General features: G+C 42.7%; 2 protein-coding genes across 2 annotated transcripts; one reads left to right on the forward strand and one right to left on the reverse strand.

Annotated features, from left to right (window-relative positions):
* Window positions 1-10,719: 10,719 nt before the first annotated feature.
* On the reverse strand, window positions 10,720-11,814 carry LOC111188187 (uncharacterized). Its single transcript, XM_022666733.2, has 2 exons — window positions 11,346-11,814; window positions 10,720-11,251 (listed from the first exon to the last, which is right to left on the reverse strand). The coding sequence occupies exons 1-2, from the start codon at window positions 11,812-11,814 to the stop codon at window positions 10,740-10,742; spliced, it is 981 nt and encodes a 326-aa protein (XP_022522454.2). The 3' UTR covers window positions 10,720-10,739.
* A 3,127-nt stretch (window positions 11,815-14,941) lies between these two features.
* LOC111188827 (uncharacterized) lies at window positions 14,942-44,964 on the forward strand. Its single transcript, XM_049473958.1, has 2 exons — window positions 14,942-15,007; window positions 42,742-44,964. Exon 2 carries the CDS (start codon window positions 42,749-42,751, stop codon window positions 44,816-44,818), a length of 2,070 nt encoding a protein of 689 aa, XP_049329915.1. The 5' UTR covers window positions 14,942-15,007; window positions 42,742-42,748; the 3' UTR covers window positions 44,819-44,964.
* Window positions 44,965-58,093: the final 13,129 nt, after the last annotated feature.

Below are 58,093 nucleotides of genomic sequence, written 5' to 3' on the forward strand. Positions count from 1 at the left end.
AATACAGAAGTACTGCTCCAGGAACGTTCTGAAAACGTGTGACAACATGCATCATAATGTTTCTAGAACATTTCTCACATAAATTTCCCAACACAAGTGACGTTGCAGCAACATTACAAGAATGTTTAATAAATGTTTAGTAAAATCGTTCAAAGAACATTTAGAATCTTGTTTAAATAGCTAAGGCACTTGTGAATATATCTACGCTGACGGGCGTGGTGGTCTCGTAATAAAGTGCGTTCAGGTACATTTCTGGTGTATTGCTATCTTGGTAACTGAAAACACAGGTGCACTACTGACCGAAAACAACCTAGGCAGACGTCAACAGTTAGACGTTCATTGCTATCTTGGCAGTAAATTGTAAATATGCGCATGCCCAATGTAAATATGCGCAGGCATGCAGTAGTGCACAAACCCATAGTGAGAACCAACAATAAGCAGGTCAGTTTCCTCCGCTGGTCCAGGTAGCTTAAATGTTCTAACCGTGCGTCCACACCGAACGAGACGCGAGAAGTCATTCATTCATTCACGAGAAGTCATTCATTTTCAATGAGAGCGAGCGACACTGGGCGACAAGCAGCGACGCAGCGCGATGCGAAGCGGGCGGTTTGAGCGACGCGAGAGAGTTGACCAGAACTTAACTTTATGCAAATAAGCAGCGACGCGCGGCGGCGACTACCAATCAGAAACAGATTCTCATATGTCCGGCCTGAAATCGCTGCTCTGATTTTCGGTTCCTACTGAAGATTTATTCCGCCAGCAAAACGGAGAGAACAGAACGGAACTGAGCTGATCTGAGGTAAAATACTCCACTACACCAGCAGCTACCCCAGTATAGTACTATCCTTACAGAATTACCTTATTTAATAGAAAACTATATATTAAACTGAGGAAACTATTTATTAAATTAACAGAACGATTTATGACAACTAAGGGAATATTTTTTTTAATTAACAGAACCTTTTATTGAAACAAAGGGAATTATTTATTAAAGTTAACATAATGATTTATTACAACTGAAGAAAGAGAATGATTTACTACATTAAGGAAAATAATGTATTGTATTTAAGTAAACCTATTTATTGTAATATGAAATAATTATGTTAAATAATTGTACTTTAAAATAGTTATAAAAGTTTTTAATGTTTAGGAATTGTGTAGAGAGGCTGAACCCTTGTTTCTGTATGTGCCGTATTTGGAAAACGCCCACCAGTGACAGCTCGTTCTGAGTGAGACACGCCCCCAAGCGACTCATCGCCTGATTCGATTTTATCGCATTCGGTGTGAACGTACAGTTAGAATGTTAAGGGTCAACCAGTTATTAAATTTAAAGTTTCACATACTTTTTCCACCCTGCACTGTAAATATTAACATGTTTTGTTCAATAAAACCAGAGGTGGACAGTAACAAATTACATTTACTCACGTTACTTTTTAAAATTTTAATTTGTAATTTTTTTGAATCTTGGTACAGGCCAAGACATGCCGAGGTTAGCTTGCTAGGTCTAGGCTATGGATTCAGTGTTGTGAGTTTGTTTGGAGAGCGTGTGTGAGCTTTTAATTTTATTAGTTTAGGTGTAGAGGTGGGTAATCTAGGTTCAAAAAGTAAAAATCCATGGATGGATTTTTAATTTCTGGACCTGGATTACCCCCACTTTTAGCTACGTGTGAGTTTTAAGCTGTCTAAGAGAGCATTGTGAGTAGACAACACTGGCATTGTCACGTCTGGTGCTGTTAGCTCCTCTGTTCCTTCCACACCGAGCTCTAACGGAGGCTCTCAGTCTAACAACTACACTACCCAGAATGCACCACACGCTGACATCACGCACACACCTACTCACGTGACACCTCACCTGTTTCCTCTAGGAAGTCCAGAATATTGATTACAGGATCTATTTAAGAGCACACCACACAAACACCCACGCCGTGTATTGTTGGTTCTACCTCTTTACAAAGCGTTACTGATTACTTGTCTCTGATATCTCGTTATGACCTTGCATTTTGTTTTTCTAGACGCCGATTTTTGGATTACCTCTGATTGTGGATTATTCTGTGTATGACCTGGACTGTTTCATGTTTTTTTGTTTATTGGATTCTCTCTGATGCTGGCTTCCTCGTGTTTGAACTCTGGACTGTTTCCCACTCATGGTATGGTTATTCCTACGTTGCTTCTGTTTGCCGGTGCTCTAAGTGTTTCTGTATGACTACTCGTTTCTCTGCCCTGTGTCTCAATAATAAACCCATTTCACTGTATCCGTGAGTGTCTGTATTCTGTGCACACCATGACAGGCATCAAATTAAATGCTTCTACTTTATCGTCTTAAGGCGCCCTGGCCGGCCCACGGGCCAGAAAAATATTATAATTAATATCTGGCTGTGTTTATGAATAAATATATACAATATATACACACACACAATATGCCATATATTGAAGCTTAAAATCTCGGTTTTTCAGTTATCTAGCAGATTTAGCTGTATTTCCTTTTAGAAAATAAACATTTACGGCGAAATATGCCTATTTATTAAAATATTACTAATAATTTGCATATTTGCTTTTTATGTACGTCCATATTTGATCCAATGTTATACATCACTACAACTGTCTTACTCTTAGGATTACGGAACAGCAAACCATTTCACTGTACAATTCCTGAAGAGTGTGTTATACTGTTTTATACAGTTTTTTAGCAGCTTGTGTAATTAATCCACCTGCGTTACTAGAGGTCAACACAGTCACACACACACACACACACACACACACACACACACACAAACACACACACACCAGCTCTTACCGCTCCCTGCTGCTTCAAAATCGCTCCAAATAAGTAAATCCATCAGTCCATTTGACAGTAATCCTCATTTATGTCAAAATAGTGCTTATAATATCGAATTTACATTGGGTTTACAGCTTACTAATGCACATGCGCAGAATCAACAGTCTTCTCTGAAGAAAGACGTGAATCTCTGTCGGCCAATCAGGTGCTGCGTTAGGACAGAGACAGAGCTGGGGCGGGGTCTGTAACCCGACACTGGTACTGAGCAGATATACAGAATACAGAAACACATTCTTTTCTGCAAAATAAGTTATGAAATTATTAGTTTTTGTTCTTATAAAGTTTCCAGTCCTTTGGAGAAAGAAAGAAATATCCCAGGAGCAGATCACTATAATATCTAACCAGTGAAAGACAGCAGTTTAACACCTTGTAGCTAAATAAAGAACTGTAAAAACACTTATGTAAACACACGTATAAATATATTTTATTTTAAAATTAAAAATCTGAAAATCTGAAAAGCACTGAAAATCTTGTTTTTACCATATTTTGAATATTACATGTTCAACTTAATTGATCAAATTAACAACAGAACTTATTTTCATTTGCTGTAAGCAAATGATTATACAGAATCAAACAGAAATTTGTGAATTAAAGTTGCAAGAAAAAGTATGTGAATCCTTTGGGATTACTTGGATTTCTCCATAAATCAGTCATTATATGTGTTCTGATCTTCAACTAAGTCACAACAATAGACAAACACCGTCTGCTAAAACTAATACCAACAAAACAATCTATAAAATCTATAAAAAAAAATCTTGATGTTCATGTGTGCACAGTAAGACAGACGGTCTACAAATGAAGAAATTTCTAAATATAGTGAGCACTCTTGCAGCTGCATTCTGAACTAGCTGGAGCCTATGAAGTGATTTACATGAACTTCCAGCCCACAACGGATTGCCGTAGTCCAGCCTTAAGGTTATAAATGCATGCACCAGCTTCTCAGCATCTTCCAGAGAGAGTATACTGTGGGATTTTGTTATCATTTCTGAGTGGAAGAATGCAGTTTTAAATATACTGCATGTGTGTAATAAATGAGTCCATGGCCATCAGCCCATGGACTACAATGAAGCTGCAGAGCATGCAATGCTGTTGTTCTCTGCCTCTCCAGTATTGTGATTGGTTAATTTCTTGATTACTCTCAGGTGTCCCTGGAGTATTTATAGTCCCCCAGTTCCCATAGTTTCCTGCTGAGTATTATCTGGTTCTCCAGCTCTGTTACAATGAATTTTTCTGTGCTTATCCTTTTTCTCTGTTTAAAACCTGTATCTTTTCTTCGACTACTCTCTAGCTTGTCCCTTATTGCTCTGCCTTTGTTATCGACCTTCTGCCTTCCTTGACCAATTTCCTTGCCTAGTCCTTCTGTCTTTTTGTTATACTCGGTTGCTGACTCACTGCCTGGCCTCACTATGATTCTGGTATGTCATTTACTTATGCTGCCTGGTTTATTTTGTATATCTTGTACTTTGTAAATAAACCCCTTGATTTGATTCAGCGTGTCTCCGCATTCCCTGGTTCCACTATTCCTTACAGTTTCTCACAGCTTTACCAGGTATAATTAAGTGACCATCTATGTCTACTACAGTATTAGAGCAAGCATTCAGACAGACATACAGACACACAGAGTATGAGTCGAAGACAGCTTTGCCCCCAATCGAGCCACCTGTAGGTTATATATGTACAAGGGCATTTCCCTCAGTGAATCATGCATTCCACAAAAAAGCTCTCAGAAAACCTACACTCAAGAATTGTTGATTTTCATTAAGCTTGAAAGGGTTACAAAAGTATCTCTAAAAGTCTTGATGTTCATGTGTGCACATGACAGACGGTCTACTAATGGAAAAAGGTAAGCACTGTTGCTACTCTCCCTAGACGTGGTTGTCTTGTAAAGATGACTGCAAGAGCACAGCGCAGAATGATCAATGAGGTGAGGAAGAATCCTAGAGTGTCAGCTAAAGACTTACAGAAATCTCTGGCACATGCTGACATTTTGGTTGACAAATCTACAATAAGGAAAACATTAAACAAGAATGGAGTTCATGGGAGGAAACAATTGGAGGAAGCCACAGCACACAATCATCAAATCTTCATGACAACTGTTAAATATGGTGGAGGGGGCATCATGGTTTGTGGCTGCTTTGCTGCTTCAGGACCAGGACGGATTGCCGTCATCAATGGAAAAATGAATTCCCATGTTTACCAAGACATTTTGCAGGAAAACTTCTGTCTGCCAACAGAAGCTCAACAGAGGATGGATGATGCAAAAGGACAACAACCCAAAACAGAAGTAAATCAATCAAATAGCTTAAACAGAAGAAAATACGCCTTCTGGAGAGTCCTGACCTCAACCCAATTGAGATGCTGTGGCATCACTTCAAGAAAGCGATTCACACCAGATATCCCAAGAATATTGCTGAACTAAAACAGTTTTGTGAAGAGGAATGGTCCAAAATTCCTCTTGACCGTTATGCAGTTCTAATCTGCAACTATACAGGAAACGTTTTTTGAGGTTATTGCTGCTAAAGGAGGGTCAACTAGTTATTAAAACAAAAGCTTCACATACTTTTTCTACCCTGCACTGTGAATGTTAACATGTTGTGTTCAATAAAACCAAGCAAACATATCATTTTTGTGTGCTATTTGTTTAAGTGTAGGCTGTGTTTTTCTATTGTTATGACTTAGATGAAGAAAACATTTATTGACCAATTAATGCATAGTATTCCCACAGGGTTAACATACTTTTTCTTGCAACTGTATGTTATAGGAACTAATACAAGCATTAAGTTCAGTTCAATTAAATTTTATTTAATTTGCTTTTTACAGCAAAAGTTGTCACAAAGCAGCTTTACAGAGAAATGGGTCCAAGCCTCTTATTAGCGATCACCACAGTGATGCCAACAGTGGCAATGGTGTGGCGGCAACAGTGGGGAAAAAACTCCCTCATACTAAGAGGAAGAATACTCAGTCAGGAACCCTATCCCCCTCGGGTCGACCCTGAGAGTACAAACAAATAACATCTCAAACACAAATGTACAAAGAGATAATGTGGAGCTTTAACTAATGTAAAAACAGATTATATCCATCCATCCATCCATTGTCCACAGCTTATCCGAAGTTGGGTCATGGGGGTAGCAGTTCTAGCAAGGAGCCCCAAACTTCCTCATCCCGGGCAACATCTTCCAACTCTGACCGGGGGATCCCTAGGCGCTCTCATGCCAGAGTGGAGATATAATATCTTTACCTGGTTCTAGGTCTGCCCTATGGTCTCCGCCTAGCTGGACGTGTCACACTTCCTTAGGGAGGCACCCTGATGGCATCCTCATCAGATGCCCAAAACACCTCAACAGGCTCCTTTCAATGCAAAGAAGCAGCGGTTCTACTCCGAGTCCCTCGTGAATGACAGCTTCAGGATCTCTGCCAGAGCAAAGAGCTGGTCCGTTGTTCCACGACCAAGACGGAATCCGCATTGTTCCTCTTTAATCAGACGTTCGACAATCGCCCTCCTTTCCAGCACCTTGGAGTAGACTTCCCCGGGGAGGCTGAGCAGTGTGATGCCCCTGTAATTGGTTAAAGAGAAGGACCACCACCCCGGTCTAACACTCTTTTGGCACTGTCCCCGACTTCCACGCAATGTTAAAGAGGTGTGTCAACCACGACAGCCCCTCAAGCATTTCTGGAGGTGTCTCATCGATCCCCGGGGCTTTGACACCATGGATTTGTTTGACTACCTTGGTGACCTCGTCCAGGGAAATCAAAAAAGATTCTCCACCATCCTCTGGCCCTGTCTCCATCACAGAAGGTGGGTTAGTGGGGTTCAGGAGTTCCTCAAAGTGCTCTTTCCAACGTCCGATTACCTCCTCAGTTGAGGTCAGCAGTGTCCCACCCTTGCTATATACTGCCTGGATGGTTCCCCACTTCACCCTTCTGAGGTGCCAGATAGTTTTCCAGAAGTGCCTTGTGCCACCTGAAAGTCCTCTTCCATAGCCTTGCCATACTCCTTCCACACCCGCTGTTTTGCCTCTGCCACCGCTGCAGATGCCGCCTGCCAGTACCCCACAACTGCCTCCGGACTCCCAAAAGGACTCCCAAAAGGACACCTTCTTCAGCCGGACGGCTTCCCTGACCACCAGTGTCTACCACGGTGTTCGAGGATTACCGGCCCTTTAGGCACCCAAGACCCTAAGACCACAGCTCACAGCAGCAGCTTCAGCAATGGAAGCTTTGAACATCGACCATTCTGATTCGATGTCCCCAGTCTCCACAGGGATGTTTAAGAAGCTCCTTCAGAGGTGGGAGTTAAAAGTCTCTCGGACAGAGGTCTCCAGACATTTTACCCAGTTTACCTGCACTACTTGTTTGGGCTTGCCAGGTCTATCCGTGGGTTTTCCCTGCCACCTGACCCAACTCACCATCAGATGGTGATCAGTTGACAGCTCTGCTCCTCTCTTGTGTCCAAAACATATGGCCTCAGATCAGATGATACGATCACAAAATGACCTTCAACCTAGGCTGCTCTGGTACCATGTACACTTATGAGCCTCCTTATGTTCAGACATGGTGTTCATTATGAGAAAACCATGACTAGCACAGAAGTCCAACAACAGAACACTACTTGGGTTCAGATCGGGGAGGCCGTTCTTCCCAATCACACCACTCCAGGTATCTCTATTATTGCCCACGTGTAGAACCCAAGTAGAACTATAGGTTCCCCTCCTGGAACTCCATGTAGAACTCCATCTAGGGACTCCAAGAAGGCAGAATGCTTCATATGCACAAACAACAGTCAGATTTTTCCTTCTGAGCTTTAAGCGCAGGGAGGTGACCCTCTTGTCCACTGGGGTAAACTCTTAACACAGCAGCACTCAGTTCAGCCCCTATCCAGGACTACAGATCAAGAGCCCATACTGTGCGTAGTGGTAAGCCCTACAAGGTCCATCCTATAGTGCTCCACCTCTCGCACAAGTACTGGCTCCATCCCCTACAGTGAGGTGACGTTCCATGTTCCCAGATTTAGCCTCTGCCACCCAGATCCGGGTTGCCAAGGCCCCAAGCCCTTACCGCCACCCTTGTAGCAATGCTGCGAATAAAGGGAATGAGGTTGAAAGTAGTTAGTGTGTTAGAGGTGTTAGTGTAATAGTGTGATAGAGGAGGAAAAGAGGAACAGAAGAAAATGAGGTTAGAAGTAGTAAGTGTGTTACAGGTGTTAGTGTAATAGTGGGATGGAGGAGGAAAAGAGGGGGAGCAGGGATTGAGGTTAGAAGTAGTTAGTGTGTTAGAGGTGTTAGTGTAATAGTGGAGGAAAAGACCAAAAAAAGGCCATGTCATGTCAGCCACCCATGTGCAGAATTAAACAAACCTGTTTTTGTGGAAGTGGATGCCAGCAATAGGGGACTTGAAGCTGTACTCTCTCAGGAGCAGGAAGGGGAAGTGCGCCCTATTGCCTTTGCAAGGTTAAGACCCACTAAAAATGTACAACCCCTTGAGCCATTTGCAGACTGCCAAGTTTCACCCAGTAAAGCTTAATCTGAATGCTGATGCCCTTTCTAGGCAATACTTGGAGCATTTTGCTGTGGGGACACGGGTCCCACCCCTTGTGATGGAGTGAGGGAGAAGCAACTAAATGCCCCAGGGAACCAATGTAGGCAAGTGATGGAATTTCCAGGGCATTCTTCCAGTGATCTTGAGGTGCTACAGAGAGCCGACCCAGCAACCTTGGTAAGGTGCTGATCCAACAGTAAGACAGCTTGTTGAGCATGAGGGCATGCTGTTCTGCCTTGCCTATCCCCGAGGGAGGGGATCGGATTACATTACTTCCAGTGTTTGCAGAAAGAGGTTCTTCATAGTGTCCATGGCGACCCCGGCCCCCAGGGCACAGAGTGAACTGCGGGATCAGTGTTTTTTGCCAAATGGCCCAGGACATAGTCATAATCTTAGAGCCTGCCAGTGATCGGTAAGAGAATGTGCTAATTTTAAAAGGCATTTTGAGTATACTCATGCTATTACCACTAAAGATCAGAAGGCATGTACAGTAATAGTTACACCGTTTTGGCCCCCCAGTCTTTAAAAGCCTACTGATTAAACAACTGTGCAAAGTATACATGACTCAGACTACCTCATATTGGCCAAGGCAATGGACAGTGAAAACAGCTTAACCATACTTTGCATGAGGATGCTGGGTTTGAGGAAGGCCAGTTAGTCTATGTGAGAAACCATGTCCCTTGGAGAAATAAAATACAGCACTATTGGAAACCCAGTATCCATCGTGTAGTTTAGAGGCTCCTGTGTTTTCTGTGACTCCAGCTTATGAAGAAGGACCAGACCATCAGGTACACCCAGTGTTGGGCATGTTACTTTGAAAAAGTAATTATAGTTACTAGTTACTTCTTCAAACTATTGTGTTACTTTTGTGTTACTCGCCCCCGTAACCCCCACCCTAACCCTGTAACACCCGCCACTATGCATGTGCTCTAAACACCCTCCCTCCTATTTTCTCTGATTGGCTGAAAACGTGATCTTACTATACCTAAGCCAATCATTGCTTAGGCGTTTATCTCATCCACCTCTCCCTTGTGACTCACACACACAAAGCACACACTCTCACACACACACACACTTGTGCCTTTTTCTTTATGTGCAAAGTAAAAAAAAAAGTTAATTGAGCGGCTAAAGTAACGTGCAGTAATGGGGTGTCAGAAATGGTAACAGCATTATAGTGACAGAGTAATTAGTTAGATTATGCGTTACTGAAAAAAGTAACACCGTTATTCCCATCACTGGGTACACCAAAACAACAACAGCTGGAACTGGAAGAAGTAGCCCAAATGGCACCTACACCAGATTCACCAGGGTTACAAATGACTCTACACATGACACATCTGGAGATTCTATAATCCTCTGGAAGTGCATTAGCCCTTAGAGCCTCACACCCCTGATGAAGCAGAGGCCCTTCCTTTACAGGTTCAGCTAGTTCACCATTCTAAGCTTCACAGACTCTGCAAACACCGAGTTGCTTTTCTCTATTGTTAATTTTTTTTTATTATTGTTAAACTAATGCTGCTGCTTGAGTGATTTCTAACTGTATGTTCTTGACTCAAGTACTTAATGTAAATTTGGGCCCTTATTAATATTCGAACAGGGTGAGTTGCTAGCTAGAAGCACGACAGTATGTAATTTTTATATTTTTATTCATATTTAATATTCAGGCTTGCTGATTTTGAGAAGTTTGGGGACCAATTGGAGTGGAATATATTTTGTGGGTGCTTACTAGTGTGTCATTTGTGCAGTGTAATATAGGGAAGGGTATGCTGTGGTGACACTTTCCTTTAATGAGAATATAATCATGTGTGTATCTGAATATCCCTAGTTGGTTTCCCAACCATCATCTTAATCCTTAACTGACAGTGTTCCCATGTTTTTATTGTAATCATTAAAAACATCAACAAAGTTTACGGTATTTTTCTAAAATGGTGTTTTGATGAATTTCTGTCTCAGAAACCAACGGGGGGTGTAGTCTGCCATTAGTAGTAACAAGGGGACCGAACAAATTGAAACCACCTCCTTTTTTTACCTCAGTACTGGCCCTACATTACCTCACCCCCATCTTTTTACAAAATGCAGGAACAAATGTATATCAATAAATTAAATAAAGTTGAGCAGACATCCACTACCATTTCCTGAGCTCTAGACTGCAGGGGGAGCCCTAACCACTACTAATAAATATATAATACATATTTAAATATTACAAAGCATGGAAATGAAAAGGCAGAATGTAAAATGAGAATGAGGAGCCCAAATTATTTCTTTCACCTTTTATTGTGTTATTTTTTTATTTGTGGAAAAAGAAAGAGAAATGTCAAAGATATGTTAATTTTCATTTTATTTTTGGTTGGATTTGCCTCCCATAGTCTCAGCAGTAATGCTCATCTTCAGGATTGTTGGATGAATTGCAGATCGCTGCCAGTTTTCTGTTGTTCTCCCTCATTGTATTGAGGAGTCTTGGTACATCTTCATCTGAGAGAAGCTGATTCCCCCCAATATCTCCTGCTGCCTTCATCACATCCTCCATCACCTTCATCACCGGCTCCAGATGGATGAATCTGCGAGTCTGACACTCGACCGCACTAACCCTCCCACTCAGAATGCTCAGAATGCGGACGGCTTTTCTCACAGTGCTCTGAAACTCAGCTACAGCAGCTCTCTGCTCCTTTAACTTCTGGATCTTTTTACGGATCTGCTCTATCGCGTCATGTTTCTGACTGATTTTGCTCTTAGTCTGGGAAATCTTGGAGTTGTATTCAGACACTCTACTTCTGTACTGGTTCACTTCAGACTCAGACCGTCTCTCCTCTTCTTCAGCAACTCTTACAGCCTTAGAAGCTTCAGCCAGTTCTACTGCTCCACCAATAACCATGGCAGAACCTGTAAAGAGAAAAAATAGATTGTGTAAAATTTTATTAAAGATTAATAAACCAGTACAAGTTTAGTACATCTTTATGAGTCGTGTGGTTCTTACCAGCGATCCATCCAACAACTGGTATAACGAGCAGTCCTGCTCCCACACCCGTCACAATCTCAGCATTACGTTTTCTCTCTTCCTGTTTCTGAAGTGTGTCTCTTGCTGATCTGAGAAGTGATCTGGCCACCTCCACAGAATGTTCAGACTGTTTCAGTAGTTTATTATTAGACTCCTGCTCTGTTTTCAGGTTGTCTAAGTCCTGTTGTGTAGATCTCTTCTCTCGTTCAAGTTTTCCCTCGTCTTGTGTGAGGATCTCAATGTTTTCATCCAGACTCTTCAGCCCTGAATTTGCTGCCTGTTCTGATTTCTGCAGACTCTGTTCAGTCTCAACAATCTGTTCCCTGATGAAGCTGTAATTTCTAAACTCTCCACTAAAAGAATCTACATCTCCATCAATGAGAGCCTCATAGACTCTGTTGAGGGACCAGAGTCCATCTTTTAAAGGATCCACAACTTTCTTCACCATACTAAAAGTTGAAAAGAAAAAAACAGTGTAAAAGGAGTCAACTGTACAATCAGAAAACAACTAAAAATGGGTCTAATCCAATCAGACATCTAGTATTGATACTGAATTCACTAATCAGGTTTTTGGATAAACAGGGTTGACTCACTCAGTTAGCTGATGCTGGACTATAAACCCACCGTAACTATGGCTTTATTAAAATGTTGATTGTCCTGAGATATTTTGTAATACTATGAAATAAAATAAGCTGAGAAATAAAAGAAGCTCATATACATTATAACCAATGACCAGCCAATATACACTGCTCAAAAAAAGAAAACACTAAAATAACACATTCTGGATCTCAAAGAATGAAATATTCCAGTTGAAAAATCCTTATTCATTACATAATGGAATGCGTTGAGAACAAAATAACAAAAATGATCAATGTAAATCAAAATGATTGGCCCTTGGAGGTCTGGATTTGGAATCATACTCAAAATCAAATTGGAAAATCAAATAACAGACTGACCCATCTTCAGGTTTGCAGCAGCAAACGCGAGGCCACGGGCAGGCCAGTGGCAGGTTTGCAGCAGGACGTGAGGCGGACGTAGACGCAGGTAATATTTATTTACATAGACAATAAACAAACAAAACTAAACTCAAAACAAGATACATTTAGAGACAGGACTACTGGAATTGACATAACAGAAAACAAAGAAACAGCAACCTGACGGCGTGAAACACACACAAGACCAGACAACCACATGCTCAAACACAGGGGCTTAAATACACACAATGGAAAAGGGAAACACCTGGGATCACTGAAGAGGGGCGGAACTACAAATTGAAACAGGTGGGAGCACTAAAGACATGGGCGGAGACAAGGGGAGAGCCATGTGCTCTGAACACATGGCTTTGAATACAAACAAAGGAATGGAAAAAACATGGAGGCTGACAAGGACGTGACAGCCAGTCCATAGCATCAATGCCTTTATCATGCAGGAACTGCTGACACACTTCAGCCAGATGAGGTCTAGCATTGTCATGCTTCAGAAGGGCCCACTGCACCAGCATATGGTGGTCTGAGGATCTCATCCTGGTACCTAATGCCAGTCAGGGTGTGGTTGACTTGGAGTTACATTGTGTTGTTTAAGTGTTCCCTTTATTTTTTTGAGCAGTGTATTTAGTAGAAAATGTCACATTTCACAGTTTACATTCAGTGTATTATGCTCTTCTAATAAGGTGTAAAGCACTATTTCAGCCTCATGATCTATTCTTAATCACAATACCAGCAATAATAATAGTAGATTAAAATCTGTTAAATACTTAAGTTAATTAAATTGTATTAATAATATATATATATATATATATATATATATATATATATATATATATATATATATATATATATATAAAATTGTCAGAATAACTGTCCATATGGGTTTGGGCACATCACTAACAAAAATATAGGATTTTAATGTAAAATATTACATTTCGTGTCATGGGTGCATGTTTGTTTATTTTTCAACTTACTCAGAAGCACAGATCTGGTTCATGTTAATCTGACAGAAATAAGAAAACAAGGTTAATGTTGATTACCTTTGACAAATTCACAGAATGGCAATAGTCTTATTAATTAAACTTTCTCAATCTCAATGATTCATTCAATATTAAAAAGATGACATTTAAAATGTTTCTGTGTCATTCTTTACATGTTTCTTTTGTTGTAGTTTTTGTAGCTTATTAAAATAAATTATTTTTGAATATAAAAGGTGTTGTAAAAAGAAAATGAAAGATGGGTTTACACCCACCCCTCATCCAGGGTACAACTCCCCTACGTGTTCGTTTTGATAGAGAGAGTCGCAGACAGGTGGAGTGAAGTTGAAAGCAAACCAAGTATTTATTACAAAGTACTGAATTCAGGAGAACACACACTTGAAAGACAGTTAACAGCCGTCCCAGTTCTGACCCCCTCTGATCTGACTCCATGTTTTATACCCCAAATGAAGTGAAACCTGCTGATGAGGTGTTGCTAAAATCATCTCATGTTAGTATGCATAATTTCACATGTTAGTAATCTTTTTCATGTGTCTGACCGGACCACTAGTGTTTGGCCTTGACTGTGTTCTTCCAGAATTGGACATTGTGGCATTATCTGTGAGAGTGTGCGTCACCCCCCGCTTTGAGGCAGCTGCAGGTTTCAGGGAGGCACCCACACACAGAGAAGGCCGCTTTGTCTAAGAGCCTCCTCTGTAGCAATTAAGTTCATACAGAGTGTACCAGTCGATGATTGATGGCATGCAATTAGGGTCATGCAGCGACCGAGATACCTTAAGCGTGAGCTACACCAGTCACACAATAGATTTCATATGTTACATGCTAATGTCAATAACACGTGGTTAGTACGCCATATAATAGATCCTATGTGTTAGTAAATGCCTTGTGTATCATGTGGGTTAGTTTGCCATATAATAGTTATGTTAGTTGCATGCCTGATCAAGCAGTGTTTTAACTCTATGTGTAAAGAATATATATTGTGATTATTGGTTAATCTTCTATATAAATGCATATAAAATACAATGTGAGTATTGGTTAATCTTCTATATAAATGCATATAAAATACAAGGTTTCACACAATGATTATGTAATTATAGATGCTAAAGTTAAGTAATCATAATCGAAAGATATTTGTCAACACACCCAAGGTATAATAAACGGTTACTCTTCAAAGGTAAACACTAGGAACGTTATATACATACTCAACACTAAAGGCTCCAGTTACATTACTCTAAATCACTCCCCTGTTTTCCCTGAATGATAATGGTAAAGTCAAAATATCACATATACACACACATCTAATTATTGAGAACTGTATTTTCTAATGTATGACCATTGAATGTAAGACCATTTAAGATGCTGACTATAGACATAGAAGAAAATAACAGTTGTCCTATCAAAGAGTAGTATTTTTGTAAAGATCTTACCTCAATTTAGTGCTTGATCTGTTTTTGGTTCTTCAAGCTCTGCGCAGATGATCAGAACTAATGAAACCAAAAGTGTCTCTTCTTTAAGTATATCAGCCCGGGGGCTGGGCCTTCTCAAGTTATGGGGTATAAATATCTGTCGGGACTCCAACATTCTTTCATTTATCTTTCTGACCAGAAGAGCTGAGAGAACTTCATCCACACCTTCACTGAAGTCCTGAAAGGTTAAGGTAGGGAAGGGTATTATTTCTATTTTGATATATCAATTTTTTAAAACATTGTCATTATTATTATTATTAATTTTATTATTTGACAGGATTACTTTTTTTGCAGCTTATGAAAACAATAGATTGAATAATTACAAATATAATTTAATAGAAGACTACAGAGGTCATTGGGTGGTATGTGCTACATTATCTGGTTAATATGATATGATTAAATGTTTGGATATTTAGCTAAAAAATAATCACCCAAATCACCCTGTCTCTCATTTTATTTCTGTCTCTCATTTAGATTAATGGTAACACTTTATAATACTGTTCCGTAGTTAATAAGTAACTAAGCAGGAACTAAGTAATAGTGCTGCATTAACACCTTAACTACCAGGGATTACTGAGTAATTACTCAGTAGATGGTAATTAACTAATGATCATAGTAGTTCACTATTAACTCCACATTAATTACTTAGACTTACATATCTCGATATGTACTAATTATGTCTCCTTTATAGTAACTATTCATTAATTACTGCTCAAATCAACATAAAATTCTCAGCTAAAAACTATTACATGCCACCTGGGAACTATGAATCTAAATCAGTGTACACAAACAATTATTATTAGTGGTGATATTAAAGGCATATTTGACACCATTTGTAGTAGTGGTAACCTTAATTACCTTATTATCCTCTGTTTCTCCTAAATATTAGCATCACAGAGTAAAATACTACACTGTGTAGTAGTCTGCTTAACCAAAAAAACATTATAATGTAATATTATTACATAGGAAACATTAATAAAATCAGGTGGAAAGTAACAAATTACATTTACTTACTTATTGTAATTGAGTAGATTTTATGAGTAATTTGTCATTTTTAAAGTAGTTTTTAAAATAGGTAATTTTACTTTTACTCAAGTTAATTTTGACGTAATTGGTGAGAGAAATGCCTTATAATGTTCGCTGATTTTAGCACACATAGTTTTGTTCTCCATGGCAGCACAGCTAAACTTTTCCCAGCAGTGTTTATTAAGGACGCTGTGGAAATCAGCTGTGTAGCCTGGGGTCTGTGTGCGCAGCTCGGGGGAACCAGTGTTGTTCGAGTTATGCTACCCATCGATATGTGCTTCTTTACGGAATTGTGCATGCGCACACCAACATTTTTTTGGAAGATTTCATGTTTTTAATTATATTTCTTTAAGTTTTTATTGGAAACATTAAACAATCTGCTTGAATCTTAAACAAACATGTACATAGCAGCATAGCAATGGCAAGTTAAAAAATATTAATGAACTGTAAAACTGTAAAAATACGGTAATAATCACCTATATGACCATAAACTTTTAACAGTAAAGAAAAAAATGGATCATAGAAACCTATACCACTTGTTCGTGAAATGTTTTGGTAACGCTTTCTTTTACAGTACCCTAAGTTCTAGGTATTAACCAGGTAATAGTGAGGTACAAACTCGGAAGTACTAAGTCATTATTTTGGGTAACAAGATGGTAAGTACCAGAAAAGTCTTGCCTAATTACACTGAAATGGAACTAGGTAATAAACAGGTACATGGGTGGTACAAAGTCCAAAGTACTAGGTAATTATGTTGGTTAACAAGATGGTAAGAACCAGACAGTTCAATTTAATTACACTGAAATATCTCACAGGTTCTAGGTAATAACCAGGTAAGTGTGAGGTACTAACCCCAGTAACATGATGATAAGTACCAATATAGTCTCCTTACCCTGATATACCTCACAGGTTCTAGCTAATAACCAGGTAAGTGTGAGGTACTAACCCCAGTAACATGATGATAAGTACCAATACTGTTCATTTTAATCAGTCTCTATTTATTTGACTGAGAAATCCCTAAAAATGAATTTAAGGTTTATAGAGTGGAATTCTTCACTAGGAAGACAGCACAGGAATGGAATACTTGGCCATATGTTTAAAGACATTAGAGCATGTTACAAGGTTTAAGGGTGAAAAAGTATACCATAAGAATAAAGTGTTGAATATGTGTATTTACCCCCTTTTTAAACATAATTTGTAGAATAAGGTCTTACATGTTAAATATATATATATATATATATATATATATATATATATATATATATATATATATATATATATACAGTATATATATATATATTTAACTTATATATATAAATTAAAACTGCTTAAAAATCAGGGTTATTAAAACTACCAAATATTGATTTCTGAAATCTTAAAACATTATTATAGTTGTTTCTAAATTAATATTAACTGCTTTTGTTTGCATTATTTGAGATCTGAAAGCACTAAAGCATCTTTTTCATTATTTTGACCATTTCTCATTTTCTGCTCTAAATTACAATATTTTTATTTAGTATTTGGGAGAAATGTTGTCAGTAGTTTATAGAATAAAATAACAGTGTTCATTTTACTCAAACATGTACCTATACATAGTAAGATCAGAGAAATAGAAAATTTGAAGTGGCTTGGAAGGGTCAAGGGGGCGAAGGCAAGCTCCTGCCCGCAAGCTGCTTACCCCAATAAAAGCTGTCCTCAGCTTTCATTGTATATATATATAAGTTCAGTAATGCATGCTTGGTTGTGTCAAAAAAGAGATAAATAATAAACAGTAAACAGTTCTGTTTTGTTTTGAAGTTGTATGTTGTTCTTTTTGAAGTGCTTATTTGTTGAACTACATGGTAAGAACTGAGTAAAACCAGAGAAATAAGCTCTGCTCTCTTTTACAGTCCTTTTACTCCTTTATTAAGCAGAAAGTTCTGTTAGTTACACACTGTTTTATATGGTACTTACAGAAAGTTGTCACATTTAAGTAGTTATTATATATATATATATATAAAATAATAACTACTTAAATGTGACACAACTTTCTGTAAGTACCATGTAATATATATTCTTTTGGGTTTCTGAATGGGTTTTTGTATGTGAAACGTGAAACATCCAGTCCTGTAGGGGGAGCAGTGCCAGGGGGCGGGCGCTAGGCTGTGGCTTAGGTGAGCAACAGGAGATGGGTCTCAGATTCAGCTGAGAACTGGGAACACCGTGTCTTCTCTGTATCCAGGTGGGGAAATATGTGGAACTGTGCAAGTATAAATGTTTCCAAAGCACTATAAGAGGGATATTTGAGTGTATATGTTCGTTAAAAGGTTTTGCTGTGTAATATGAGCCGCTATGGTCTTGTGTGTTGGTGGACGCTCAGCATCGGGGAGCATTCACTCCCGCGGCCCGCGAGCCGCGCGCCTGGCCGGCGCTCTTGCCTCTGCCACTAGCATTAGCCACTGCCCCCGCTAACCGCGCTCCTTACCGGCTCCCCGCTGTTATTCCTCTCGCTCTTTCGGTCGCTAACTTCGCTCTGTAACCGTGTTTAAGCCTGTAATTATCTCTCGTGTGTTCGCGCTCTAGTTTTAGCTATTTTCGCTCGGTAATTGTGCCCGTGTGTTTCTCAAAGTAGCTCGGGCTAATTTCGCGCCTTCATTCCTATTGTTTCTCTATACATTTACGCTAGCATTAGCAGTCGCTGTTCGTTAAATACATGTTTATTAAAAGTCAAGTCAATTTTATTCTCTTTTTAAGAGCCAGTTTGGCCTTGTTAAAGTAAATATAGAGCCTCTGCCAACCACAATAATGAGTTATTACAGCTAGATAAGCTACAGTTTAAGTAGTCTGTCAGTTAAGTAATCATGTTTTTATACACTTTGTTCAAGTTTTATACTTTGGTCAATTCTATACACTCTATGCAGATACAAATATTAGAAACGCACTAAGATGTAGTTAGTGTGCTCAGTAAAAGTTAAAGGTGTTTTTGGTAATGTAGTGTGTTAATATGAAAGAAGTTTGAGTATTGGTATATGTATGCATATGTAAATGTATTAATATAGAGTAGTATTTTTATATTCATATATATATATATATATATTTTTTTTTTTTGTGTAGAAACAGTATTAAGAGGGTTTGCTGATTAAAAAGTAAAGGTAATATGTACTGTGATATACAGAGTTTTGTTAACTGAAAAAAAGTAAAAAAAAAGGATTCTCTGTGAATGTATGTAAAATGCAGATGAGATGCAATGTGTATGTGAAACTGCAAAAGAAAGAGAAAAGAGACCAAAGTAAAAGTGGTTTAGTTTGTGTATGTTGTTAAATAAAGAGATTAAGCTGAGAACTCACTGGAAACACCGTCTCACTGTGTCTTCTCTGTATCCTGTATTCAGCTGATCTAGGCCCTGCTCACCCGGGGTCGCAAACTGTTATAGCCTAACCCACGCCTGGGGAGTGTAACAGTTAGTGTTTTTACATGGTACTTACAGTAGGATGTTCTACAGAGGGTTATTTGTTGAACTACACGGTAAGAACTGAGTAAAACCAGAGAAATAAGCTCTGCTTTCTTTTACGGTCCTTTTACTCCTTTATTAAGCAGAAAGTTCTGTTAGTTACACAGTGTTTTACATGGTACTTACAGAAGGATGTTCTACAGAGGGTTATTTGTTGAACTACACGGTAAGAACTGAGTAAAACCAGAGAAATAAGCTCTGCTTTCTTTTACAGTCCTTTTACTCCTTTATTAAGCAGAAAGTTCTGTTAGTTACACAGTGTTTTATATGGTACTTACAGAAGGATGTTCTACAGAGGGTTATTTGTTGAACTACAGGTGCTGGTCAACGAATTAGAATAATTTGAAATAGTGCAATCATGAAATTCTTTGAATGCATTTTTTGTGCAGAAAGCAAATCAGGTGTTCACCGCACCTGTCCTACTCGTTAGACTAATCACAGAACTCGTTACCTGGAAAAAAATTTGCTCAGCTGAGCTTTCCAAAAGGCCCATTTAGGCCATTTAACTGTGACACTGTTGTTTTATTGAATTAGAATAATGGAGAAACCGTTTCATTGAATTAGAATAAATGCTCAAATTTTTGTTTTCTGTGAAGAGTGTTCACTGTGCAGTATAAAGTCAGGGTTGAGTAGAATTTCTAAGTTGTAAAATCAATCATGGGTAAGCAGCGCGACCTCTCAACCGGAATAGTGGCTCAAATTCAAGCCCTTCGCCAACAAGGCTTGACCCAAACTAAAATTGCTGAGCAGCTTGGCATCAGCCAGTCTTCCGTCTGCAAAGCTCTCAAGAAAAACTGCAGCAAGCGCACCAACTGTTCCGGCGTCCGAAAAACTTCTGCTCGCGACAACAAGCAGCTGAGAAAGATCGCAGTCAGCAACCGGTTCAAGTCCACTTCCGAGCTCACCGACTTGTGGAACAAGCAGACCGGCGCTGACGTCTCCAGATCAACCACTTACCGTCGTCTGCGCGAACTCGGCTTCAAATCTCACGTTCCAGCAGTAAAACCGATGCTGAACAAGAAACAAATGGAGAAACGGCTGAAGTGGGCCAAAGAACACGGTGAGTGGACTGCTGAAGACTGGCAGAAAGTGGTCTTCAGTGACGAATCACGCTTCTGCATCTCCTTCGGTGACCAAGGTCCTCGTGTCTGGCGTCGTGGTGGCGAAACCTACAACCACGAGTGCGTGAAAAGATCCGTCAAGTTTCCCCAGAGCGTTATGGTCTGGGGATGCATGTCCGCTCGAGGTGTAGGGAAACTCTGCTTCCTCAAGAAGACTGTCAATGCTGCCGTATATCAAGATGTTCTGGAAACGTTCCTGATTCCGACTGTTGAGGAACAGTTCGGCGAAGAAGACTTCATATTTCAACAGGATCTTGCACCGGCTCATGCGGCAAAGTCGACCAAAGATTGGTTCACTAAAAAACAGCTTGAAGTTTTGGCATGGCCGGCCAACTCGCCTGACCTCAATGTCATTGAAAACCTTTGGGCCATCGTCAAGCGGAAAATTCTCGACAGAAAGCCTACTACGCTGGACCAACTGAAGCAGAACATCGCCACTGCCTGGGAAGCTGTGAGTGCGGAAACTTGCGACAAGCTGGTCAAATCGATGCCGCGGAGACTTCAGGCAGTCATACAAGCCAAGGGGGCAGCCACAAAATACTGAGAAAGTGATGATTGTAATTATAATAAAAATTATTCTAATTCAATGAAACGGTTTCTCAATTATTCTAATTCAATAAAACAACAGTGTCACAGTTAAATGGCCTAAATGGGCCTTTTGGAAAGCTCAGCTGAGCAAATTTTTTTCCAGGTAACGAGTTCTGTGATTAGTCTAATGAGTAGGACAGGTGCGGTGAACACCTGATTTGCTTTCTGCACAAAAAATGCATTCAAAGAATTTCATGATTGCACTATTTCAAATTATTCTAATTCGTTGACCAGCACCTGTACATGGTAAGAACTGAGTAAAACCAGAAAAATAAGCTCTGATTTCTTTTACAGTCCATTTACTCCTTTATTAAGCAGAAAGTTCTGTTAGTTACACAGTGTTTTATATGGTACTTACAGAAGGATGTTCTACAGAGGGTTATTTGTTGAACTAAATGGTAAGAACTCAGTAAAGAGAAATAAGCTATTTCTTCTCTGTTATCAGGTATTGACCTTTTATTTTTAAATCAAATAAATAGAGACTGATTAAAATGAACAGTATTGGTACTTATCATCATGTTACTGGGGTTAGTACCTCACACTTACCTGGTTATTACCTAGAACCTGCAAGATATTTCAGTGTAAGGAGACTGTATTGGTACTTATCATCATGTTACTGGGGTTAGTACCTCACACTTACCTGGTTATTACCTAGAACCTGTGAGACATTTCAGTGTAATTAAATTGAACTGTCCTTGTTCTTACCATCTTGTTAACCAACATAATTACCTAGTACTTTAGAGTTTGTACCACCCATGTACCTGTTTATTACCTAGTTCCATTTCAGTGTAATTAGGCAAGACTGTCCTGGTGCTTACCATCTTGTTACCCAAAATAATTACTTAGTACTTCCGAGTTTGTACCTCACTATTACCTGGTTAATACCTAGACATTTCAGTGTAATTAGGCAAGACTTTCCTGGTACTTACCATCTCGTTACCCAAAATAATTACTTAGTACTTCCGAGTTTGTACCTCACTATTACCTGGTTAATACCTAGATATTTCAGTGTAATTAGGCAAGACTTTCCTGGTACTTACCATCTTGTTACCAAAAATAATGACTTAGTACTTCCGAGTTTGTACCTCACTATTACCTGGTTAATACCTAGACATTTCAGTGTAATTAGGCAAGACTTTCCTGGTACTTACCATCTCGTTACCAAAAATAATTACTTAGTACTTCAGAGTTTGTACCTCACTATTACCTGGTTAATACCTAGAACTTAGGGTACTGTAAAAGAAAGCGTTACCAATGTTTTATGGGGTGGTCTGAACAAATACTGCCTGAAAGGTCCAAATTATTATGTGTAATAATAGTTCATTAAAAACGTTTTTGTTGTAACTTTTTTACAACAAAGTAACTATGTAACTTTTACTCAAAAAAACTTTGAGTACTTTTTTTACTTCTACTCGAGTAGATTTTTAGATGGGTACTTTTACTTTTACTTGAGTAGAATTTTAGCAAAGTAAAGGTACGTTTACTTAATTAAAATTTTTCAGTAATATTAAGCACCAGCCTTGCAGTCTCACAGAGACTTCTTTGTGGGCATTATTAGGATAATTACTGTAATTCCACAGCGCCGGACCGCTGGCCTCTATCAGTGTGTTTATCTGCTGCTGCAGGTTATTCTATCAGTGGTGATATTAAAGCCAGTAACACCATGTGTCATATATTAAAGCTCACCTTCCGCGAAAATCCGATTTTTCTTGTTTTTTGTGGAATACAGTAGGTCTCCCCGAGTTGAATGTGTGCACCTGCACATTAAACTGTTTTGCAGCCCCCATTGTCTGCAGGAGCTAAGCAAAGAAATCCCCCCTCCCCCCCTCCGAAAAACGGGTGAATTTTGAATTATCTTTCTGCCTACGTAGGCAGAAACTCACAGACCAGCCCACCTTGGCTCGAGAAACTCCCAGAGGCGGAGCTGAAGCGACGCAACATCACCGCTCATCAGTTAGGAGGTGGGAGGCAGTAAGCGGCAGAGCGGTGGAGGGGCGTCGCAGTGCTCCTAGCCAATCAGAGGAGAGATATTTGCATGCTGTTTGCATGTATGAATATTCATGAGCAAAGCTGGAATCCGGTCATTTTGGACACACCCCTAAAACAGTCCATTAAAAAAGAGCTATACAGAGACACCTGAGCACTTTTTTTTTTACAAAAACGGCTCACATGTCATTCATTCATACTAGAGACCACAACTAGACATTTTAAAATGAAAGAAAAAACGACGGAAGGTGACCTTTAACCTTACTTACCTTAGTATCCTCAATATCTTCCAAATGTTAGACACACTGAAATGTGCAGTAGTTTGCTTTAACCCCCATTTTTGGAATGTTCTGTGGAGATGTGCTCAGTAGAAGTGATGAATAACATACAGCTTTACTGTAATAATACTGTTAATAATAATAATAATAATAATAACAAAAAGACATTTGAACATTCAAGCAGTTAATCTGTTTTACCTGCACAGTGCATTTGCCAGTATTATTAGAGTTGCCAACCGTCCCGTAAAATCGGGAATCATCCCGTATTTGGACCAATCAGAAACGCAGCCTCTCTTCAGGAGCGGCTGTTATCTGAGCGGAGGGGGGGCAGCGTGGCGTCTGCATTCTAAATCACTCCCTTCCTATCACAGACTGTGTATAGACTGTGTATATTTCTTTTACAGTCTCTGGTTAACACGCAATATAGTGCACTATTCCTGTGATAGGGCGCGATTTATATAAAGCCCCCCCCCCACCCCCCAAATACGACATAGGGCTGGTCCCCCCGAGGCGCACACACAGAGCCCAGGCTACACAGCTGATTCACACAGCGTCTCACCCAATAACCATAAAAAACACTGCTGGGATTTATAGAACTATAGATCACAGTGAGGTTGATTACAAATCTTAAACTTATGATTGACTACACCTATTGCTTCATTTGAATAAAACAAAAACAGTCATCATGTGTTCTGTCGAGTTGTGCTCCCCTGTCAAACCGCGTGTCACGCCTGGCCCTGTTTCCTGTCTGTCCTCGTGCCTGTGTTGTCCCACGTGACCCGTGCCCCTGTGTTCTGCCTGTGATTTTCCATTACCTCATGTCTCATTTGTAGCTCCACCCCTTCCCCAGGTGTTTCCACTCCCAGTGTGTTTCCTGTTATGTTAAAAAGACTTCCTCTGTTACTTGTCCTCGGTCGGTCTTTGCACTGTCCCCCGTTGTCTGTCTCTCTGCGTTTCTCTGTCTCTCTCTGTGTTTCATAGCCTTAGCCCGAGCCCCTTGTTCTTTGTTTATCTTCTTGTGTAATTCTTGTTTTGTTCAGTTCTGTTTTGTTTGTCTAGCTTTAGTTATTAGTTTACTTCTGTGTTCCCTAGTCACCTAGTGTTTAGTCTTTTAGTAGTTTATTCCCTAAATTTATACAGCTCTGCCTTGTTTAGTTTTGTATTTATTCAGTTCCTCGTTTGCTTTTGTCAGCCTCCCTATTTGTTTGTAGTTTATATTTATCTTCCTGTTTATTCTGTTATTTTCTAGTTCCCTGTGTTTTCCCTAGTTTATTCCCTTGCCCTGTTTTAGTTTATCCTGCCTAGTTTTATAGTCTCCCCGTTTGTTTATCTTTAGTATCTCTTGTTTGTTTGTTAGTTTTAGCTCGCCTCTGTTTCTTGTTTTTCTTTGTTTCTTGTTTACTTGTTTATTTGTTTATTTATCATTAGTCTCTCTCTCTTGTTTATTCCTAGTTTATTTTCCAGCGTTTGTTTAGTTATATGTTCTCTAGCCTCCCTCGTTTGTTTAGTTATTTTGTTGTTACGTGTTTACTTGTCTCTTTGTTTAATAAATTCTCACCCTACCTGTGTTTACATCCGCCTCCTCGTCTCTCTGCCTGGGTCAACCCTGACAAAAAGACCGACCGCAATGGATGTAGCAGACTGGCACGCCGCAAGGAAGGCGGACCTGGAGTTTCTCCGTCTCCTGGCCGAGCAAATCCGGGGAGATGACCCGCTCCCAGCGCCTTTCCGCGGGTTGGAGCCCGTCAGCCCAGCTTCAGCGGTGCCCACCGAGACTCATAAGAAAAAAAAGTCTCGGAGGAAACAGGCCCGAAAAGCCCGCAAGGCGCGGGAGGACTCCCTCCGGAGCGGGGAAAATTTTGGGGGGGCGCTGGGGGTGTGTGCTGTCAGCCTCGGTCCTCGCCCCGAGGAGGAAGGGGGTGACTCGGATGCAGGCTGTGAGGAGTCCTTTCTCTGGGACTACTCCGATCTCCTCACACCTGCGTCCAGCGAGGAGGAAGAGGACTATCCTCCAGCACCAGCCCTCCTGCCGCTACTTCCTTCCACGGTGGCAGTGGAACCGCGCTTCGAGACCCCCTGCGCGGCGAGCCAGCCGCGGTCAATGACTTTCCCCGCGCTCCTCACGCCGGACTCTGCACGAAAGAGTAGGACTCCAGTCCGGGTTTTCACTTCGACCGCAGCTTCGGGCTCCAGTGCTGCAGCGTCAGATCTCTTCTTGCCACGCCCCGTGAAGCACGCGTCTGAAACGCTGCACCCCTTGATACAAGCGGCGGCCGCGCCGCTCTCCGAGACTTTAGCGGCGGCCACGCCTCTCTCCCAGACTGCAGCGGCGGCAGCGCCGCTCTCCGCGATTTCAGCGGCGGCCGCGCCGCGCTCACAGACTGCAGCGGCGGCAGCGCTGCTCTCCGGGATTTCAGCGGCGGCCGCGCCGCGCTCACAGACTGCAGCGGCGGCAGCGCTGCTCTCCGGGATTTCAGCGGCGGCCGCGCCGCTCTCCGAGATTTCAGCGGCGGCCGCGCCGCTCCCCGAGACTTCAGCGGCGGTCGCGCCGTGCTCACAGACTGCAACGGCGGCCGCGCCGCTCCCCGAGACTTCAGCGGCGGCCGCGCCGCGCTCACAGACTGCAGCGGCGGCAGCGCCGCTCTCCGAGTCTTCAGCGGCGGCCGCGCCGCGCTCACAGACTGCAGCGGCGGCAGCGCCGCTCTCCGAGTTTTCTGCGGCGGCCACGCCGCTCTCTCAAGCACCAGCAGTCCCAGCTGCTCCAACTCAAGCACCAGCAGTCCCAGCTGCTCCAACTCAAGCACCAGCAGTCCCAGCTGCTCCAGCTCCGGCACCAGCAGTCCCAGCTGCTCCAGCTCAGGCACCAGCAGTCCCAGCTGCTCCAGCTCCGGCACCAGCAGTCCCAGCTGCTCCAGCTCCGGCACCAGCAGTCCCAGCTGCTCCAGCTCCGGCACCAGCAGTCCCAGCTGCTCCAGCTCCGGTCCCAGCTGCTCCAGCTCCGGTCCCAGCTGCTCCAGCTCCGGCCCCAGCAGTCCCAGCTGCTCCAGCTCCGGCCCCAGCAGTCCCAGCTGCTCCAGCTCCGGCACCAGCAGTCCCAGCTGCTCCAGCTCCGGCACCAGCAGTCCCAGCTGCTCCAGCTCCGGCACCAGCAGCTCCCAGAGCTATGTTTGGGCCCAGGCCCCGTATTTCCAGGCCTGCTCCTAGGCCTCCTGACTTTGCCCCCAGTTATGTGCCCAGGCTGTCCTCACAGACTTTTGCCAGTCCTGGGCACCCACCTATGTTTTTGGTCCCCCTGTCTCTCCCTGTCCTGGTCCCTGTATCTGTGAGTGTTCCAGTTCCTGTCCCCGGTGGTTTCTCTGTTCCTGTCCCTGTTACTGTGTTTGTTTCCGTCCCCGTCAATGTTCTTGTCCCTGTTCCCATGTCCGGTCCCGTCCAGTCTCTATCTCATGTCCAGTCTCCGTCACCTGTCCAGTTCCCCGTCCAGTCTCCGTCACCTGTCCAGTTCCCCGTCCAGTCTCAGTCACCTGTCCAGTTCCCCGTCCAGTCTCAGTCACCTGTCCAGTTCCCCGTCCAGTCTCAGTCACCTGTCCAGTTCCCCGTCCAGTCTCAGTCTCCTGTCCAGTTCCCCGTCCAGTCTCCGTCTCATGTCCAGTCTCCATCTCCTGTCCAGTTCCCTGTCCAGTCTCCATCTCCTGTCCAGTTCCCTGTCCAGTCTCCCGTTCGGTCTCCTGTTTTCCCCGGCCTCTCCCTGCCGCCAGCCCCCGGGGTTTGTTTTTACGCGCCTCGGGAGCTGCGCGTTTAGGGGGAGGTTTCTGTCACGCCTGGCCCTGTTTCCTGTCTGTCCTCGTGCCTGTGTTGTCCCACGTGACCCGTGCCCCTGTGTTCTGCCTGTGATTTTCCATTACCTCATGTCTCATTTGTAGCTCCACCCCTTCCCCAGGTGTTTCCACTCCCAGTGTGTTTCCTGTTATGTTAAAAAGACTTCCTCTGTTACTTGTCCTCGGTCGGTCTTTGCACTGTCCCCCGTTGTCTGTCTCTCTGCGTTTCTCTGTCTCTCTCTGTGTTTCATAGCCTTAGCCCGAGCCCCTTGTTCTTTGTTTATCTTCTTGTGTAATTCTTGTTTTGTTCAGTTCTGTTTTGTTTGTCTAGCTTTAGTTATTAGTTTACTTCTGTGTTCCCTAGTCACCTAGTGTTTAGTCTTTTAGTAGTTTATTCCCTAAATTTATACAGCTCTGCCTTGTTTAGTTTTGTATTTATTCAGTTCCTCGTTTGCTTTTGTCAGCCTCCCTATTTGTTTGTAGTTTATATTTATCTTCCTGTTTATTCTGTTATTTTCTAGTTCCCTGTGTTTTCCCTAGTTTATTCCCTTGCCCTGTTTTAGTTTATCCTGCCTAGTTTTATAGTCTCCCCGTTTGTTTATCTTTAGTATCTCTTGTTTGTTTGTTAGTTTTAGCTCGCCTCTGTTTCTTGTTTTTCTTTGTTTCTTGTTTACTTGTTTATTTGTTTATTTATCATTAGTCTCTCTCTCTTGTTTATTCCTAGTTTATTTTCCAGCGTTTGTTTAGTTATATGTTCTCTAGCCTCCCTCGTTTGTTTAGTTATTTTGTTGTTACGTGTTTACTTGTCTCTTTGTTTAATAAATTCTCACCCTACCTGTGTTTACATCCGCCTCCTCGTCTCTCTGCCTGGGTCAACCCTGACACCGCGCTACAATTATGTGTATATTTAAAGGTAAAAATACAAAAGAAGCACAATATTAGAGCATGTTTCCAGTAAGAAGTTCATGTACTATATTTGGAAAGCCTAAATCCCTGTTTCAGGGTAAAGTTATGGTAGCAAGAGTTATATTATACTCTCTTCTTTTAGATATTTTATTATTATTGTTGTTGTTGTTTTTATTATTATTATTATTAGGGGGGGCCTTGACGCTTTCAAGTTGAAAACAGATGGGCCGTAAGGTAGAAAAGGTTGAAAACCCCTGACCTAGATAACCACACACATTTAACCAAGCTAACTAGGCCTGGACAATAATTCGATATCGGTATTTATCGCGATAGGAAATGTTTAAATAACGGTGATATCATTTTTGTACTAAATCTATATGTATTATTTACACTAGTGCTGGACGATATGGCCAAAATTTATATCACGATATATTCCTTAATTTCGGTCGATACGATAACATTTCGATATCGATATAAATACTTTGAAGGCCTCAGAAAAACTGCTAAGAATCCCTGCAATGGAAATCTGTACAGTACTGTCTGAAATTTTAATTTCAGTCTTTAAAGCCTCCTCTCACAAAAAACTGTATAATACTTTATAAATAAAAAATGATCAGAATAAATAAATGCTCACTTTTATTTGCATGTAGCAAAATAAAAACATGACATCCCTGTCAAACATAAACCTATAACCTATATACATATTACCAACATAAATAACTTTACATTACAACAGAGGCAGAGCTTCTTATTCTTTTGTAAACATATTTAACAGATCAAAACAAAAGTGCTTCAACCAGGATAGGGAATACAAAAAGCCTTCATATATAACGAGAGCATGGTATCCCCATCAAATAAACAAACCTATATCAACTATAAATAACTAAGATACAACATGAACTACAAAAGTGTTTTAGCCAGAATAAGGAAGATATTGTGTGTAGTGAAACTGCTTGAGGTGGAGGAACGGATGTATTACTGTTGCTGGTCGGCTCCACTCTCCAGAACAATTTGGAGCAAGCTGAAGTCTGAAGTTTATCAAACCTTTGAACGCCGAACCACTGAATTAGACCTGCCTCCCTCAACTATCCGCTCATTCTTCATCTAAAATGTCCTGCGATGAAAACAAGCGGGTTAGGGTCGGTATCGTTTCATCACGGGAGGTTTTAGGTGCGGAGAGGAGCGGAACTGAGATCCGCTCGGTTAGAGTCGGTTTCGTTTCATCGCGGGGGGAGGTTTAGGTGCGGAGCGGAGCGGACATCCGCTCGGTTAGGGTCGGTTTCGTTTCATCGCGGGCGGGTTTCAGGTGCGGAGCGGAGATCCGCTTGGTTAGGGTCGGTTTCGTTTCATCGCGGGCGGGTTTTAGGTGTGGAGCGGAGATCCGCTCGGTTAGGGTCGTTTTGCTTCATCGCAGGTAGGGTTGGGCGGTATGACGGTATTTCGGTATACCACGGTATTTAAATATGGTGACGGTATTGTAAAATAGTGACGGTATATTAACCACATGATGTGCCAAACCTGGACCCTGAAAAACGGACGTTTAAGACATTCTGCGCATCCACAATAAAAGAGCAGTAGGAGGGGTAAGCAGTTGGAGCTCCCTGATTGGTTATGGGGTGGGGATTCTCACTGAGGAAATCATACAGCAAAAATCCAATAAACTCTACAGGTTTCACTAATTTTCACCAAAATTATCGACACAAATAGCCACATTTGTGCTGAAGTGACAATAAATCCCTAACCAACCACCGAAATGATCAGATTTATCAGTTTATCCTCTTATTACGCCCTGGCCCGCCGGCGGGCCAGAAAAATATGATATTTAATATCTGGCTGTGTTTATGAATAGTTATAGGTTCAATATAGACACCCAATATACCATTTTAAAGCTTAGAATCCTTGATTTTCAGTTATATAGCCAATTTAGCTGTATCTCCTTTCAGAAAATAAACATTTAGGGCGAAATATGCCTTGGTTATGAAAATATTAAATCATAATTTTCATATTTCCGTTTATCGGACGTCCATATTTGATCGAATGCGGACATGTTATACACCATTCGAACCGTCTGGCTCTCCGGATTCCGAAACTGTGCTCCGTTTTAGTGTAGGATGTACGGTCCCTGAATTAGAGCTGAAAGAGCGCGTTGCAGCGCGTGTTCAGAGTTGAAAAATGCACAGGTTTGGTCCTGTATTTACCTACAGTCACTCCCCCCACCCCCCCAACACCCACCAGCGCGTCCCCCACTCTCTTACCTTCAAAACGAGTCCACACGCAAGAAAATCCATCAATCCAGTCTCCTATAATCCACAGTTATGTCCACCCCGCGCGAGGAATAATGTGAGACGGAATCTTAACTTTAATTACGAATTAAAAGCATTTTATTCGACGCTGCTCCGATTCTGGCCCACAGCCAGACAGGGCGGAGCCTACTGGACATGACGGTATGAGAATGAGGTCTCTCAGCCAATCAGGTGGCGAGCTCGGCCAGCTGAGAGGCTAAGGAAGAGAGATGCTTGGCCATAGATACTTTCTCTAACAGATTTTTCACTGAGCAGAACAACCGCTCTTAAAGAGACAGTGCGGATTTCTGTTTGTATATGAGTAGACCACACAAAAACCCAGAGTTTACTGCAAAATGAGTTATAAAAGTGGTATTTTTTATTCTTATAAAGTTTCCAGTCCTTTGGAGAAAGAAAAGACCATTACTGGTTCAAATCACTATAACTTCTAACCAGTAATAGGTAGCAGTTTAAAATTTTATATGATGATTGTAAACACATTATAGTAAAATATAGAGTTGTCAAAACCCTTCATCCATATAAATAGTTCATTTTATGTGTCTGAAAATAAAAAAAAATAATAGAAAATCTGAAAAGCGCCTAAAAATTTTCCTGGTTTTTACCATATATTGGCCATTACATGTTCAATTGAATAATTAAAATGCCTTAAATGAATTGTGTAAAGGCTTCTAAGTAATATTAATTCATAGAATTGACTCTAAATAATTTAATATTGGAGTGATAAGCCTTCAAATGTGAGTATGTAATTTCAGGCGGAAAATGGTAAAAATAGGCTTGGAGCATAAGAGGTTATCCTGCAGCATGGGGTGTTCAGTGTGAGTTACTCAAAGTTACAGCTGTTTCCTTAAATATTCCTCATCTCCTATTTTTCTACAAAACAGTTTTTTATGTCACTCGCGCTCATATTCTAATACCATACAGAATTCTGCAGTTTCCTCAGAGTTTTCTGTCAATATTTTGCAGCTAGCTCGAGCGTTGTAAATATAAGCAATTCCACGGACCGCGAGGCGCTGCCGGTATCTGAACCCCAGCTCCCCTTCGCGAGCAGAAACGGCACAACACCACGCGCTGTTAAGCTGCTGTGGTGGATACAGCGCTAATACATAAATTAACAAAGACAAAAATTAGGGTATTAAATCTGTAATTTCAGTCGTTTTATTTTTTTCTTTTAATTACCGTTTTTATTAGTTTCAGTTAAGGGGAACTTTCACTTTCAGTTTTCGTTATTTCGTTCGTTTTCGTTAACAGTAATACTTTGTTATATGGTGATTATCAGGCCGTAGCTTTATATAAAATAAAAATAGTATTAAAAAACAGATGACTATTTCCTGGAGCCTGGACTGACCCGAGATTTTCCATTACTTTCCTCGTTCCGGGTCTCGTCCGGGCTGAGAAATAAAAATCAAAGTATCCTGCTATTTAAAAGAATGGAAAATTTAATAACAATAATATAGCTCTGCATACTAGAGTTTAGATTGTCTGCCTAAACCCGAGCCTGAAGCTTTAAAGCTCTGCAGAATTTAATAAAAACAGATTAATAAATATAAAATAGGAAAATAACTAACTAAACTTAGCTCAAAATGGTAAAATAAATATAATCTAACGAATTCTAAAATAACGAAAAATAAATAGTGTACACACAGGTACAAAAATAAAATAATTTACTAAAAAAAACACCCGTGCGTTTAAAGCTCCGCATCATTTAATAAAAACAGAAAAATAGATATGAAATAGGAAAATAGTAACTAAACTTAGCTCAAAATGCTAAAATAAATATAATCTAACGGATTCTAAAATAACAAAAAAGAAAAAGTCTACACACAGGTACAAAAATATAATAATATACAAAAAAACATCCGCGTTTAAAGCTCTGCAGCATTTAATAAAAACAGAAAAATAGATATGAAATAGCTCAAAATGCTAAAGGAAATATAATCTAAGGAATTCTAAAATATCAAAACACACAGGTACAAAAATAAAATAATATAAATCCCCCCCACCCCACCCCGCCGGTAATACCATATACAGCCATATAATCTGACGACGGTATGACGGTATGAAAAACTTCAATACCGTCCAACCCTAATCGCGGGTGGGTTTCAGGTGCAGACCGAAGCGGAGCGCAGCAGAGATCCGCTCGGTTTCGCTTCATCGCGGGTTGGTTTCAGGTGCGAAGCGGAGAGGAGGCGACCCAGGTCTAGCCTAGCCTAGCCAAGCCTAGCTTATCTGGCTACGTGCCTGTATGATTGCGTCATCACGCACTGACGTAGCCCGGCTATGTTCAGGTCTGCAGTGAACTGACGCCGCTAAAAAACGCCTGTCTGTAAATAATACATATCGATATATCACAAAAATGATATCACCGTTATTGAAACATTTCTTATCGCGATAAATACCGATATCGAAATATTGTCCAGGACTAATTTACACAGACAGGCATTTTGGGTCATAAAGATTTTGAGTTTGTAAAACAGAAGTCACAAATGTACTGAAACTTGTAACTGCATTTAAACAACTGCATGCACGAAAATCCAAATCCACAAATTAACTGGAATGTACAAACTTACATAAATGTACATATATTACATAAAGTAATATTAATAACAAACCAAATGTACAAATGTGAAAGAATAATTAATATATATATAAATATATATATTTTTATTTGTAAATCCAATCTCTTCAATGTGTGAATCAGTACTGCTCAAATGGCTTAAGCTGGGTCAGACCAAAAATCACATGGAATTTGTGAGGTTGTAAATGTGACAGTGGGTGTTTTTCACTGTGGAGCTAAAAATCCTCTCATTCACCTTCTCTGCTGCGTGTGCGAAGCTCTAGCTGCAGTTGCGAATTTTGACCCTATTTTTACGCCTTTAAAACAATAACTAGTCCTGGCATTCACTGCCGTTTGGTAATATTTTTTTCGCTGTATTTTATTCACTTCCACTTGCTACATACAGAACTATCATGTGGCTGGGTACACGGTTAATATCCATAACGTGCACGAACTGCACTGTTACTATGAAAATATTAATCTTATCGTGCTGCAGATAAGTTTTCCGCTCGGCTCGACTGGACTCCGCTCTGCTCCGCTCCGCAGACTGTGTGAGCTCTGTGGAGGCAGCCCTCAGGGGCGGGGTTATTTAAATGAGTAGGCTGTTTCTCCACAGTCTTTCTCCCACCTCTGGGGCCTCATTTATAAAACTCTGCGTAGGTTCTAGAGTGAGAGTGTGCGTACGCACAAAAAACAGGAAATGGCGTACGTCCAAAAAAAATCTGATTTAAAAAAGTGTGCGTACGCACACCTGAACGCAGTTTCCTCTTTATAAATCACAATCTGCTTATAAATGTGCGCAGCTGACCAAGGCTCGCGCTCCGCCTCGGCACCGTCCACATTTACCCATAAAAGGTCCATGCAAATCACCCAATGAATATTTAAATGAGTGATTCCCCATTCATTCTGATCGGGATGATGGAGGAACGCAAAGCAAAGAAGCTAAATTTTGGAGATTGTGAAGTGGAAGTCCTTGTTTCAGAGGTTGAGGCAAGGAAGGATGTGTTGTTTGGTGGCCTTAGTAGTGGCATTACCAACAAACGCAAGTTTGTTGAGTGGCAGCATGTGGCTGCAGCAGTAAACAATATGAGCTCCACAAGCCGAACTATTGCAGAGGTAAAGAAAAAGTGGTCAGATTTAAAAGTCGACGCAAAGAAGCAAATCGGTTAACTCGGTTAGCTACTGTTACACCTTAGCCCATGTCTGTGTTATGTTTCTCCCTCGTTTGTTCCCTAGTGCTCCTGCCCCTCTGTTTACCTGTCATGTGTTCCCTGCCATGTGCTTGTGTTGTGTTTTTGTACCTGTTTCCGCCCTAGCCCCGCCCTAGTCCCGTCCTAACCATTAGTGTTCTCACCTGTGTCCTGTTTGTAACCCCGCCCCCTCGTCATCCAAGCCCAGGTGTTTCTCACTCCCCTCCTGTATTTAAGCCCCTCTGTTTGAATGTTCAGTGTCGAGTCTTTTGTATTTTGTATCCTGTATTTTGTATCCTGTATCCGATATCCGTAGTCTGTATGTATCCTTGCTGCCCGTATGTTTCCTAGTCTCGGTTTCTTAGTCTTTGTTTCTTAGTTTGTTATTCCAAGTCTTGTTGTTTTGCGTTACCCGCTTTTATTTGTTTTGATTTATCTTGTTTGTTTAAAATAAAGATCTTTGCACTTACGTCCTCCTCCTCCCCTCCCTCCTGCGTAACATAAGACTCGACCTAAAAAAATGGACGTAGCAAAGTGGAATGCCACGAGGAAGGCGGACCTGGAGTATCTCCGGTTCCTCGCGGAGCTAATTCGGGGGGATGAACCGCTCCCGGCGCCTCTCCGCGGGGTGGAAAGTGTCGGCCCAGCTCCAGCTAAGCTAACTAGCATGTTAGCTCCACCGCACTCTCCAGCGCGGCCGGCTTCCAGCTCTCCAGCGCGGCCGGCTTCCAGCTCTCCAGCGCGGCCGGCGTCCAGCTCTCCAGCGCGGCCGGCGTCCAGCTCTCCCGGCTTCCAGCTCTCCAGCGCGGCCGACTTCCAGCACTCCAGCCCGGCCGGCTTCCAGCTCACCAGCCCGGCCGGCTTCCAGATCGTCGACTCCGGCTCCGGAAGCAAGCTCCGGTCCGGTGTTTTCAGCCACGCCCACTGCTGAGTCTGCGGCTCCTGTCCGGATCTTGGCGGCAGCCGCACTCTCAGCTCCCGCTGAAGCGGCTTCTTCGCCAGCAGGACCCACCGCCTCTGTTTCAGCGCTGCCCGCGGCTCCCGCCGTCTCTGTACCAGCGCTGCCCGCGGCTCCCGCCGCCTCTGAATCAGCGCTGCCCGCGGCTCCCGCCGCCTCTGAATCAGCGCTGCCCGCGGCTCCCGCCGCCTCTGAATCAGCGCTGCCCGCGGCCGCCTCTGACCCAGTTCCCGCGGCCCCGGCCGCCTCTGACCCAGTTCCCGCGGCCCCGGCCGCCTCTGACCCAGTTCCCGCGGCCCCGGCCGCCTCTGACCCAGTTCCCGCGGCCCCGGCCGCCTCTGACCCAGTTCCCGCGGCCCCGGCCGCCTCTGACCCAGTTCCCGCGGCCCCGGCCGCCTCTGACCCAGTTCCCGCGGCCCCGGCCGCCTCTGACTCTGTGCCCGCTGTTACCCCAGTTCATGCGCCTGGGGGTCCAGCCTCTGCTCCTGTGCCTACTCCCAGGTCACGAGCTCCTAGAACCGCCGCGCCTGCTCAAGCTGCACCCGCCGCGCCTGCTCAAGCTGCACCCGCCGCGCCTGCTCAAGCTGCACCCGCCGCGCCTGCTCAAGCTGCACCCGCCGCGCCTGCTCAAGCACCAGCAGCACCCGCTGCTACAGCCTCAGCTCCAGCACCAGCAGCACCCGCTGCTACAGCCTCAGCTCCAGCACCAGCAGCACCCGCTGCTACAGCCTCAGCTCCAGCACCAGCAGCACCCGCTGCTACAGCCTCAGCTCCAGCACCAGCAGCTCCCGCTGCTACAGCCTCAGCTCCAGCACCAGCAGCTTCCGCTGCCCCAGCCTCAGCTCCAGCACCAGCAGCAACCGCTGCCACAGCCTCAGCTCCAGCACCAGCAGCACCCGCTGCCACAGCCTCAGCTCCAGCACCAGCAGCTCCCGCTGCCACACCCTCAGCTCCAGCACCAGCAGCTCCCGCTGCCACAGCTCCAGCTCAAGCACCAGCAGCTCCCGCTGCTCCAGCCTCAGCTCCAGCTCCAGCAGCTCCCGCTGCTCCAGCCTCAGCTCCAGCTCCAGCAGCTCCCGCTGCTCCAGCCTCAGCTCCAGCACCAGCAGTGCCTGCCGCCCACGTGGTACCCACTGCTCCTGACCCTGTGCCCGCGGCTCCGGCCGCCTCTGACCCTGTGCCCGCGGCTCCGGCCGCCTCTGACCCTGTGCCCGCGGCTCCGGCCGCCTCTGACCCTGTGCCCGCGGCTCCGGCCGCCTCTGACCCTGTGCCCGCGGCTCCGGCCGCCTCTGACCCTGTGCCCGCGGCTCCGGCCGCCTCTGACCCTGTGCCCACTCCCAGAACTTTGTATGCCCCCAGGCCTATCCCCAGGCCTGCTCCCAGGTCACGGGCTCCTAGGCCCGCCCCAAGGCCCCCGGACCTCTGCCCAAGAACTGTGCCCAGGCTGGCCCCTCTAACTACCCCACAGACTTTAGCCAGTCCTGGGCATCCCCAAGTTTTGTTTGTTCCCGTGTCTCTCCCTGTTTTGGTCCCTGTCTCAGTTTGTGTCCCTGTACCCATCTCAGTCTCTGTTTCTGTTCCTGTCCCCGTCACCATGTTCTTGTCCGTCCCTGTCCATGTATTTGTCCCAGTTCCCCTGTCCAGTTTTGTCCAGTCCCCGTCTTCTGTTCGGTCTGCTGCCCAGTCTCCGTCCCTGTCTAGTGTCCAGCCCCCTGTCCAGTGTCAGCCCCGTGTCCAGCCCTGTGTCCTGTCCCCTGTCCAATCCCAGTCTCCGTCCCCTGTCCAATCCCAGTCTCCGTTCCCTGTCCAGTCTCAGTCTCCTGTTCGGTCCGCTGTCCAGTCCCAGTCTCCGTTCCCTGTCCAGTCTCTGTCTCCTGTCCAGTCCCCTGTTCAGCCATGTGTCCTGTCCCCGTCCCAGTCTACATTCCAGTCTCCGTCCCATGTCAAGTTCCCTGCCCGGTCTACGTCTCCTGTCCAGTTTCCATTCCCTGTCCAGTCCTCTGTCCAGTCTCCGTTTGTGTCCCCTGTCCAGTCCCTGTTCCCTCTCTCTCGGCGCCTCTGGAAGTGGCGCCGTTGAGGGGGGGTTATGTTACACCTTAGCCCATGTCTGTGTTATGTTTCTCCCTCGTTTGTTCCCTAGTGCTCCTGCCCCTCTGTTTACCTGTCATGTGTTCCCTGCCATGTGCTTGTGTTGTGTTTTTGTACCTGTTTCCGCCCTAGCCCCGCCCTAGTCCCGTCCTAACCATTAGTGTTCTCACCTGTGTCCTGTTTGTAACCCCGCCCCCTCGTCATCCAAGCCCAGGTGTTTCTCACTCCCCTCCTGTATTTAAGCCCCTCTGTTTGAATGTTCAGTGTCGAGTCTTTTGTATTTTGTATCCTGTATTTTGTATCCTGTATCCGATATCCGTAGTCTGTATGTATCCTTGCTGCCCGTATGTTTCCTAGTCTCGGTTTCTTAGTCTTTGTTTCTTAGTTTGTTATTCCAAGTCTTGTTGTTTTGCGTTACCCGCTTTTATTTGTTTTGATTTATCTTGTTTGTTTAAAATAAAGATCTTTGCACTTACGTCCTCCTCCTCCCCTCCCTCCTGCGTAACAGCTACGTCCTCAAGTAATGCCAAAAACGCCATTATAACAGACAGTGCCTCACTATTTTCTGGCTAATAATAATAATAATAATATATATATATATATATATATATATATATATAACACCTTTAGATTTTACAACTGTGAGATAAAACAGATAATACAAATAAAACTGAAATAAACTACAAAGTGAAATATGCAAGTTAGTGGAAAATTAACACTACATATACAAATAATACAGAATAAGATACAGAAATAATTTTAACTATACATGCAAAAAAAAAATTATTGAAACAAGTAATGCTTAATCTTCCTTTGTTAATTTTGATTTATGTGGTAACTAATATGCGGCAGGAAGAAAAGCTTGCGCATTTACTTACAATTCCCTACTTTACCACATGATGCCACTAATTCCCGCTCTCTCCGCACACTTTTGAAGGCAAGCCAAGTATTTCTTTATAAATCACAATTCTTGCGTGAGATGTTGCTTACACACATTTCTGCCCTCTTTTTATGCGTACGCACTCTTTATAAATGAGGCCCCTGCTCTCTACTGCGCAGACTCAGGTTCCTGAATTGCCAAAATGGCGGAAGATTTTGGCTTCATTTTCATTGAATGAATGGGAACGGCAGTCTATGAATTCAGTGGTGAGGATTTGGTTTGACTTTAGAAGGTCTGATACACTTCAGTTTGCTGCAAATTGTGCCAGAGAGTGGAGTCGACCAGCAGCGGTAACGTTAATACATCTAATCTGTTCCTCCACCTTAAATAACTCCACTACATATAATCTTTTCCTTATACTGACTGAAGCACTTTTATAGCTTATGTTGTAACTAAGTTAAGTTTATGAATCCTTTAGGTTTGTTTATTTGACAGGGATATCCTGTTCATTTAACCTAGCTAACTAATACACATTTAACCTAGCTAACTAGCACACATATAACCTAGCTAACTAACACACACACACACACACACATTAAGCAAGCTAACTAACACTCACACATTTAACCAAGCTAACTAACACACACACACATTTAACCAAGCTAACTAACAATACATTTAGCCTAGCTAACACACACACACACACACACACACACACACTTAACCAAGCTAATTAACACACACACACATTTAACCAAGCTAACTAACACACATTTAGCCTAGCTAACTAACACACACACACACACACACACACACTTAACCAAGCTAACTAACATCCCCCCACCACACACACACACACACACACACATTTAACCAAGCTAACTAACACACATTTAGCCTAGCTAACTAACACACACACACACTTAACCAAGCTAACTAACACACACAGACACACACACATTTAACCAAGCTAACTAACACACATTTAAACTAGCTAACACACACAGACACACACACACAGACACACTGACTGTATTCTGAATGGCTTTAATAAATTATTACACAATCCTGCTCTCCCAGTCTGCTGCTGCTGTCATCACCTACGGAGGACGCGGAGGCTACATCAGAGAACATGTCTGTGATTTTTACACATTTTGTAGCAGCCACAGTGAATTTCTTTGTGCGTAATTTCTCCGCACAACTATTTTTGCCGCTTTTATTTCTTCATACTGCATTTCCTTTAACATACGCGCTCAACACTGAATGTACCATGCAGAGAAATGGTGTAGAACCGGCGGACACACATGTGCTTTCGCTTGTAAACACTCTGCAAAATAAATAGTATAAAAAATAATAGTAATAAAAGTAATAAAAAAGTAGATAGATTTGAGGAGAAGGCCATGACTAATTTGCGATACAGAGAAACCTGGAATGGAATGGAGTAGAATGGAATGGAGTGGCAATTTTAAGGCAGTCAAACAAAATCCCAGACGATTTTGGAATTCCCCCCAGAATTTTTTTTAGGTCTCAAAAGTAGGTCCGGGAAAAAGAGGACGTCTGGTCACCCTAATTTAATCAAGCTAACTAACACACATTTAACCTAGCTGACCAATACACACACACATTTAACCTAGCTAACTAACACACATTAAACTAGCTAATATTGAGATTGGTCTACCTACCAAACCTCACGTGTTCTGCGGAGGAACTCAATCGGACACCTGAAATTCTTTTCAGTCAGTTTATTGAACAAAGATCTTTGGAGATTTCCACCTGACCACCCACGGATGAACAAGCATCTCCGTGATCACGAAGCAATCTGATCCTTTACAGGCATACATGATTATTTATACACCCCCACCCCACTGTGACCAAACGACAACTTCTGCTGTAAATTTCCATGACGTTAATAGAGTCAAATTAGGGGAAATGTTTTGAAGGTATGTGTTCTGAGAATTGCCCCCATCTGTAGTAATTTTAACGCCTGTGCAAACTCGTGTTTTTTCGCCGTGATGATAGGGTGTTGTTTTAAGTTAACACATTGACCTTATGAACTGTAACACCTTTACACAGAGGAAGGTAAATGTTATCTCTTATCCTTACACAGGATGTGTTGACCTTTTAAACTATCTAACACCCTTACACAAAGTAAGGTACATTTTAATGCCGATGATATTTTAAAAGCTATTTTAACTAGATAGTACTCTAATGATTAATTGACGAATAAAAGCTGTTTAACTACTGTAATGCTTGATTAATAAATGTCAAAGATTATATTGCATATGTGCCTAATACTGCAAAGGTTAACATATGGTTTGCTGTTTAAAGCTAAATGATTATATATTTCCACACCTAACTAACACACATTTAACCTAGCTGACTAACACACACACACACACACATTTAACCAAGCTAACTAACACACATATAACGTAGCTAACGCTAACACACACATTTAACCTAGCTAACTTAGGGTGACCAAACGTCCGTATTTCACGTCCTGTCCCGGGCGTCCCGGGTTTTTTTTTTTTTTTCAAAAAGTGAGGAAATGTCCTTTTTAAATTTTTTAATTACCTTCATTGGACCATTAAATTTACAGGAACTAGGGCACTGCGCACGGTGCTGTGAGTCGCGTCAGTGAGAGCAGCCCTGTTCTTAATCAGAATGTAGACAGTGTGACTGTCAGTCAATGCTGCCAACTTTATTTAGCGACTTTTCAGCCCCTTTAGCGGCTTTTTTTGTAAAAACAACAACAACACAAAACACCGTGCCCACAGCCACCGCTGATTGACCCTGCCTTGTATTTACAGATCAGGATGTAAATATAATTGTCTTCAGTGTGACACGAAAAAAATATTGAATTTAACACAGTTTAATTCACAGTCTCAATCAGTCTGTCACCACATTCACCAAGAAGCCTGTCACTCACCTCCTCCACAGTGCCTCTTTATAAAAAGCTAAACATCTATTGAACCGTTGAACATTTTGCCTATGATAGGTTTAAAAATAAAGAAAACGTTAAAAAAATAAATAAATAAAACAACCAAAAACCCTAAAAAAAAAAAAAATGTAAAATAACACTTCCGGCTAACTGCTGCTCTTATAATAACATTTAAGAACACGCCAAAAAACTCATTTATATAATTCACATAAAAATAAAGTTATTGTAAAAAAATGACGGCCTATTTAAAAAAGCACCAAAAGCTATTCATTTGTAACATTTCTAACATATTTAGGATGTTTTCTACTCACTTGTTTCACTCCCACAACCTTAATCCTTTACAGCTTCAAAAATATGTATTATGCAAATTAGGTGTTGTTCTTTCTAGATTTCTAGGCCTGTCGCGATAACTATGTTATCGACTTATCGTAAGATAATTTTTTTTTATCGGCATTTTTGCCGACGTCGATAACAGCCGCGGGTTTCCACGGAAATGTAGTGCATGCAGAGCTCATCACTTTCTCAAAACTAAACAGCTTTAGAGAACGTTTAGAGAAGTCCAGTCCTGGTTTTAAAACTGCATTTCATGGCTCCGGTGTGGGACTATTTTGGCTTTAAGCCAAAAGAGCTTTAAGCCGAATGAGGATCAGAAAGTGCCTTTGTGTTATGTCCAGAGTAAAAAAAAACTTGGATTAATATAAATGTTACTTTAATCTGTATGTTGTTATTTATTTTTATTTTTTTTAAAAGGTATGTTTAATATTTAGTGCAGTTTTCTCAGAACCCAAAGTCCCAGGGAGGTTGTACTTTATTTGTTTTAGTTATTTAGGATATTAAAATATATTCACTCTATATCTAAACACATACACAAAAATAATTATCGATTTACACAAAATATGGTCATCCACTGTTTAAATATTTTTTTCTGAACCTCTAATGCCTATATTTAAGCAAATAAATGAAAGATGACTTATTTACCACCAGATTAACTTCCAGCAAATCTCTGCTCTGAGCAGAAGAACTGCTGCCCTCAAAATGGCCTCAGATAAACAAATTGGAACTAGAATTACCCATGAGACCACTCCCTTAAAGGGAACAGCATCCTGTTAACTCATGCATATATAAATGCACAGAAACAAAACTTTTACAATTTCCTGACCTTATACACAGTTTTAAAATTAATGTACATATTTAAAAAAACTTTTATTGCCACCTGGCTTTACATACATATAAAAAAATGCTCAAAAGTGATCTGAGATGGTGACATCCAAAACGTCACATAGGTTAACAGAGAAACATTGTGATATGAAAAAAAGACAAGTGGGGTCACAATATGTTCAAATATCCTATCAAATATTCTATCAATATCTTTGCTTTTGATTTTTTAAACAATTGTTTATATCGTCACTTTCCAATGAAAACAGCAACTTTACAGGAGAGAGAAAAAACCTGGTAAACTTTCAGTAGAAGTCTATGTAAAAAGAGTTGATTTCAGGTCATTTTGAAGAGATTCTATTGGTCCATTCATCAGGAAGTTTTGGTACAGTGTAAGGGACAGTATGGCTGTTCAAATTATGTAGTAAACTAAAAATTTCCAAAAATGGAGTATATATATATATATATATATATATGATGAACAACTGTACAGCTACATATATAGAATCATATATTAATACATTGTCATTCATTCCTTTTAATTGACTTGGAAAATGCATGTTGTTATATCTTGAAGTATGATTTTAGAGTCTTAAATAACATTTTACTCTTTATGCACACTTGTCTCTTGTTTATTGAACAGGAAGGAAATGGATTCCCAAATTGCAAAGACCACGCAAAGTCTCACCAAAGCTGAAGACATGAGAAATCAAACTAAGCTCATCATGCAGCCCTACGCCAACTGGGAGGAATACCTGACTCCTGCCCCGCTCTCTATAGCCATACTGGGAGAACTGGTCTTCATCTCTTCCACAACAGATTTCTCCATCAACAAAAACCCACCGAAGGACGGCTACAAGTACATCAGATACCCAGATTCATTTCGCGCCTGTCTCATGCAGGTGTGTAACTCTGGCTGGGGGGCTTTTAATGAAGCCCACAAGAACATGGATCAGATTCGTCTCCACACCATGACGGTCCCGGACTACATGAAGACCGCTGTAAAGATTCTGTTCCAGGGAAATGATGAAATTGTTCAAGCCCATCTTCCTGACCAGCTGGAGAACATTCGTGTCATTGCAGATGACTGTCTTGATCTGGCTGCATCAACAGAGAAGCGTTTCACTGATGTCATCAATATTATCCAGGAGCTGCTGGAAGCATGTGTAAATGCAGAGCACTTTTATGGAGAAGAGCTGGAAGAAATCAAGAAAAAACTGGAGGAAAACAAAATCAGAAAACAATCATCCGAAGAAGCTGTTAAACGCTCTGAGAAGATAGCTAAAGCCATGGAGGTGGAAATGAAGGAAGCACAAGAGAGCTACAAATCAGCAATGGATTCCATACCCAGTGGATGGGAGTCGATGGCTATGGATCTTGTTGCAGCTTTCACTGAAAGTGTGTCAACCGTAATGACAGGAATGACATCTGTAGTGACTCAGCCAATGGACAAAATGTGCAATGCTACAAAAACTATTTCAGAGACATACAAGGATATAACAGGTAACATCGCATCTGCAGATGAAGTGGATAAAATAAACATCTACAGCAAATCTGCAGCAATCCTGGCTTGTGCAGAGGTGTTTCAGCAGTTTGTGCATGATTCCACCATTGACTGGAAGAGTCTGTATGATCAGAAGAAGAAAACTCCCAATACAGATTTTGTGAAGGGGCAGTTCACAAGAATCAACAGCAGATTAGAACAAATCCCAAAATGTAAACCAAAGAAGTGTGCCCAAGAAATATGTGAAGAGGCCATTGCCATCTGTGATGAACTGGCAATATATGCACCAAAGGGGGAATGTGAAGAAGCAAAAACAAAGCAGCTGATCCAGAAAATCAGAAAACTGACTGATTCAGCTCGAGCTTTTGACTCCAAGAGTAAAGATGTTACAAAATCTCCTTCTCTGACTCCAAAACCACCAATGATGAATAAAGAGGAGAGTCAATCTGAGAAGAAAAGTGCTTCCCAAAGGGCATCAGAGAATGCCAGGTTCCGCATAGAGCAGAGCCGAGCTCAGTTGAAGGAAACCAGAGGATCCTATGAGAAGAGTGTGGAGAACATGGAGAAGAACCAAAAGGAACTGACTGAAATCCTGATCAGCATGAGAAACTGTGAGGTCAAAGAGATAGACTTCAACACCACCATACAGATGCTGGTTAAAGGAATGGATGCGATGGGGAGGGTGAAGGAGCAGTGGGAGAAGATGGTGCGTTTCTTTTCCATGGTGTCCAACATTGTGAAAACCAGTCTGACCAGAACTCTTAAAGATTTCATTTCCACATCTGAGAAGACTCAATCTCTCTCCTACAACTCAAAGCTCTTCTCCAAAGATCTGCTCTACAATCAAGCCTTTCAGGCCACGAACATCGCCAGCCTCGTTCACATGATCTCAGCAACCTACACTGAAGTCTCTGAGAAGTATCTGATGGATCGGGTCAGCTCACTGGGGAAACTTATGGCCATGGATAAGGAAAAGCCAGAGTTTGAACAGGAACGTCTGCAGCTGCAGAACTCCTGTGATGAAGCTCAGAAAGGCATTTTGCGTCTCGTCCTGAAAAATAAGGATGACTTTGAAAGAAAGACCAACGCAAGACTGGAGAAGATCGATAAAGAGCTGCTGGCTATTCTTCCTGAAGCTGCTCCAGAAGAGATGAAGAGTATTCAAGCAGCTGTTGAGAGTGGATTCACAGAGGAAGAAGAAGATGATTATGCCTGAGGTTTATTTGGAAAAGGCATCCTGATTTGATTCCAAAATTACACGGATACTGATGATGATGGCTTTTTTGCTTAATGCGTTTCACACATTAATTTTGCTTAAATACATAACTTTCTTTGCTAATGTCCACCATCTCGGTTTTTCCTATCATTGTTTTTCTTTATAATTCATTCTTTTTTACATTTACAATTGTTAACTACGTATATCAGATATTGGAAATATGTAGAACTGAAAGTTGCCAAGAAAAATAATTAATTAATTAATAGAATTAATCTGAATACATAAATTGTTAATGGTCCTGTTAAATTTACAAATGCAGATTTCACTGTCAATTCCTCTGTTTGCTTTTTAATCATGAGAAATAAACGGCTGTGCATGTTTAAAGAATATGTCTCCTCTTTCCAGGTTTAGCCTGAACTGAGTGTAACTATGGAGTTTTGTGTTTTCACTACCAGAACAGACACACATTACACTTTCACTTTCATCTTTAATGATTTTATTTATTTCACTTCAATGTACTTGTGTACAAATACTAAAGAGCAGCCTCTGAGAGATCCACAAGATGGCAGCATATCATACATGAATAATGACACATTTCATGCTGATTGATTCACTTTTCTACAACATCTTTTCTGTGTGCTGTTCCCCAATCAGACACATCAGTACTGTGATTTGATATTACACTTAAAGCTTAAATATTTGTAAAAACTAATATGATTTGTCCACATTATAAGTATTTTCAGTAAATTTTCTCAACATAGGAATGATTATATCTGTATAAAATGTAAATGAAGCATTATATAAGCAGTAATTGTTCATAATCACCATATGATTGTTCAAAATAAAAATCACATCTTAACAGACAGCATTATCCCAATATTATCACACAGGCACAGATATGTATATCTCACAGTGCTGTTTGAACACTGGCCAACTGGTGTACATATGGTGGCAGCAGAAATGGTGGCCATGAATTAAAATCCCATTTAACAGGTAACAGTGTATCAGAGGTTAGGCAAGCAACATTTATTTATATGACACATTTCCACAGACAAGTGCAATTCAACATACTTTACATAAATAAAACATACATTTCCTTCCCAACAATACAGGGAAACACCAGAATCTTAACTTATTCATTAAACTGTACTGACTTTTCTATACACTTTTCTATACGGCAATATAACTGCTTGTGAGAGGAATCAGCTAGAGAGGGTCATGCATAATGCTTCAAAATCAATGAGTGAACTTCCGTCTGTTGTCTCAATATACACTGCCTAACCAAAAAAAAGTTGCCACCTAAAAAAAAGGTCACACACACTAATATTTGGTTGGACCACCTTTAGCTTTGATTGCAGCACACGTTCACATTGTTTTGATAAGCTTCTGCAATGTCACAGGATTGATTTAAATTCAGTGTTGCATTACATTTTCACCAAGATCTTGTATTGATGATGGTAGAGTCTGACCACTGCGCAAAGTCTTCAGCAATTCCCAATTCTCAATGAGGTTAAGGTCTGGACTCTTTGGTGGCCAATCCATGTGTTAAAATGATGAGCTCATGCTCCCTGAATCACTCTTTCACAATTCCTTCAGTTGCTGAGGCTTTTACACTACATAACTGATTGGCAACTCACCTCACAGCTCTCCAAAAACATGTTTCATCATGAGAACGTGCTAGAACTATGCAGGCAAGTTTTTTTTTTTGCTTTTTTAGTAAATACATTATTCTACTGTCTAAAATTAAAAAAACCCACAGAACGAGTAGTTCATTATTGTAATTTATTTAAAGTTTTAACTTTTAGCTCCAATCACCCTCATTTTTAGAGGACTCACTTACGGGCTCCCTCTAAAGTTTAACAGTCATTTACTGATATAACAGGGGGACAGAAAGAAGTCAGACTCTCCATAAACAGCTCTGATGTGTTTTGGACCAATGGTTCTCTCTTTCTGTGATCCCATTGGCTGTATGTATGTATGGCCTGACTCTTAGTCGCCGACTGAGTCAGATATTAAACATGTTGAATATTTACCAGGCGTCGGCAACAGATCAGCGAGTGTTTTTTTAAATTACAGTATATTACATTATATTTGGCAGACGCTTTTGTCCAAAATGATAATGATGTACATAGAGTAAAAGAAATTAAAGGTAAAAAATTATATATAGTATAATATAATGCAGTTAATATAGTGGGTACCCCTTCTGCAACTAGCACCCCCCTGCCGACCTGCACATGTATGAATATTACAATAACTACATATTCTCTGTTTCGGCTTAGTTATATGAACTTACTGCACATTACCAGCCCACAAATCCAGCTACAAAAGACAAAAGTATACAACAGACCACAACAAACAATGCTTAATTGTCCTACAAATACAGCCATTTATCATAGATCACTCATTTGTATGCCTACAGTACACCAGGGCAGCCAAAACATTAAGTACACACAAAAACTCACCAGTCAGGCGGTCATTTTTGTGAAATAATTTCACATTGAAGGACAACCTTTAAAAAGGCTTTTTAATATGATGTGACACAATATCTGTCTTATTTACAGTTGCAATTCTGTTAGCTAATTATTGAACTAATCCAGCATGTGTGCTGTTCAGGACAATCTTAATGAAGCAAAACAATCAGATCACCTTGTTGATTCAACAGCTTGCCCATACAACACTGCCAGCCAGGGCTGGACTGGGACAAAAAATCGGCCCTGGTATTTTTGGTTTAGACGGGCCCCTCATAATTAGCTGAGAACTACAGACTTGTAATTTATGTATGTGGGGTTAAAGAGAAGCATAATGTCATCAACATATTCAAAATAAGAAGTTTAGTGTAGTGCTGGGTGGTATACGGTATACTGTTGCGCAATTTTGAACCGTAGAACAGCACCACCAAAGAAACAGGAGTGTTCAAATACTGTCACTCTAACTCGCTGTTCCCATACTGGTTCTAATGGCTTAAATTTTTTATCAAAATATTTAGTTTTGTAAAGGAAACCGTGTTAAAGTTGCTGGTGTATCTCTTTTAAGGTTTGTTGTGTACATTATTTACATTATTTTTCTGCTACTAAAGTTTGATTATCTCATATATTTTGTGGGGCAAAGTAAACCCCATTCTAATCAAAGCCTTAATTTAAAGCCTTAGTGTTTTATATTATATGTACTCCAAACTGTAGAGTAAGCCACAGACCTACAGTCATATGAAAAAGTTTGGGCACCCCTATTAATCTTAATTATTTTTAGTTCTAAATATTTGGGTGTTTGCAACAGTCATTTCAGTTTGATATATCTAATAACTGATGGACACAGTAATATTTCAGGATTGAAATGAGGTTTATTGTACTAACAGAAAATGTGCAATATGCATTAAACCAAAATTTGACCAGTGCAAAAGTATGGGCACCCTTATCATTTTATTGATTTGAATACACCTAACTACTTTTTACTGACTTACTGAAGCACAAAATTGGTTTGGTAACCTCATTGAGCTTTGAACTTCATATCCAGGTGTATCCAATCATGAGAAAAGGTATTTAAGGTGCCCAATTGCAAGTTGTTCTCCTATTTGAATCTCCTTTTGAAGAGTGGCATCAGTGGCATCACCGCTTACCGTAATAAAATCACTGCTGAGAAAAGTTTAGCTGCGCTGCCATGAAAAACAAAACTCAGCGCAAACTATGTGTGATAAATCAGCTTTAAGCTTGAAATGCTTTATTAGCATTGAACACTTTCTCTTATAAAGTGCAGTTAATTAAATCTTAATAGAAATATGTTTGTGTGCAACAACAAACATTTAAAATATAAACTAAATAAATTGAGAACATTTTTATGTGCAGAACTCTTTGACACTCTTTGAGCCATGGGGTCATTTTTACTTAAATTGAACAGTATTTGCCTTTCTTATGAGTTGAAAGGAAGTCAGGCATCCAAACAGTTAAACCCCACTTATTATTATATTTTACTTGTGTACATTTTGACACAAGTAATTTACTTCGCTACTTTGGAAAACTCCCCGTCACTGAGTAAAAAAATTAAAAGCTGGAAAAAAAATGTCTGAATTAAAAAAAAATAATTAAACCAATAAGGGACGCGATTTGTTCTGTATTTCCATAAATGCCCAATCCACATGTCTGACACTCACATCCACACTAAACCCCTCCTCCCTCACTCTGTGCTGCTGCAGCGAACACCTACGGCAGGGTGTCTGTCTGATATCAGACCGCGTGGATCAGGAGAGCAACACTGCCCAAACTCAGTATCTCACTGCCCGAGCATCAGACTCACAGTGCTTCATCCCCCACTCATCTCCTGAGACTGATATTTTACAGGTAATTATGTTATTATCTGGTTGTGATTGTGCAAGAAGATGTCAGTGCATGGGGCAGAGCTTATTTTAGTAGACTATCGTGGTTTGATCGATTAGTATTGTGGCGTCTGTGTGTGTGGCTGCTGTGTGCCTGTGTGTGCCTGTCTCTGTGTGCCCGCCTCTGTGTGTCTGTGTGTGTGTGCTGTGTGCCCTGGCCTACGTGGTTGGCCCCTCCCCCGTTTCCTAGGTTATGGGGAGGGGCTATGCAGATGGGTGCCGGCGAGGGCACTCACCATAGAGTAGGGAGGGAGTTGTTTGAGTGACCTTGGGGATGTTGTGCTGTGGGGTTTCAGTTGGGTTTCGCTCTCCTAGCCTTGTTAAAGGCTGTAAGCGAGGGGCAAGCCAGTTTAATAAAGAGCTTTGAGTACTTGTCATGAGTCTCACGGGTCCTCCTTCCTCCTCCACGCCACATTTGGTGTCAGAAGTGGCCCTGCTGGATGATATGGAGCTGCTGGCAGGGGAAATCGAACGGCTGGAGAGGATAACGGCGGACCAGCGGACGAGAGGCAAGACTCACCGGCGGAGTGGACCCAGACCTGACGGCGCCAGCAGGCTGTCCGAAGGTCGAGCCCGCGGAACGGATGGCACGAGGACGGTGGCGCCGGCTCCCAGAGTGGACGGCGCGATGACGTCAGCGCCGGCTCGCGGAGCGGATGGCGTGGAGACGGCGGCGCTGGCTCCCAGAATGGACGGCGCGCTGACGGCGAGCTTGACGGCTCATCCCCGCCTGGCATGCTATGACGGCAGCGCTGACTGGACGGCCTTCGAAGCTCAGCTGGAGATCGTGGCGGGCCGTGCGGGCTGGACGGATGCTGAGACGGCGGCCAACCTCTGTCTGGCACTGCAGGGAGACGCACTAAGGGTGCTGATCGAGCTCCCCGCGGAGTGCCGCTGCGAGCTGTCTGACTTGACACGGGCGCTGAGAACCCGCTTCAGCCGTCAACCTTCCGAGGCGGCCGCCAAAATGCTAGTGGCGGACCGGCGCCGGCAGCGGGGAGAGACTTTGGGCGTGCTGGCATCTGAGATGGCTCTGCTAACCCGCCAAGCTTATCCGGCATTCCCGCGAGCGCCTCAGAGAAGTCTCGCGCTGGATAATTTCCTGCGCGCCCTGGAGCCAGGCGAGCTGCGCAAACATGTGAGACTGGCCGACCCGCAGACCCTGGAGGCCGCGGTGGAGGTGGCTGAGCGGTCCGAACTCATCCTGTCCAGCCGTCCGGGACCGTGGGGGGCGTCGCCCGGAGCCCATGATCCACCGAGATGGAGGCGGAGCCGGCCTGATGCGCAACTGGAGTGCTGGCATTGCGGGGGGGCGTGGCCACAAGCGAGCGCAGTGCGGCCGGCCGGGAAACGGAGCTGGGACCGCCAAGTGAGGGTTACGGTGGCCCCAGGGATTCTAGGATTACCCTCGGGACCTGATCACGGAGCTGTCGGACCCGGCGGCTATTTTCTGAGGTGCACGCTGAATGGAGTAACGGTGGACGCGCTGGTGGACACGGGCTCGTCAGTCTCGCTGATAAAGCCTGAGCTCGCAAGGGATGTGGCGGGCGAGTTTGTGATGGACTACAGCCGGCGCATCGCTCTCTCTTCAGTCACCGGAGATCCTATCGCTCTCGTGGGATTAACAGAGCTCACAATTGATGTTGGCAAGGGCCCCTTTCCACAGGAGTTCTGGGTCGGGCACATCAACGACCCGTGCATTCTGGGCAAGGACCTGCTCGCACGCGTTGGAGCCGTTATTGACTGTGCACGGGGCTCGGTGCTGGTGACTGGACTCCCCATAGAGAAATGCGACGAGTGCGGGGTAAGTGAACCGGGGGGAGGCTATGTGTGTGATTCGGTGCACGATACGGTCGAGGGTCCGTTAGATGCGGGGTTAGTTACCGATCCGATAGAAGAGATGCTGGAGCGCAGTTGTGTGGGCTTATCAGAGCCCCAACAACTGCGCTTACGCGACCTGATTGAGCGTTTTCGCGCTAGCTTCGCTGTGTCTGAGCGCGAGTGTACTAGGACTAGCCTCGCATTTCATTCTATAAACACAGGCGACGCCCAGCCCATCAGGCTGAGACCGCACCGTCTGGCATTTGCGAAACGCGTGGCGGCTGAGCAGTTAGTCCGTGATATGGCGAGTGCGGGCGTTATTGAGCCTTCGAGCAGCCCGTGGTCGGCCCCGGTGGTCCTTGCAAAAAAGAAGGACGGGAACTGGCGTTTTTGCGTTGATTATCGCCGACTTAACGCCGTCACGAAGCTCGACTCTTATCCGCTTCCCAGGATCGACGATACGCTAGATCAGCTATCGGGCTCAGCCTGGTTCAGCTCGCTAGATTTGAGGAGCGGGTATTGGCAGGTGCCCCTAGCTGAAGGGGATAGGGAGAAAACCGCTTTTTCGCTCGGCTCGGCTCTATGGCATTTCACGGTGCTCCCGTTTGGGTTGTGTAACTCGCCGGCTACTTTCGAGCGTCTTATGGAGCGTGTGTTAAGCGGGATCCCGCGTTCGTGCTGCGTTGTTTACCTGGATGACGTCATGGCGCACGGGACCGACTTCGACTCGGCGCTCTCTCACCTCGAGGTGGTGCTCGGTGCGATTCAGGCGGCTAACCTGAAGCTCAACCCGGCGAAGTGTAACCTGCTGAGGCAGCGCGTGAATTTTCTGGGCCATGTAGTGAGCGGTGCTGGTGTGGAAACCGACCCTAAAAAGACGGAGGCTGTCCGTGACTGGCCTGTCCCGCGTAACGCGAAAATGGTTCGTAGTTTTGTGGGGCTCGCGTCGTATTACAGGCGTTTTATCAGGGGGTTCGCGGACGTGGCGGCGCCGCTTCACAATTTGACTAGACCGGGTGTGACATTCCGTTGGTCTGACGAGGCGGAGCGAGCGTTCGAGGAGCTAAAAAGCCGTCTATGCAATGCTCCTATTCTAGCGTATCCGAATATGTCGGAGAGCTTCATTGTGGATACGGATGCGAGCGACCGTGGCCTCGGGGCGGTTCTATCACAGGTTCAGGATGGCTCGGAGCGCGTGATAGCATACTATAGTCGCCGCCTAGACAAGGCGGAGCGTAACTATTGCGTGACGCGCCGGGAGCTACTCGCGGTGGTCGAGGGCCTTAAGCATTTCCGACCGTATGTGTATGGGGTCCCGTTTCTGCTGCGCACCGACCACGCCTCGCTTCAGTGGCTCATGCGTTTCCGCGAGCCCGAGGGCCAGCTCGCGCGCTGGATATCTAGACTCCAGGAATTTAGCTTCGAGGTTGTGCACCGACCGGGCCGTAGCCATGGTAACGCGGACGCTTTGTCGCGCCGGCCGTGTGTGGCCATGGACTGTAAGCATTGCGCTCGTGCGGAGGAGAAATCCGCTGAGACTGCTCATTGCGCTGCAGTCTCAGCGGATGTGACCGGCGGTGTAGTGGTGGCCCAGGTGTCCGTGGAACAGATCCGTGATGCGCAACGGGCGGATCGCGACTTAATGTGGGCCGTGCACGCGCTCGAGGCGAATGTCACGCCGTCGTGGGAGGAGGTGGTGCCGTTGGGTCCGGTCGCTAAAGCGCTACGCTCCAACTGGGCTAGCTTTAGCTTGTCTGATGGCGTGCTGTGTCATACCTGGGAGGATCCGGCGAACGGGCAGCGCGTGTTTCGGGTGGTGATACCGCGGGCGCTTAGGGATTCGGTCCTACGGGGAGTCCATGGGTCGCCTGGGGCTGGGCACTTTGGCGTTACCAAAACCCTGAAGCGCCTGAGACAACGTTTCTATTGGCCTGGGTGCAGGGCTGATGTGGAGCTCTTTGTGCACTGCTGTGACGTGTGCGCCGCCAAGAAAGGCCCCGCGAGGGCGCCCCGCGCCCCACTTCACCCCTATCAGTGCGGCGGCCCGATGGAGCGGGTGGCCGTGGATGTGTTGGGCCCCTTCCCGGTGACGGACTCTGGGAACCGCTATGTCTTAGTGGCGATGGACTACTTTACGAAGTGGCCGGAGGCCTACGCGGTGCCGGACCAAGGGGCGGTCACTACTGCAGATGTCCTGGTGCGGGAGTTCTTCTGTCGATTCGGGGTTCCGGAGGAGCTGCATAGCGACCAGGGGAGGAACTTCGAGTCGGAGGTCATGGCGGAGGTCTGCCGCATCTTGGGCATCCACAAGACCAGGACGACGCCCCTTCATCCGCAGAGTGACGGGCTGGTGGAGCGGTTTAACCGCACGCTGGCAGCGCAGTTGGCCATGGTGTCGAGCAAAGGCCAGCGTGACTGGGACAAACATCTGCCGGTCGTGCTGCTGGCCTGCCGTTCGGCCGTGCAGGAGACGACAGGATTCACGCCGGCCATGCTTATGTTTGGTCGCGAGCTGAGGACGCCGGTGGCTCTGGCTTTCGGGGCGCCTCCTGATGGGGGCGAGCACGCTACGGACGCGCCCACCTTCGTTTCGCGTCTTCTGTCCTCACTGGATTTGGCGCACGGGCTCGCGCGCTCGAACCAGTCTGCTGCCGGACGGAAGCAGAAACGCGCGTACGATACGCGCTGCTTTGGGGAGCCTTTGTCTGTGGGGGCGAGGGTTTGGCTGTACAACCCTCAGCGGAAAAAGGGACTGTGCCCGAAGCTTCAGTCGGCATGGGTGGGTCCGTGCTTGGTGCTGTCCAGGCTTGGGGAGGTGGTGTACAGGATCCGGTGGGGCAGGCGCAAAATGATTGTGCACCGGGACAGGCTGGCCCCATATAGGCCGAAACTGAGGGACACTGGGGACGGCGGTGCAGAACCTGCCGGCCCTGCACCTGAGCCTGTCCGGACCTCTGACTCTGTGGAACCGCTGGCGGGTGGCGCTTTGCCCGGCCCCTCCAGGCTGCCGCGGGTGAGGAGGCCGCCCGCCCGACTAGAGGACTTTGTGTGTGACTACTTGTAAAAAAAAAAAAAAAAAAAAAAAAAAAAGAAAAAAAAAATATTGTTGTTCATGGGGTGGTTGTTGGGTTTGTGGGGTCGCCGGGACGGCTGACCCTTGAGGGGGGGGCTATGTGGCGTCTGTGTGTGTGGCTGCTGTGTGCCTGTGTGTGCCTGTCTCTGTGTGCCCGCCTCTGTGTGTCTGTGTGTGTGTGCTGTGTGCCCTGGCCTACGTGGTTGGCCCCTCCCCCGTTTCCTAGGTTATGGGGAGGGGCTATGCAGATGGGTGCCGGCGAGGGCACTCACCATAGAGTAGGGAGGGAGTTGTTTGAGTGACCTTGGGGATGTTGTGCTGTGGGGTTTCAGTTGGGTTTCGCTCTCCTAGCCTTGTTAAAGGCTGTAAGCGAGGGGCAAGCCAGTTTAATAAAGAGCTTTGAGTACTTGTCATGAGTCTCACGGGTCCTCCTTCCTCCTCCACGCCACAGTATGTTGAGTTTTGTCAAAATAATGATTTATGCCAATTTAACGAACAAATCTAAACAAAGTATATTTTAAATTCTTATATGCTTTCTAATATATAAGGATTTAATATATACTTATTTATTTAGATTTGTTGATCCACAATGTCTCCAGGAGATCACTGGACACGGTATTCCTCACAAAAATATAAACATTTCAACACAAAATACACAGAAATCTGTAAAAAAAAATCTAAGGAATTATTTGTCTAAGGAAATGTTTGTACAGATTTCTGTGTATTTTGTGTTTATATTTTTAAGGAAACAGTGTCCAGTGATCATTACATAAAATATAATAATAAGTGGGGTTTAACTGTTTGGATGATCTGACCTTTATTTAATTTATATTTTAAATGTTTGTTGTTGCACTCATATATTTCAACATATTTCAATTAAGATTTAATTAACTGTGCATTATAAGAGAAAGTGTTCAATGCTAATAAAGCATTTCAATCTTTAAGTTTGATGAATTGCTTTTTTGATTACCCCTTCAATAGAAACACCAGCACAAATTAAAATATACCACTGCTGCGGGTGCCCCGCCCCACAGGTGTTGGGCCTGTGGTGAACATGGCCCAGAGGAGCGGTGGTTGGCTTCCCTTATTTTAAATTCTAAAAGGTCTTTAACTCTTTAACTGCACAACGTAACATGCTTAACCTGCGTCCACAAACTGAGTTTACCTTTCTGAAAGTCTTGGTGGTGAGAGAAATGCCTCATAGTGTTCTCTGTGTTTATGTTCCACTGATTTTATCACATAGTTTGCGCTGAGTTTTGTTCTTCATGGCAGCGCAGCTGAACTTTTTCCAGTAATGTTTATTACGGTTAGTGGGAGAGACGCTGTGGAAATCAGCTGTGTAGCCTGGGGTCTGTGTGCGCAGCTCGGAGGAACCGGTGTTCTGTCGAGTTATGCTACCCATCGATATGTACTTCTTTAAGGCACTGCGCATGCGCAGACCAACATTTGTTTTGTATGATTTCATGTTTTTAATGAAAATTTTATTGGGAACATTAAAAAAAAAAAAAAAAAAAAAAAATTATTGGGAACATTAAACAACCTGCTTGAATGTTAAAAAAACATGTAAATAGCAGTTAAAGCATAACAATGGCAAGTTAAAAAAAAAAACTGTAAAACTATAAAAATATAGTTTATAGTCACCTATATGACCATAATTTGTAACAGTAAAGAAAAAAAATGGATCATAGAAACCTATGCCACTTGTTCTATGTTTTATAGGGTGGTCTGAACATATACTGCCTGAAAGCTCCAAATTATATGTGCGAAATAATAGTTCATTTAAAATTATTATTATTTTTTTTACATCAAATTATTAAAAGTAACTATGTAACTTTTACTCAAAGTACATTTTAAATTGAGTACTCTTTTACTTTTACTCAAGTAGATTTTTAGATGGGTACTTTTACTTTTACTTGAGTAGAATTTTAGCAAAGTAAACGTACATTTACTTAGTTACAATTTTTTAGTACTTTTTCCACCTCTGTCCATATTCAACCTGAAGAGTCTTAAGATCTTCAAATCAGCTGCTCTAAATTCTAAATTGAAGTCAAAAGGTTACAGAGCTTTTTCCGTTGCAGCCCCCAAACTGTGGAATAGTCTACCTGTTTTATTAAAGCATCTCCCACTATTACGGTTTTTAAGTCTAATCTAAAAACCTACTTGTGCTCTCAGGCCTTTCAATGTTTTTAGTAAGTTCTAATGACTTATCTGTATGTCTGGGGTTCATCTGAATCTTGTTTGCTGATGCTACTTTTATTTACTTATCTTATATCTTATTGTTGTTTAGTCTTATACATTTTATTGTTCATACTTCTGTATTGTACAGCACTTTGGTTGCCCCTTGTGGTTTTTAAATGTGCTTTAGAAATAAATTTGAATTTTGACTACTGTAATGCCTCTAATGGCTTCAATAAAAAATTATAATTTATTTTAAACTTGTGTCTTGCTTGTGCAATAGAGCTTTTATATATATATTTTTAATATTTTATAAATGAAGTTGTGTTAAAGTTGTTGGCATATCTCTTTTTAAGGTCTATTGTTTATATTCTTCATCTGTTAATTAGGCCTGATTTCTTAATATATTGTATTAATATATAATATTATATATAATATTTATAATATACCGCCCAGCACTAATTACAATGATTAAATAATTTATAGGACAAACATTTCTAAAATGTTACACTTTTCTACAGATAGGATGTTGTATTTCTGGTGCATATGTGTTATTTAAACCTGATTAAATTATGTTTATTTACCAGTTAACTAGTGTTCCATTTTCAGTCTAGTTTAGTGATGTTTACAGTTAGTGGTGGGGCAGGAAGGGAGAGCCGAGTGGGCTGGGCTGCTGTTTTTCACAGCTAATGTGTTAGTTTAGAACATAGATAGTGATACTGAATCAGCTAACACTTTTGCAAGGATGCTGTAAAGTTTATAATTATCTGTACAGCAAAATCCATATATATATATATATATATATATATATATATATATATATATATATATATATATATATATATATGCAGAAATAACTGTTATAATTTACAGTTTTATTTTTATTCTCTCTCTCTCTGAATATACTCTCTAAAAGCTGGAACTGTACAACTACAAACAAAAAGCTTTTTTTTAGAAAATCCTATGGTTAACAATAAACTTACATCAAGCTGACTTTAAAGAATGTTACCCACCACTACCAATCTGATTCAACATCTGATCTTAAAAACACAACAGATAAAACAAATAGAACATGAACATACCCCCAGTTATGATGAAGAATTAGTGCCAAATAAAAAAAACAATTACTGCAAATAGAAGTAAACCACTTTTTCATCCCTCCATTAAACCGTTATTTGAAATTGTATGGTGATGAAATGTAAAATGCCAGTTCAAAGGCAGAGAGGGATTATGTTGATTCAATGTTAAAATTTAAATGTTTGAACTTTAAATGTTGTTTCAATGTTGTTTCAACTTTGAAACAACAACAGACATTACTTTAATCATATTTCAACCACATTTCAACGTTGAAGGTCAGTTGTGTGTCGACTTGAAAAATAAACAATAATGAAAAATCCCAAACTATTATAACCTTGATCACAAATTTCTTTTCAGCATCGTCTGAAGAGGTATCGATCCGGTCACTGTTTGAAGAAACACCCTGAACATCTTCCACCCAAACGGCAGAGTGTGAAGCCAGTGCAGCATAGATCAACAAAACCCAGCATCCTTACCCAACACTCATACATTTTATCTCTTCGGGTATGTCTGAATTACTATATATGTCGTACTGAACTCAGATCAGGACAGACCAGTAGACCTTAAAAGCTGTGTTATGCTGGTCTGATATTCCTTGATCAGCATACCAGTGTTCAAAACACAACAAATGCTGTATTATGCTGGACTGGTATGGGTGTGTCAACACCAATGCTGTTTTTTTGCGTCTCTATGAAATTTTCAGCAGGATGATTTCACCACACTCATGCAGGCTGTATCAGAAATGACTCCCAGTAAAGAAATG

Source organism: Astyanax mexicanus, unplaced genomic scaffold (genome assembly GCF_023375975.1).
Source record: "Astyanax mexicanus isolate ESR-SI-001 unplaced genomic scaffold, AstMex3_surface scaffold_48, whole genome shotgun sequence".
In the NCBI taxonomy this organism is placed as follows: domain Eukaryota; kingdom Metazoa; phylum Chordata; class Actinopteri; order Characiformes; family Acestrorhamphidae; genus Astyanax; species Astyanax mexicanus.

Bases quoted from the DNA above. Each gene is read 5' to 3' on its own strand.
- LOC111188187 (XM_022666733.2), bottom strand. From the start codon at position 11,814: ATGGTGAAGAAAGTTGTGGATCCTTTAAAAGATGGACTCTGGTCCCTC. The intron at 11,252-11,345 runs GTAAGAACCACA...TTCTCTTTACAG, and splicing joins AGTTGTTGGATGGATCGCTG to GTTCTGCCATGGTTATTGGT.
- LOC111188827 (XM_049473958.1), top strand. From the start codon at position 42,749: ATGGATTCCCAAATTGCAAAGACCACGCAAAGTCTCACCAAAGCTGAA.